The sequence below is a fragment of the Apium graveolens genome, chromosome 5 (genome assembly GCF_009905375.1).
Source record: "Apium graveolens cultivar Ventura chromosome 5, ASM990537v1, whole genome shotgun sequence".
In the NCBI taxonomy this organism is placed as follows: domain Eukaryota; kingdom Viridiplantae; phylum Streptophyta; class Magnoliopsida; order Apiales; family Apiaceae; genus Apium; species Apium graveolens.
In genome coordinates this window covers 98,566,763-98,638,851 of record NC_133651.1, presented here as the reverse complement: position 1 = coordinate 98,638,851, position 72,089 = coordinate 98,566,763, and the positions used below count along the sequence as shown (strand labels likewise).

General features: G+C 37.0%; 4 protein-coding genes and 1 non-coding gene across 8 annotated transcripts in view; 3 read left to right on the top strand and 2 right to left on the bottom strand.

Moving 5' to 3' along the window:
• Positions 1-15,130: 15,130 nt before the first annotated feature.
• LOC141660279 (uncharacterized) lies at positions 15,131-32,688 on the bottom strand. Its single transcript, XM_074467250.1, has 2 exons — positions 32,538-32,688; positions 15,131-15,516 (listed from the first exon to the last, which is right to left on the bottom strand). The coding sequence occupies exons 1-2, from the start codon at positions 32,686-32,688 to the stop codon at positions 15,131-15,133; spliced, it is 537 nt and encodes a 178-aa protein (XP_074323351.1).
• A 5,647-nt stretch (positions 32,689-38,335) lies between these two features.
• LOC141662252 (small nucleolar RNA R71) lies at positions 38,336-38,442 on the top strand. The gene has a single exon (XR_012550375.1). It is a non-coding gene; the product is annotated as a small nucleolar RNA R71 (small nucleolar RNA).
• Positions 38,443-48,114: 9,672 nt separating this feature from the next.
• LOC141724313 (zinc finger CCCH domain-containing protein 56-like) lies at positions 48,115-51,662 on the top strand. Of its 3 annotated transcripts, XM_074526407.1 has the most exons (3): positions 48,115-49,460; positions 49,993-50,036; positions 51,045-51,302. In XM_074526407.1, exons 1-3 carry the CDS (start codon positions 48,665-48,667, stop codon positions 51,153-51,155), a joined length of 951 nt encoding a protein of 316 aa, XP_074382508.1. In that variant the 5' UTR covers positions 48,115-48,664; the 3' UTR covers positions 51,156-51,302. The 3 variants fall into 3 exon arrangements, with proteins under 3 accessions (XP_074382508.1, XP_074382509.1, XP_074382507.1); XM_074526408.1 differs by lacking the exons at positions 49,993-50,036; positions 51,045-51,302 and adding an exon at positions 49,645-49,986; XM_074526406.1 differs by lacking the exon at positions 49,993-50,036 and having other exon boundaries at positions 48,117-49,460; positions 51,045-51,662.
• A 595-nt stretch (positions 51,663-52,257) lies between these two features.
• Positions 52,258-53,094, top strand: LOC141660278 (RING-H2 finger protein ATL29-like). Its single transcript, XM_074467249.1, has 2 exons — positions 52,258-52,282; positions 52,415-53,094. The coding sequence occupies exons 1-2, from the start codon at positions 52,258-52,260 to the stop codon at positions 53,092-53,094; spliced, it is 705 nt and encodes a 234-aa protein (XP_074323350.1).
• An 18,912-nt stretch (positions 53,095-72,006) lies between these two features.
• LOC141724312 (putative ADP-ribosylation factor GTPase-activating protein AGD9) overlaps positions 72,007-72,089 on the bottom strand; it is an 11,936-nt gene continuing 11,853 nt past the window's right edge. For both annotated transcript variants that reach the window (XM_074526404.1, XM_074526405.1), the window contains exon 7: positions 72,007-72,089. This exon is cut by the window's right edge. The gene's annotated coding sequence lies outside the window, so the exon portion shown is untranslated.

Genomic DNA, 72,089 nt, shown 5'->3' with positions numbered 1-72,089 from the left:
TGATTTCAAGACGCAACTCAAGATCACAGTTCTGTCTACAAACATCTTCAAGGTCTACATACTGCTGAAAGAGATGTGTCCTAAGTCCAATCATGTATGATGATTTAGGAATAACTTTTATGTAATCTATTTTGATTTCATTGATATTAATAGAAGACTTGTTTTGGTTTTATTGCGGGCTTTATCTATTTAAGTGTTTAAATAAGATATACCATAGTTTAGAGTAAAGCTTTTTATGGATTATGATGAGATCATAATAATGAGACCTAAAAGATGATAACTCTAAACTTAAATATTTCCTGGTCGTAGGATTACTAACTGGTAATTAGAAATCCGAAAAGATCGGTACATACTATATTTACTTCATTATGAAGGATGTCTGTTCTCATAGACATTTGTGTGGTGACACTATAGCTAGTATGTAGGTGCTTATTATAGAATAAGTTCACTGAACATGACTCACATAGCTGAACAACTGATGGAGTTCACTCACGTGTTAGCAGTTGTTCACATAGTGATAGTTGTACAAGTATCCTTAGACTTGAGGTCATCATAGTCATTTTGTGTACACTGAACTATGTTTTGGTTTAGTTCTTAGTCTCCAGGGACAATTATAAGGGCTCTACTGGGTATAGGAATTTGTACACGAAGATAGTGTATGATCAATAAAGGATCTACCCCTTCCAGTGAAGGAAGAGAATGTTCAATGCTGATCCACTTATGTTAGTTCAGGAATCTCTGGCCAGAGTGAATGAAATTAGAAAGGAGTTTCTAATTTACATTAAATAGAACTAAGCATAGTGAATGGGAAAGCAAATGATTAAATAAGATAGGCTTGACACAAGTTCCATGCCTTGTATTTAATCGTGACATTGCAGGGTAGAAGGAATTGATTGTACGATAACTACTCACTGAATAGGTTCTTGGTATTCTAAGCAGTGAATTCGTATTATCCGGATAGTCGCAATATGCTGAGAAGTATCCCTCACGATGTAGAATAAATATGATTAATTTATTAATTAATCATATTTAATGAATTAGAGAATTTATATAAATAATGATAAAATAGTTTTATTATTATTTATTTCTACTACCGGCTTAATATTGAACCTACATGGTCACACCATAAAAGAGAATGATTTAATGGTGGAGGAATTAATTAATAATGGCTGGTAATTATTTATTTGAGAAATAAATAATTAATTAGCAGATTTAATAATTGATTAAATGAGATTTAATTAATTCTTAATATTATTAATTAAGAATTTAATTTTGGAAATTAAATCAAGTGAGAGAATTATTTTTCTAAAGTGTTTAGAAAAGGGATTAATGATTAAAAGGTGTTATAATTATTAGTTAATTGGTTAATAAGAATAATCAATTAAAGGGCTAATAATAATAATAATTTATGGAAAATTTTTAGCTGAAAATTTTGCCTATAAATATACTATTATAAACCCTATTTGCCTCAACCCAAATAATTAACCCTAATTCTAAAGTAGAACAAGAGGGAGGCAACTAATTCTCTCAACCTCTTCCTCCTCCATCACATTGTACTCTTGGTAGATACCGGTGGAGTGCTTCACACTTGAGGAGCAGCTGCTAAGGATCTCCGTTCATCATTTTTTGGATCGCCATAAAAGACCTCTATCTTTCCATTAACGTAAAGCTTCTTAAGGTAAACATAGTGAACTATGATTTAAATATTATTTTTTGCATGGATCCTGCGGAGGGTTTCGGTTTTTTTAAGATTTATTTATATTTTCGCTGCGTTTATGTTCTAAAAACCCTTCAATGGCATCAGAGCTACTTGCGAAAAGTTTTTAATTCGTTTATGTGTTTAACTGTTTTCGATATATGAGCATGTACGTGATTCGCCATGATTTGATGTTGATATAATATGCTTATATATGTATGGTTTTGAATATATGATATTCATGTGAGTTGTATAATCATAAGATGATTATATAATCTGTATATATACTGATATATACATGATTTATGTTTGTTCTAATTATGAGAATCATACTAGATACGGATTCTGAATTGGCTGCTGCAGATTTGCTGAAATCTGGGTCTGGTGTCCGATTTACGCAAACGAATATCCTATTCCATAGGTAAACGAGCGTCTGAACAAAACTGATAGCTAAATCTATCAACGACTCGTCTGTAAGGCATTTGACGTCGTTTACTGCCCGTAAACAGTGATTCTTGTTTTTCTGATTTGATTCTATTTTTTCTGATTTTTGTCATATTTTCTTTTTATGATTAGATCATGGATAATATGATATGTTAAGATCAGATTGTGTGTTTTAACATGATTTTATGTGTTGTATGAGCATGGTGGATGGTTATGACCTTTCGACCTTAGTGTAATGGTTTTGGTTTTGGTTTTAAATACGACTTGCATGTCGTCAATCTTTGTAATCATAAATCTCGAATTTAACTCAAGTTATTCTTGTAAGTTCATTAGATTTGTTTTACTTTCAATCATGTAATGTAATTGAAGACTCAAGAAGGCTATCCAATGGAGGTGATACAAAGAAGAAGATGAGGCATACAAGAAGTCTAAACAAAGAAGAAGACTTATGTAATAAGTAGTTGTATATATTTCCATCACCATATTAGATTGACCTTGATCTTTATCATGAGCTTGATAAAGATTACATAGGATGGGGCCATAACTAAACACATTTACTTTATTGCACTTTACATTTACTTGTTTATTTAATTTTATATATGAGATATATGCCTATGTTTATCATGCGATGATAGATTTAGGTGAACTTAAATCAATATAAGGCGTGCTCTAGAAAATCTAGAATAGGAATCATTTCTTGCCTTAACAATAAATATTATGAATACGATCATGAGATTCTTGTGTTTATGAAACACGTAATTGAATATGAATTTTCAATATTGAGAGAAAGGATGATTCTGTCAACAACAGATTTCTATCTATAAGAAAGGGTTATTAAGTGACGCCTCTTGACAATGCTCCACCCGATCTGGGAATCATCTGATTATCGATTATTGATTTCAAAAATTTAATTTAAAAGGAAGAATCTCTTTATAATATGATTATGATTGTAACGTAATATAATCCCTCTAAAATTAAATAATATCAAGTAGTAATTGGCCAATGACACAACGGGCTTGTGTCGGTCATAGCCTTCCAACATGGTAGAAAGTGGTTCTTATTTTTAAATCATTGTCATTTCGTGCTACAGCTGAGGGCTTTGATTTCGAAACAAAGAAATACTTGTCTATTACATAGAGATGTGTACATTGAATTAGAATCTAAAGGTCGGTACGTGCTACAGCCATGGGCCGTTGGAGACTGATTCAATTATACGAAATGTTGGGTTAGACTTGACTTAGAATATTGAGTTTGTCGTGCCACAGCCGTGACTCAATTATTCAAGAGGCTAAACTTATATTAGGGAATAACTTAAGATGTAATTGACAAGAGTTGTCTTCCTATTGAACATCACATGATGTTTCGTGCCACAGCCGAGGTTGTGTGATGGAATGTAGGATCTCTATTCCCACTAGCATTATGAATGCTTAATTTTCACTTAGGGGGTTGAAAAAAATTAGATAAACTAGTGGGAGACACTTATGAATAAAGACCCGATTCATATAGTGTTTTAAAATGAAATTGAAAATTTTCTAAGTATTTTTATGTGTTTATCATTTACAGATTTACTATATACGTCATGTCTTCTGCACTATCACTCCGAAGCATACTAGATGCTCACAAGTTGACTGGTCCTAATTTAGCTGTTTGTTTTCACTGTAACAAGTTGGGGCACTGGAAGAGGAACTGCAAGGTTTACCTTGCAGAATTGAAGAAGAAGGGTAGTGAGACTACCGCTTCTGATTCAGGCATGTTCATGATCGAAGTTAATATGTCACTAGGTCAAATTTCTACTTGGGTATTAGATACCGCCTGTGGTTCTCATATTTGCAATTCGTTGCAAGGACTAAAGGGAAGTAGGACTCTTGAAAAAGATGAGGTGATTCTACGTATGGGCAATGGAGCAAGGGTTGCGGCCATATCTGTAGGATCATTTAGTTTACATATGCCTACGGGCAAGACTATTATTTTGAATAATTGTTATTATGTTCCCTCTATTGTGAGGAATATTGTTTCTATTCCTATGTTGGATGTGGATGGTTTTTCATTTATTAGTAAGAATAATGAATGTTCTATCCTTAGAGATAATGTTCTTTTTGGACGTGGCATTTTAAATAATGGTCTGTATGTATGTGACGTAGAGCATGATTTACTTCCGATTGAACAAACTAATAAAAGAAAATGAGATGATGAAAATCTGACCTATTTATGGCACTGTAGGCTAGGTCATATTAGTGAAAATAGACTGTGGACATTGCATAAGGAAGGGTTACTTGACCCCTTTGATTTTGAATCATATCCTACATGCGAGTCTTGTCTATTGGGTAAAATGACCAAATCTCCATTTAGTGGACATGGAGAGAGGGCTGCAGATTTGCTAGGATTGGTACACACAAATGTATGCGGACCAATGTCTACGCAATCCATGGGTAAATTTTCGTACTTCATTAATTTCATAGATGATAGATCTAGATTCGGATATGTGTATTTGATGAAACACAAGTCTGAAGCCTTTGAAAAGTTCAAAGAATATAAACATGAAGTGGAGAAATAAACTAAACACAGTATTATAACTCTTCGATCAGATCGAGGTGGTGAATACTTGAATGGAGAGTTTCTAGATTATCTCAAAGAAAATGGTATAGTCTCCCAGTGGACTCCTCCATATACTCCACAGTTAAATGGGGTATCTGAAAGGAGAAATCGAACTTTGTTAGACATGGTTCGGTCCATGATGAGCTATGCGAATCTTCCAGTATTCCTATGGGGTTATGCATTGGAAACCTCAGCATATTTACTGAATAAGGTGCCTCACAAATCTGTTCCTCAAACACCATATGAGATATGGAAAGAAAGGAAACCGAGTCTTAAACACGTTAAGATTTGGGGATGTCCAGCTTATGTCAAGAAAGTTGACCCAGATAAGCTGGAATCTCGATCCGTAAAATGTAATTTTGTGGGATATCCTAAAGAGACTTTGGGGTATTACTTTTACACCGATCATCGGGTGTTTGTCTCCAGACATGCTACCTTCTTGGAAAAGGAGTTTATCCTTGAAGGAAACAGTGGGAGAAAAATTGAACTTGATGAAGTTCAAGAAGCACAAACTACTACGGATCAAGTGGAAACACCTGTTCAGATTGAACAACCTTCTATGGAACAGCCCATTCGTAGGACAGGGAGAGTGTATCGCCAACCTGAGAGGTATTATGGCCTTGTCATTGAGAATGACAATGAGCTGTCAATCATTGATGATGACGACCCTGTGACCTATAATGAGGCTATGAGTAGTGTTGACTCAGAGAAATGGCATAGTGCCATGAAATTCGAAATGGAATCTATGTATACCAACCAAGTATGGACTCTGGTTGAGGCGCCTGGAGGTGTTAAGCCTATTGGGTGCAAGTGGGTATACAATAGAAAGATTGGAGCAGATGGCCAGGTGGAGACCTATAAGGCCAGGCTCGTGGCAAAAGGATTCAAACAAAGGCAAGGGATTGACTTTGATGAAACTTTTTCACCTGTAGCCCTGTTAAAATCAATTCGGATTTTGCTTGCGATTGCTGCTTACTACAACTATGAGATCTGGAAAATGGACGTGAAAACGGCCTTCCTCAATGGGGAACTTGAGGAGGAAGTGTATATGACACAACCGGAGGGTTTTCTTTCCAAGGGAAATGAACACCTAGTGTGTAAGCTGCTGCGAACCATATATAGTTTAAGGCAAGCTTCTCGTAGATGGAACATCCGTTTTGATGAGACAATCAAAGAGTTTAGTTTTATCAAAAACATAGATGAACCATGTGTCTACAAGAAGGTTAGTGGGAGCGCGGTAACATTTCATGTATTGTACGTAGATGACATACTTCTTATAGGAAATGATATACCGATGCTACAATCAGTCAAAGTATGGCTATCAAAGAACTTCATCATGAAGGACTTGGGAGAAGCATCATACATTCTCGGTATGAAGATCTATAGAGATAGATCTAGAAGAATGATAGGTCTTACCCAGGGTACATACATCCAGAAAGTGCTTAAAAGGTTTAGCATGGAAAACTCCAAAAGAGGTCTCATACCGATGAGTCATGGAGTGTCCCTTTCCGAAAAAATGTCTCCTAAGACACCTGAGGAAAGAGAGCGTATGAGTAAGATTCCTTATGTTTCACCAACAGGATCTATCATGTACGCGATATTGTGTACAAGGCCTGATGTTGCTTATTCAATTAGTGTGACAAGCAGATATCAGTCCAATCCAGGTGAAGTCCACTGGAAAGCAGTGAAAAACATCCTTAAGTACTTGTGAAGGACTCAGGACATTTTTCTTGTTTTTGGTGGTGAATCTGAGTTGAAAATAAAGGGTTATACTGACTCTAGTTTTCAATCAGAAAGTGATAGCAAATTCATGTCAGGGTACGTGTTTACTCTGATTGGTGGTGCAATTCAGATTGTTGAAAGAGGCGATGTCAACGTCGAGAGAGTTGACACACATAACAACGTAGCAGACCCACTCACAAAGCCACTTTCTCAGAGTCACTTTGATCGTCATAAAGACAAGATGGATATTAAATACCAGAGTGATTGGCTTTAGTACAAGTGGGAGATTGAAAGAGATGTGTCCTAAGTCCAATCATGTATGATGTTTTAGGAATAACTTTTATGTAATCTATTTTGATTTCATTGATATTAATAAAAGACTTGTTTTGGTTTTATTGCGGGCTTTATCTATTTAAGTGTTTAAATAAGATATACCATAGTTTAGAGTAAAGTTTTTTATGGATTATGATGAGATCATAATAATAAGACCTAAAAGATGATAACTCTAAACTTAAATATTTCCTGGTCGTAGGATTACTAACTGGTAATTAGTAATCCGCAAAGATCGGTACATACTATGCTTGCTTCATTATGAAGGATGCCTGTTCTCATAGACATTTGTGTGGTGACACTATAGCTAGTATGTAGGTGCTTATTATAGAATAAGTTCACTGAACATGACTCACACAGCTGAACAACTGATGGAGTTCACTCACGTGTCAGCAGTTGTTCACATAGTGATAGTTGTACAAGTATCCTTAGACTTGAGGTCATCATAGTCATCTTGTGTACACTGAACTTTGCTTTGGTTTAGTTCTTAGTCTCCAGGGACAATTATAAGGGCTCTACTGGGTGTAGGAATTTGTACACGAAGATAGTGTATGATCAATAAAGGATCTACCCCTTCCAGTGAAGGAAGAGAATGTTCAATACTGATCCACTTATGTTAGTTCAGGAATCTTTGGCCAGAGTGAATGAAATTGGAAAGGAGTTTCTAATTTACATCAAATAGAACTAAGCATAGTGAATGGGAAAGCAAATGATTAAATAAGATAGGCTTGACACAAGTTTCATGCCTTGTATTTAATCGTGACATTGCAGGGTAGAAGGAATTGATTGTACGATAACTACTCACTGAATAGGTTCTTGGTATTCTAAGCAGTGAATTCGTATTATCCGGATAGTCGCGATATGTTGAGAAGTATCCCTCACGATGTAGAATAAATATGATTAATTTATTAATTAATCATATTTAATGAATTAGAGAATTTATATAAATAATGATAAAATAGTTTTATTATTATTTATTTCTACTACCGGCTTAATATTGAAACTACAGGGTCACACCATAAAAGAGAATGATTTAATGGTGGAGGAATTAATTAATAATGGCTGGTAATTATTTATTTCACAAATAAATAATTAATTAGCAGATTTAATAATTGATTAAATGAGACTTCATTAATTCTTAATATTATTAATTAAGAATTTAATTTTGGAAATTAAATCAAGTGAGAGAACTATTTTTCTAAAGTGTTTAGAAAAGGGATTAATGATTAAAAGGTATTTTAATTATTAGTTAATTGGTTAATAAGAATAATCAATTAAAGGGCTAATAATAATATTTTATGACAAAATTTCAGCTGAAAATTTTGCCTATAAATATACTATTATAAACCCTATTTGCCTCAACCCAAATAATTAACCCTAATTCTAAAGTAGAACAAGAGGGAGGCAACTAATTCTCTCAACCTCTTCCTCCTCCATCACATTGTACTCTTGGTGAATACCGGTGGAGTGCTTCATACTTGAGGAGCAGCTGCTAAGGATCTCCGTTCATCGTTTTTTGGATCGCCATAAAAGACCTCCATCTTTCCATTAACGTAAAGTTTCTTAAGGTAAACATACTGAACTACGAATGAAATATTATTTTTCGCATGGATCCTGCGGAGGGTTTCGGTTTTTTTAAGATTTATTTACATTTTCGTTGCATTTATGTGCTAAAAATCCTTCAACTGCTACTCATGAAAAGGTTGATACACTCAGAGAACAAGCTGATAAGCTCGATCAGGTGCTCAAGCTTGACAAAAACAGGTATATCAGACCAATTTCTGAAAAAGTTGCAGCCATTGAGAAAACTCAAGAGAAGCAACAGGCCCAAATTGCTGAGGTTCTGGTTAATCAAGCTTCTCAGAAAGTTCAATTGGATGAAATCCAATCTTCAGTTGAACTTCTTCTTTCTCTCTTACTTCCTGATGATGCCAAAAAGGGGGAGAAGGTAGTTAAGTCCAAATGCTCACCTACTCAAGAACTGATGAAAAAGGATGATAAAGGTGATGACCAGGGAAATTCTGAAAAGAGCAGAGGTCAAAGAAAACTTCAAGGAAAATCTTCTATTCAGAACAAGTCAAGTTCTGATGATGTGAATGCTCAAAGACTGAAGTCAAGTGGTGATAAGCAAAGTCTGATGTCAAGTTCTGATATTCTGATTCAGTCAGGATCTGAAGACTCTCAGAATTTCTTGCAAACTCTGAAGTTAAAGGGGAAGTAGACTACTGTTTATTATAAAGATTTTAAAATTCAGACACTTGATGAGGAGATAGTAAGAAGATTATTTCTGAGAAGACAAATCCTAAGTCTAAAGCTCCTGATGCAAAGAAACCTCCAAGGCCAAAGGAAAAGGGCATTGTGATCAAGGAAAAGTCAAATTCTGAAACTTCAAAGTTCAAAACTAGATCACAGACTGAGAGTAATCCCAAAGACAAAGGGAAAGGAAAAATTGATGAACCAACCAAGTCACTGGACTTGAAAACTTCTCAAGATCTGATGAAACCAGTGTGTAAAATGGTTCAAGTATCTGATGATAATCTTGTTGAAGATGAAACTGTTCAAATTCTGAAAAGAAGAAAGATAAGTGAAGATTCTAAAGCAACCTCTGACACTCCTCAAGTTATTGTTTAGAATAAAGGACGGGAAGGTACAGTAGAAACAACAAATTATGATCAAGCTATCAAGACATCAACTGCTAACAATGCTCAAGTTGATTTGAATAAATTGGCAATTGCTGATAAGAAGAAGTTGTTATGGAAGAAAGCTACTCCAGTTGAACCAAAATCTAATCTCATGATTAATCAACTTGCTACATTTGGGTTGAAAGCCAAGCAACCTAGAGATACAGCTGGATTAGGTTCTGACGAAGAGAAGATTCAAACAGGAGTAGAGGTTACTCTAGGAGATCCTTTCATATTGACAGACAAACCATATGAACAAATCAAATAAAGGAACCTTGACAAGGTGTTGTCTGCTCAAGTTGTGATAGATGCTCATGATAAGGAGAATCTGAAAGAGAAATTAATCTTATTTCTCAATGATGGAAGGACTTATAGATTAGCTGATTCTGATGTATTAAAGAAGTCTATCAGAGAACTTCAACATATTCATTATCTTCTGAAAGTAAAATATGATGTTACAATAAGATGGTCAGAATATATTTTAAAGGCTATAAGAGATCTATTCAGAATCTCTGGAACAAAGACTTCTCATTACAGTCCAATGATTACTGAAGGTGATGGAAGAGAAATTCCTATGCTGAAGAATTCTGCTAAGGTGGAAGTTATTCTGAAAAGAAGATGCTTATGTTATAATGAAAACTCTTCACATCCTAAGGTTATCAGACTTGGTGATGGACTTGAAAGAACGTCCATTCAAGCTCTCAAAACAACCATTTATCAAATTGGTGACAGTAAAGAAGAAGAACTAATGCAGGTCAAAGCACAGTTAGCTGAAGTTCTGAAGAAAGCTAAAGATAATCTGATAAATGATTTTGTTAAGAATCATTATGGTTTCAGATTGATTCAATGATGTTGGTAAAGCTGGATGTTTTATAAGTTGTAATTTATAGTCTTATTAAACTCTTATTGCATTTGAACTTAATTGTTTTTGACATCATCAAATCTATTAACTTGTATATTTCGCACAATTTACAAGTTGGGGGAGATTGTTAGATATATTTGAGATGTCATGTCTAATATGTTTCATGTTTAGTTTTCAGATCTTAACTAACAGGAAATATCATTTCTTACTGAAATCAGGACTTACTGGAAGTCAGGACTTAAGGATATCAGGACTTAGATTATCAGAAGATGGATATCAGAACTTAAGTACTGGAGGACTAACAGTTAAGGAAGGAAGCTGATTTACAGGAAAGAAGATCGAAACTAATACGGAATAAGATATGCATGGAAAGAGTTCGAGGATTAGAAGAATTATTTAAGATATCTGGTTGATATATTTTAGGAGACAGAATTATATTCCATATCAACTAAAAGTTATCTTGTAACTGTGTGTCTATATAAACACAGACATAGGTTTACTCTATAAGAGTTACGATCATCGAGAAGATCATATATTGTAACCTAGCAGCTCTCGTGATATTTATTCATCACTGAGAGAGAACAGTTCCATTGTAACAGAGTTTGTTATATCGAATACATCTGTTTTCTGTTACTTGTGCTTTAAATCAATTTGATTGTATTCTACACTGTATTCAACCCCCTTCTACAGTGTTGTGTGACCTAACAGAATATGAAACATAAAGCTTGTCTCCCCTTTCCCCAAGTAGAAACTTGTTGATACGGCTCTACCAAGAAGCCGCAACTAGTTGGAAAGGAAAACTCGCCGATATTTCCCAGGCGATGCTTGTTAATGGATTAAACTCATTCGAAGAATTTTACTCCCCGAGTGTTGGATAAGTAATCAAAAACTCATTTATCAAAACAGCAACTTTGTTACGAATATAAAAATACATCGTGAAGCTGGATCCCTCAGATTTTTGAGCGAGTATTTAAATCCCCTTCAAAAGGATGATCTTAAATTTGAAAACAAATTTTGGGATCCGCTCTAACTTTTAAAAATAGTTTTGATAAAGATTGAAAATAATTTTCTGAAAATATTTAAAATAAGAATGATTTGATAGTATCAATCATTTCCCGAATACTTGGCGAATATCGAAACATTATTCTTTAAGAAAATAAAAATATTATATAATAAAATAAGCGGAGTCATAAGTTCTCGAATTAATATTCAAACTAATATTCATTTATTAAATAAAATAAAATAAGTTTCATAAGTAGAAACTCTATTCAAATAATTAAAATAGTCTTTGAACGTAATAAGAATCTTAAATGAATATTCGTAAAATAATATTCACTTATAATTTAAAGCTATCTAATAAACGTTTTCGATTAATAGTTTTGAAAACTATATATATATATACTCGGGAACATCTCCCGATTTAGAAAAATGTTCAACTTTGGATCCCCTATACTAAGGGTAAACGTAACTACTGCCTATCTCTAGCATAGGTATTATGCAGTTTATAAACAATGGAATTGATAATGAAATATCAAGATTCCGAAACAGGCATGCATATATATATCATATCAACATGCTTCAATATATCGTAAGATTTGATAATAACAATCATGCACTTATCTCAAGATAATACATATATATATATATACATCACAACAACAGTATACGGGTATAAAACTTGCCTGAGCGATCTGGGGTGGAAATAGGTCTGGTGTGAGTCCGGTAACCTATAAACAACATATAAGCCGGAATTAATCCACGGTCACTTAAGAAACTAGACTCTATCCATTTAGACCCTAACATCCGCTTTTACGCTTAACGATTTACATTAGTCGCTCGAGTACCCTCGGCTCCACCATTTTTATAAAATTAACTGTTAAACGTTTTAAGGAGACTCTTTCACGAGTACTTTACCAACTGTCTAATCAACCTTACATAAATGTTTTATATTCCAATTAATCATGCTTTGGATTTATAATGCTTTTGATTTGTGTTTTAATGAATATGTGGTGTTTAAAACCATGGTTACTTTTAACCTTGGCTTAATCATGGTAAAAATACTTGGCCACAAATCTACCAAGCTAAATATCTTGCTAATTATGGTTACTTCATTATGCTTATGTCACTACTTGGCCACTTGTCAACTTCCTATGGCTTGATGACATCATCTTACTCTAATCTTGTTGATTAATACTTAATTGTTTGGTTAATCTCTTTGTTATTTGCATAAGCTTGATCCTCGATCGCTTATTTTATTTTACGGTTCGCTTAACTCTCGTTCTCGTTATCCGTTTGAGGGATCATATCTGGGATCTTATTACTTGGGCTTCCCTAAACCTTTCTTAATATATTATATTCCTTTAATGATCTTCTCTTATAATCCTTGAATTAAAATCATTTTAGTCATGTTACCTTATACTTAATTCTTTTGGTATCTGGTGTTTTCGGGAAAAATCAAAGTGACCGAATTCGAATTCTGACGATCTTTACATACACTCATATAACATTATAGAGTACTAATATGATCTCAGAATATCCATAAAAGAACTCATATATAGCGCGGCATGAAAATTTTTCTTAATCAGCACAATCAGCAAAAGTTATATTCATTAGGATTCCAAAAATTTGGGGTTATTACAAAAAGTTTGTCAGGAGATTTTTTCATCCTTGAAGATCAGCTGCAAATATCAAGCAATGATACACTCAAAGAAATGCAGGAAATGTTAGAGATCAACAATGAAATGAAGTAGAATTCTTTAGACAACTTCAGAAACAGATTGATGAGAATGATAAGAGGTTGGGAAAGAAGACAAGGGATTCAAGGAAAAGGAAATCATCAGCTCAGTCTAGAGGAGCACCTTGAATGTAACATGTAAATATTCCTTACTTTCTTGATTAAATTTTCAATTAAAGAATTTTGCAATTTATCTACTTTTTACTGTAACATTTTCAATTAGGGTTTTTTGGTTATCATCAAGTTAACCTGAATTTATTCCTATAATTCTATTAGACATAAATTGGGGAAGATTGTAAGGAATATGTTGTAGGCTTGATGATAACTTTCCCAAAACACTCTAAGTAGATAGGTTAAATATGTTTGCAGCTTTCAATGGATGATCACATTATTTATCCGTCGAAAGACTAGCTTATATTAAATAAATTTGTAACACATTATGTATACTAGATTAGTTTGGGGTTTTGGGAATTTTAGTTATTTCTAATTCATGTTGACTACTAGCAAGATATACAAAATAGGTGGGCTAATTGTATATAGAAGATGCCTTGTAATTTTGTATAAGTGAAAGAGTATCAACTGCTATGGAATCTACTTCAACTGCTAATCTACAAAGCTTTAACAGATGACCTATAAAGCTCAACGGATAATTCAGAATACTTTCAACGGATGAGCTAGTCAAGTTTCAATAGATGACAGATGAAGCTTCAACGGATAACACCTATGAAGCCTCAACGGATAATCAATTCAAATAGCAGTTGACAGTGACTTGATAGTCACATGGGTTGATTGTATACAAAAGGAATGTGGCAGCCTGGAATCAGGATTTAGAAGAAAATGAAGCATTTCCATTTCCATGCAAAACAGGGACGTTCAAAGATGCAGTATCTAACTGGATTGCATTGGATAGAGAAATGAAGAAATATGTGATTGGACCTAGCTAATAGGTTTTACATTTAGTTTTATTTTCACATGTGTGACTTGGTGATATATACACCAAGAGTGGCTAGTAACAAAAAAACTAAGAATTAGAAAGCATTTTCAAGCACATCAACTAAAGAGTCTTTATAAGTTGTATTTTTAGCACTCTCAAGTTCTTAGTTGTGTTACTTGTAAGCAGTTGTGTACAACTTTGTATCACAGAGATTTCTTCACATATATATCTCTGGTGGAAAGTTCAATCCACTAGAAAGTTTTTAAACATTTATTTATTTACTTTATGTTCTTGAATACTATTATTATTTATCCACACACTAGCATATTCAAGCATAATTATATTTTGTAAGAAGTTTTTAGAATCTCAAAAAGTAAACAGAATTCCATACAACCCCCTTCTGTAATTATGTTGATAGATTGTTAGGGAATAACAAAGACGTTCATAGCTTGTATTCGGACTTGGTCGATCTGAGTCTCTTCACTTGCCCTGGGAGATGTCTGTTATGGACCCATCCGAGCAGGACTCTTCTGAGGATTTATTTCGATATCCTTGCATGGCTTTGAGGGCCACATGTGGCTTTATTTTCAGAATTTGTTTATTTGAACTATATCAGTTTGTAACCTATTGGTCCTTCGGGACTTAATTTGTGATCCTTCGGGATCTTTATTTATGCATTTCGTTTGATCTCATTTCATACTTGTCTTTTATTTTTGGCATTTGGTCCTTTGGGACTTGCATTCTTTAGATGCTCATACTTAAATAAATTGGTAGAAAATATTATAGAAATAAACTTGCATAAATAGAAAATATCTCTGAAAATCGGGTTCAACCCTTACATAAGATGGTTTCGTCGACCTTACTCATAAACTAAATAACAAGTACTATGAACACGTTATGAATGTCCTAAACATAATAAACCATGCTAAGTGCGGGGCACTTCATCACCGTTCAGGGTCTCTAACTTGTAGGATCCTCGTCCTAATGTATTCATGTCCTTATAAGGCCCTTCCCAGTTAGGGGCTAGCTTTCCTCTCTCCCCGACTCCCGATGCATCAATCTTCCTTAAAACCAAGTCTCCTTGTTGAAAGAACCTTTCTTTAACTCTTTTATTGTAAAAGAGAGAGACTTTTCATTGATGCTCTACATTGCGGGCGTTGGCCTTATCCCTGACCTCGTCAATGAGATCAAGAACGAGCCTCATGCCTTCTTCATTGGTTTCTGGTTCATAAGCTTTAATCCTAGGTGATCCATGGGTGATTTCTAGGGTCACCACAGCCTCGGCTCCGTAAGCCAACATGAATGGGGTGGCTTCAGTTATTACTTTGCAGGTGGTATGATACACCCATAGTATATTCATTAACTCTTCTGCCCAAGTATTCCTTGACCGTTCAACCCTTTTTTTAAGTCCATCAAGGACGATTCTGTTAGCAACTTCCACCTTCCCGTTTGCCTCTGGGTGTACAACTGAGGTGAAGCGAAGCTCCATGTTGTTATCATCGTAATACTCTCTCAACTCTGCATTATCAAATTATCGCCAATTATTCGTGATAATGATGTGTGAGATCCCAAATTGATATATCACATTCTTCCAGAAGAATTGGGTAATTTGCTTGGTGGTTATCTTGGCTAGTGCCTTAGCCTCAATCCATTTTGTGAAGGAGTCTATGGCTACCACAATGAACTTCCTATATCCCAATGCTATATGAAACAGTACAAGGATATCCATTCCCCACATTGTAAAAAGGATGGATGTGCTGATAGATGTAAGCCTCTCTGGGGGTTGTCGTACTATTGGAGCATGCCTCTGGCATCTGTCACATTTCTTTACATAAGCCTTTACATCAGCTAGCATCGTTGGCCAGTAAAATCCCAATCGGATTATCTTGTGAGCGAGGGTCCTACCCCCAAGTATTGTCCACAGATTCCCTCATGGGCTTCCTTAAGTTCCTCCTCTGCTTCAAGAGGTCTCAGGAACTTCAAGTATGGAATAACAAAGGACCTTTTATACATAAGGCCTTTAATCAATGAATATCTCAATGCTCTCACCGACAGCTTGCATGCCTCCTAGGCATTGTCGGGGAGCCATCCAGTCTCAAGATGGGTTTTGATCAGATTTATCCAACAACTTATCACACCAACCGGTGCTATCAAATTTATGGCATGTATAGTAGGGATCTTCAGCACATGGAAGTAGATACTTCTCGGATAGTTCTCGATTTCAGATGAGGCAAACTGGGATAGGGCATCGGCCGTAGTGTTTTCCTCTCTCGGAACATGTTCTGCGTATTATTCATCAAACTGAGTTAGTATTCCCTTCACGACTCTCAGGTACTTGGTCATAGTATCATCCTTGGCTCAAACTCTTCATTGACTTGAGCAACCATGTCTTGAGTCCCCAAAAACCTTAAGGTTTTTGGCTCTCACGACTCTAGCCAAGCGCAAGTCGGCTATCAATGCTTTGTATTCTGCTTCATTATTCGTAGTTGGGAAGTCCAACTTCAAAGTATACTCAATCATGAACCCATCGGGGCTTTGCAATACTAGGCATGCACCACTAGATTTTGTTTTGAGCACCTCGTCAAAATGGAGAACCCAATACTCTTTCAGAGTCGCATCTTTATCTTTATCTTTATCTTTATCTTTCTCTCCTTCTGAGGTTACTATCTCCCCCCCCCCCCGACTTCTTGGTCGCTAATGGTGCATTCGACCACGAAGTCTGCTAAGGCATGATCCTTGATGGTTGTTGTTAGGCACAAAGCATGCGCTAAATAATTCACGCAAGTATACGCGTTCGCAAGTAATATAGAATGATTTCTAGTTCATTCCCACAGAGACTCTGATTAATTATATCTAATTAACACTTACTCACCAATGTATGATTATTCTTTAATTTCAAGACAATAACAATTAAGGTTGATTAACTAATAATAACTACGAGAATTAAATACTTGAATTAACAATATTAAACACACATGAGATCATAACTTCATTACTACTTCATTCAATAGTTATTGTTATTACCCTTAGCATGTAATAGTGATGATATTAATCAAACAACACGAAACTGATAGACGCCAACTTTCGTTGTACGAATACCATTCTACCAAGCATCCACAATTAAGATAGAAGTTGAATAGGCATCAATTATGTTGAGACCCTATACGTCTACAGAATTTTACAATATAACGATTTAAGCGCAAGTTATTTATTATGATTACATAGGGCAAGTAAAACGGTTAGATTTACCCACTAATCATGCATACAATACACGAACCTATGCTAGCATGGCAAGTTCTAAATCGCAAGATTCACTGTCGCTTCACAAGAGATTAACAGGTTATCTTACATATTTGCGATGCACATAAGACGAATAAGCACAACCTATGATAAATATCATACAATCATCACATGCCAAGGTATTAAACAATTAACTAAAGAAATCCATAGTAAATCCGCTATGACCCCATTATCACAATTAGCCCATAATAGAACTCATCGTCACCATGGGTTCATATGAAAACATGATAATAACACAACGATATAAACTAATAAAATACTTAATAAATAATGAAGTATTTCGTAAGAGTATTAAGGTTCAAAGCATAAAGAAAACTAGCATCCACTGTTACAACCAATTAAAAGAATCACAAGATAAACGTATGCTTCCTCTTTTTCGTTGTTGTGTGCTAAAACGGTCTTCTCGGTCTTCTTGCCTTTGCTCTCGATTATCTTCTATCTTCTTCTTTTTGAAAACTTCTTCCAAGATTGTTTATATAATAACCCACAAGAACCAGCGCTAACAGAAGTCCAATCGTAATAGAATTCTAAAAATCAGATTCTGAAAATCCGCACCCAGGCGGCCGCCTCCTCCTTCCAGGCGGGCACCTGCTACCAGGCGGTCGCCTGCTCTCATCAGGCGGGCGCCTGCAACCCTTCTGGAAAAATTATTATTTTGCTTCTGTTTTTGCTGAATACTTCGCATCAACCCGGAACTGACTCCAAGCACTTCCTTAGGCTTATTTTGATGAAATCCATTTATCTAAGCAAGTTATACCCTGAAATGCAAAAACACTCGAAAACGCGTCAAATACACAAAATACTCGAGTTCAAGACACCAATTCAAGCCGTTATGAGATGCTCTAAGTGGTATAAAATGCCACTTATCACACCCCCAAACTTGAATCGATGCTTGTCCTCAAGCAGCACAGAGTCAAACTCCGAATAAAACATGCCTGAATGCAAACTATATGAATGCAACGATCCCCAGCGCGATGAATAAACCAACCAACACATGAAATATCAATAAATGCAATTAGGCGACTAGATATCAATCAAATCACGCAAGCTATCATACAACTAGAAATGTGGTGTGTGCGAATACTTAACAGATATGTGTTAGGAATATGTGTATTAGTTTGATGATAAGTTATTCAAAACACTTAAGTAGAAATCTAGTGTTTGTAGCCTCAACGGATAAGACCATCTTGGCTATCCGTTGAAGGAGTAGCTTTACTTAGCAATAAGTTTAGTATTGTAGCACATTTCATTCTCTGGATTCAAGTTGTAATTCTTAGATGTTGTAGGAAATTATCAGTCATGTTGACTACTAGTGGATATGCAAATAGGAGGGCTAATTGTAAATATTTCATGCCTTGTAATTTTGTATAAGTGAAGAAGTATCAACTGATATTGAAGACCTTCAACGGATAAGAAACAAAGCTTCAATGGATGTATCTAAAGCTTCAACGGATAATATCCATCAACGGATAAGTGCTTCAACGGATAAAGACTTCAACTGCTAATGCATCAACGGATAAAGCTTCAACAGATAAAGCCTCAACGGATAAGGCATCAACGGATGAAAGCTTCAACGGATGCTTAGTTCATTAGCAGTTGATAGTGACAATTCATAAGCTGACAGAGGCACATGGGTTGACAGAGACAAACTGGAATGTGGAAGCCTCTAGGAGGAATCAAGAAAATGCAGCATTTCCATTCTGGTGCAAACAAGGAAGTATTCAAAGATTAACAGCTAAGCCTAAATTGCATTGGATAGAGAAATGAAGAAGAAACATGTAAAGAGCCTTTTTAATTGTATTTTACAGTTTTGTTTTCACTTGTAAACTTGGTGATATATAAACCAAGTAGCAGCTAGTAATTAGATGTGAATTTTCCAGAGCTGTTTAGAAAAATCCAGAGAGAAAATCATCTAGTTTGTACTAGGAAGCAGCTGTGATTCAATTCTTTGAATCACAGATTTTCTGAAATAACACATCTCTAGTTGTACAACAAATCCACCAGAAAAGTTTTTAAGTTCTTTGTGTTCTTTACATTTGTGTTTGAATATATATCTGTCTGTATTAGCTTCAAGCCATTCACACACATTTGCTCATTAAAACACTTAGCCTTAGAAACTACTCAAAACTTGAAATAGTTTTAAGATTTACATTCAACCCCCTTCTGTAAATCTCATTGTTAGTCCACTGGGAATAACAATTGGTATCAGAGCAAGCTCTTAACATACAAAGAGTTTAAAGATCTATTCAGCTAACATCATGAGTAAGAAGGATATTGGTGTAAAGATTTCAATCTTGGAAAGAGATAACTATCATCACTGGAAAGTGAAGATGCATTTACATCTTCTCTCTCAAGATGAAAGCTACATCAACTGCATTGAAAATGGTCCTCACATCCCTCACAAGGTAGCCACAGCTGCTACTGCAACAGTTGCTGTTAGACAGTCTATTCCCAAGCCAAAAGCAGAATGGACTGTTGAAGATATTGAAGAGGTTCACAAGGACAAGAAAGCCATGAACATTCTGTTTAATGGCCTAAATCAAGATATGTTTGACAATTTCATTAACAGCCAAACTGCTAAGGAAATTTGGGATACTGTGCAGCTTATATGTGAAGGCACTAAGCAAGTTAGAGAAAATAAAATGCAGCTTCTCATTCAACAGTATGCATATTTTCATTTTGAAGAAGGAGAATCATTGAATGATACCTTTAACAGATTTCAGAAACTGTTGAATGGATTGAAGCTGTATGGCAGAATGTACTAAGTCAAGGACTCCAATTTAAAATTTCTAAGGTCTCTACCAAAGGAATGGAAGCCTATGACTGTTTCTCTAAGAAATTCTCAAGATTATAAGGACTTCACACTTGAAAGATTATATGGAATTTTGAAGACATATGAACTTGAGATGGAGCAAGATGAGCTGTTGTAAAAAGGGAAAGAGAAAAGGAGGATCAGTTGCACTTGTAGCTGACAGTGAGAAGGTTGGAGCCAGGAATGAGGACAAGACAATGCCAACTCTCAAAATTGGCACAAGCAAATCAGAATCAAGCAAGGATAAAGAGCAAGTAGCTGAGGATGAAAACAATTCAGTCAGGATGACTCTGATGATGTTATAACTGTGGCATTAGTGGACACTTTGCAAGTGAGTGTAGGAAGCCAACCTCTGATAAGAAGAAATTTGAGCAAGTTGATTACAAAAAGAAGTATTTTAATTTGCTCAAACAAAAGGAAAGAGCTTTTCTCACTCAAGATGATTGGGCAGCAGATGGAGTCAATGAAGATGATGATATGGAATATGTCAACCTAGCCCTGATGGCTAAGTCTGATGAAAATGAAACTAGTTCATCAAGCAACCAGGTAATTACTACTGATCTCTCTCAGCTTTCTAAAAATGAATGCAATGAAGCCATAAATGATATGTCCAATAAATTATATCATTTGCGAGTTTCCCTTAAATAACTAGCCAGGGAAAACACTAGGATCAAAGAGAATAATGTGTTTTTAAGTGATAGGAATGCTGTGTTAGAGGATCAGGTAATTGAGCTTGAAAAGATTAAACTTAAATGCTTGACTGTTGAGAGTGAACTAGAAGAAGCTGTTAAGAAAGTAGAAATTCTTTCTAAATAGTTAGAAAGTGAGCAAGAGGTAATCAAGGCCTGGAAAACATCTAGGGATGTTAGTGTTCAGATTGCCAAGGTTCAGGGAATTGAATCATTCTGTGAGGATGTCTGGAAGAAAAATAAAAAGGAGTTAGAATTAATTGATGGATTGTCAACGGATGTGGAATCAACGGATGATGAAAGTTATCCATTGAAGGAAGAAAAAGAGCATCCGTTGAAGGCTCATCAATTAAAATAGGCAAGTAATTTTAAAAATAAAAATCTCAATAAGAAGGATGATTCAACTTTCAAGAACTTTGTCAAAGAAGGAGCTAGCACATCCAAAGATGCCAGTAAGGTGAATATAGGACACATGACTTTAGATCAGCTGAAAAATAGGCTTAAATTGGTTGAGGATAAGAAGGAAACTAAAAGAAAATCTAAAAGAAATGGGAAGGTAGGGATTAATAAATATAACAATTACACACCTGCTAGGTATGCTCCTAGAAAAAGCTGTGTGCATTGTAAAAGTTTTAATCACCTATCTGATAATTGCAAATCTGTTAAAAATGCTCCCATGCCTTCAAATCCCTCCATGCCTAACATGTCTATGTCACATCTGCATGCTATGCCTGTTATGTCTCATCAGAATCCCCATGCACATTTTGCAAACATGCCATATATTAATAATCCTTATTTTACTTCATTTAGTATGCCTCAAATGCCATACAATATGCCTATATGGAATAACATGTTTGCACAATCTATGCCTTATCAAATTCAATCAAATGTGCTAAATGATTCTGTGACTAACCCTACACTTCAACCAACCACATCTGAGATCAAGGTTGACCCAAAGTTACCTAAGTCAAAAGATGCAGGAGGAATGAAGTCTAGGAAAAAGACTAACAAGGCTGGACCCAAGGAAACTTGGGTACCAAAATCAACTTGATTGATTTTGTTGTGTGCAGGGAAAAAGAAGGAATCTATGGTACTTGGACAGTGGCTGTTCAAGACACATGACAGGAGATTTCACCCTGCTCACATAGTTTAAGGAGAGAGCTGGCCCTAGCATAACCTTTGGAGATGACAGCAAAGGATTCACTATGGGATATGGCTTGATTTCAAAAGAAAATGTCATCATTGATGAAGTTGCATTGGTTGATGGTCTCAAACACAACTTATTGAGCATCATTCAACTATGTGACAGAGGGAATACTGTTTCCTTCAATTCTGAAGCCTGTATTATCACAAGTAAGAAGGACAATAAAGTGGTTCTAACTGGAGTTAGAAAAGGGAATGTGTACTTAGCTGACTTCAACTCTACAGATGCAGAGTCTATTACTTGTCTTCTCAGCAAAGCAAGTTCAGTTAAAAGTTGGCTATGGCACAAGAAGTTGTCCCACTTGAATTTCAAGACAATGAATGATCTAGTCAAAAAGGACTTAGTTAGAAGAATGCCTCTAGTAGAATTCACAATGGATGGACTATGTGATGCTTGTTAGAAAGGAAAGCAAAAGAAAGTATCATTTAGTAAGAAGCTTGAATCTGCAATTGATGAACCATTACAACTGCTACACATAGATCTTTTTGGACCAGTCAATGTATTGTCAATTTCAAGGAAAAAATATTGCCTAGTGATTGTAGATGATTTCTCAAAGTTTTCATGGGTTTATTTTCTTGGATCAAAGGATGAAGCTAGTGAAATCATTATCAATCATATCAAGCAAGTCAACAATCATCCTGATTTCAAAGTAAGGAATATTAGGAGTGACCATGGAACTGAGTTCAAGAATTCAACCATGAAGTTGTTCTGTGAAGAAAATGGGATCATGCATGAGTTCTCAGCTCCAAGGACCCCCCAACAAAATGGTGTGGTGGAAAGGAAGAACAGATCACTAATTGAAGTTGCAAGGACAATGCTTGAAGAGTCAAAACTCCCAACTTACTTTTGGGCTGAGGCTGTTAACTGTGCATGTTACACTCAGAATATTTCTCTAATCAATCAGGCAAAAGGCATGACTCCCTATCAATTATTCAAGAGAAGAAAACCAACTTTAAACTTTCTGCATGTCTTTGGTTGCAAATGTTACATCTTAAGAAATCAATCTGATCACAAAGGGAAGTTTGATGCAAAGGCTGATGAAGGAATATTTGTTGGTTATTCTGCTGGAAAATCATATAGGGTCTACAATCTAAGAACCAACATTGTCATGGAATCTGTGCATGTTGTGTTTGATGATAAAAAGATTGATGGACTAACAGATGAGGGACATCATGAAGGACTCAAATTTGACAATATTGAGATATATTGTGATGATAGTGAAGATGAGAATGATGAAGAAGGCATCTCAAGAAGAATTCAAAATCTGCCTTTGGATAATGCACAGAATGTTGCATCCGTTGAAAGTCATAATTTAGCTTCCGTTGAAAGAAGCAATGCAGCATCCGTTGAAAGACAAAGTGCATCATCCGTTGAAGTTCATAATGAAGCATCCGTTGATCACAGTCTGTCAACGGATAATCAATTCACTTCATCAGTTGATAGAGCTCCCAATTCCTTTCAAAGGATCAGCAACTCAGGGGGAGTTTCAACCAATCAACATTCTATCTCACATCATGACAATACTGAGGCAACCTCATCTAGAGCTAATCTACCACCTCAAAGGAAATGGACCAAGAATCACCCTTTTGAACTGATCATTGGTGATGCTACATCTAAAGTGCAAACTAGAAGGGCTACTCAAGATGAATGTTTGTATAGTAGCTTTCTATCACAGGAGGAACCTAAGAGAGTGGAAGAAGCTCTATTGGATCCAGATTGGATTTTAGCAATGCAAGAGGAGCTAAACCAATTTGAGAGGAACAAAGTATGGAAGCTGGTACCCAAGCCAAAGAACAAGAGTTCTATTGACACAAAATGGGTATTCAGAAACAAGATGGATGAAAATGGCATTGTCATAAGGAATAAAGCCAGATTGGTTGCTAAAGGCTATTCTCAACGAGAGGGAATAGATTTTGATGAAACATTTGCTCCAGTTGCCAGACTTGAGGCCATCAGAATCTTTCTAGCCTATGCAGCCCATGCCAATTTCAAAGTCTATCAAATGGATATCAAGAGTGCATTTCTAAATGGGGAATTGGAGGAAGAAGTTTATGTAAGCCAACCTCCAGGATTTGAAGATCCAAACTTTCCAGACTATGTGTATTATCTGTTGAAGGCACTCTATGGACTAAAGCAAGCACCTAGAGCCTGGTATGAGACTTTGTCAAAATTTCTTCTAGATAATCACTTCACAAGAGGTACTGTTGACAAAACTCTTTTCTTTAGAAATGTTAATGGCTCTACAATACTTGTTCAAATTTATGTAGATGATATTATATTTGGATCTACAGATGATAAGCTTTGCAAAAAGTTTGCTAAGTTAATGCAAAGTAAATATGAAATGAGCATGATGGGAGAGCTAACTTATTTTCTTGGTTTACAAGTTAAACAAGTTAGTGGTGGAATTTTCATTAGTCAAACTAAATATATTTATGATCTTTTAAAGAAGTTTGACTTAATGAACTGTTCATCTGCAAAAACTCCCATGGCCACTGCCACCAAGCTTGAATTAAACAAGGCTGAAAAGTCTGTGGACATTTCAAGTTATAGAGGCATGGTTGGCTCACTTTTATATTTAACTGCTAGTAGACCTGATATAATGTTTTCTACATGTCTCTGTGCTAGATTTCAAGCTGACCCTAAAGAATCTCACTTAGTGGCTATTAAAAGAATCTTCAGATATCTCAAAGGGACTCCAAATCTAGGAATTTGGTACCCTAGAGAGTCTGGTTTTGATCTAATTGGCTACTCAGATGCAGATTATGCAGGCTACAAAATAGACAGGAAAAGCACAACTGGCACCTGTCAATTTCTAGGGAACAAGCTTGTGTCATGGTTCAGCAAGAAGCAAAATTATGTTTCTACATCAACAGCTGAAGCTGAGTACATTGCTGCTGGTAGTTGCTGTGCACTACTATGGATGAGGAATCAACTATTTGACTATGGACTAACTGTTGACAAAATTCCTATATTCTGTGACAACACAAGTGCCATTGCCATTACTGAAAATCCAGTGCAGCACTCAAGAACCAAGCACATTAACATCAAGTACCACTTCATTAGGGAACATGTGATGAAAGGTACAGTGGAACTTCATTTTGTTCCAAGTGAAAAGCAGAACTTGATGAATCAACATTCACAAGATTAGTAAGTGAGCTAGGTATGCTTAATTATTCATAAATTCATGTCCTCTATATAATCTGCCTTGAAGCCTGAAATGAATTTGCTGCAAGAACAAAGTTGGCTTTAAGTAAGACTTATTCTATCAACGGATATTCCCTATCCGTTTAAAGCCAAAATTGTTCTATCAACGGATGTTCATTATCCGTTGAAAGACAAATACATTTCTGGTAATTTTATCCCTCAACGGATAAAATAGTGTTGATCATCAACGGATAACTATTTACCTTATTCGTTGAATTGTCACATCAGTTACTTTAAGTGAGTCACAGCCGTTGATTCTTTTCCTTAACCGTTGATACAGATATACACTGTTGTATGTATTTGTATTAAAGGCAGTTTTCAGAATTTCTACAGTTTTCTTTATTTTTAAACGGCTGTAATTTGTTTAAAAGTATCATTTAATCATTTTATTTACGTTTTAATTCAAGAAAGTATAAAATCCCATTGAATTCTTATTTTCACTTTATGCTTTCTTGCAATTTTTATTCTCCTTCTCTCCCAAAATTCTCAAGTTTTTCTCTGCAACCTCTACTCACAACAATGGCACCAGTAGTCAAAATTATGTCTCAATCTGGATTTGTTTATGAAAAGAATAATTTCGTAGCCTTGGTTGAAAAGAATGAAGCCCATTCTGATTATCACAAGATGATGGACTTCATCAAAAACTGCAAACTAAGCTATGCAATGCTGGAAGCCCCAACCATCTACTGTGAGGTGATTGAGGAGATTTGGACAACTGCAGAGTTCGACTCCACAGATATGACTATTGCCTTCTCTCTCAAAGGTAAGGATTATTGCATTAACTGTGATGATATACAGTCTTGCTTTAAGTTGCCTGAGAATAATGCCATGACACCACACACTGATAAAGATGTATCTGCTATGTTAGATTCCATAGGCTATGCTTTTGATTCTGCTAGTTTAGGTAGTATTAGAAGGAAGGGCCTTAGGAAAGAATGGAGTTTTCTTGGAGATGCCTTTATCAAGGTTTTCTCTGGGAAGATTAGCAATTTTGATTCCATAACTTCATCTCTTATTAATATGCTCTATATGCTAGTTTCTGATAGGTACTTTAATTTTAGCAACTGTGTCATGCTAGAATTAGGTTCCAGATTAGGTAACAAATCTAATAGACCACATAACATCTATAATGCTAGATTCTTTATATTATTGGCTAACCATGTTGCTGAAGGATTGGTTATATCAAATGAGAACAATAAACTCAAATGCTGGGCACAAGAGAAAAGGGTCCTTGCAGACCTTTTGAGAATGAACCTCAACAGCCAGGTGCCATTGGTATATTTGCCAATCATGAATGCACCACAGGTAAGTGAGGTAAACACTTCTATAACTCCTACTGTTTCCAACCCCATTGTTTCTTTGCCTTCCAGTGTGGTAATGGAATCTGTGTCTTTGTCCAAACAGGTTCCTACCAAAGCCATCAAAACAAAAATTTCAAAACACAAGCCAAAGAAAACCACCTCTGTTGTCTCTCAAAAGACAACAGTTGTAACAACTACCATAAACCCTGAAGGGAGTGAACAGGGTGTGAGTGGTGAGGGGAGGGGTGAACATTAAGAAACCCCCAGGATAAGGTGGGAGAGGTGAGTGATACACCAGCCAGCCAAGCCACAGTCTCTCAAAAGACTGTGGTGGTTCAAAAGGAGTCAAACACATCCCTAGTTGCATCCTCCCAAAAGGGTGCAACTATTGAAAATAGTCCCCAACCAGGGACACAAAACAAAAGAGGGAGGGACACTGAAGCCACACATTCACCAATCAAAGCCTTTTCAAGGAAGAAGAAGGCCAAGACCCTAGTTTCCACACAAGGGGCACACACAGCACAGATACATCCACCTGTATCTTTGCCTTCTCAAATTCAGCTTGATGTGACTCCAGCAAATGTGGAGTCACAGCCCCATTCTCTCATAATAGAAATACATCCATCATCAAACTCTCCATCACCCTCTCTGGATGTGGATATGATATTCACATCACTTCCTGATTCTCCCTCATTAAAACTCAGGGAGGAGCCCCACTCAAAACCTGATGATCATCATATTTTAGATGATTTATTGGATCATCAGCCAATTCTTTCAGATATAGTTGAAGAATCTGTGTCACCTCACTTAAAATCAATTCACACAGATTCAACAATTATGTCACTTTCAATATCTACATCTTTTCCTTCTTCAACGGATATCTATCATCCGTTGACAAGTGGTTGTTCTTCGATGGATAAGCTTAACAGCAGTTATCCGTTGATACCATCAGTTTCCACTTCAACGGATACTCCCTATCCGTTGATGGTCTCTACACATATAACAGAACCAATTCCAACTGTAGAGGACATGGTTACTGTACAATCACTTTTAGGTTTGAGGGAAGGGAGTGATAATTTGAGTGAGAGGCTGGGTTGCTCCCAGGCAAAAGAAGAGGTTGAGAGTCACCATATGCATGCTATTTCTTCCAGCATGGCAAAAGTGAGTGAGGGGAGTGCCACCTTAGAAGGTGAGGGTGTGAGGGTGTGTGTGAGCCAGGGGGAGCCCCTGATGCAAGAAAATAGAGAAAATGAGAGAAAGGCAGGTACAGAAGCTATAAGGGTGGATCCAGCCATTGCTAGTGAGTCAATGATTGTGGATAATGCAGACAAGGGAAAACAATTTCAGCAACATTACAAAGCTGTAATTGATAACATTTCCTTGGATGCTGACACTTTTACTCACCCTGTTCCAGCCTATCAATTGTTGGCTGCTCAGGGCAATGTGGAGGCAAAACAGACTTTACACATTGTACACACTTCAGAATCTCTTCTCAGAGACAAAGCTGCTGTTAACAGGCTGCCTTCTCAAACTGGTGAGCCATCTGAAGAATTTGGAGTAAATTCTAATGATGATGACTCTAATTCTTTGGATGAGAGCATGAACTTAGGATGAGAAGCAGGCCCAAGTTCTGTTCCAGATCTCCCTGATTGGGCATGGGCAAAGGCATCTACACCAGGAGAGTTTGGTGTAACTTTGGTCAGGCAAGTAATGACTATTCAGAAGGCCATTCAGGAGACTACAGATGCTGGTACCAAGGCAATTCTTCAAGCTCATCTGGACTCTCTGCATCTCTTGCAGTTGCAGCATTTCAAACAGAATCTAAGTGTGGATGAACTCAAGCAGGACATTGCTGATCTGAAATCCTACAATGCTGAGAAGTTGGATTCAGTCATGCCTTATGGTACTATGTAAGATTTGTTGGGGAGACTGAGGAAAGCATCTGATGCTGACAAGAGGCTGACCAGGTTGGAAGACAGAGTTCAGATCATTGAAGACTCTATGGTCATCATTCTTCAGAATCAACAAACTCAGACAAATCTACTAATGCAGCTGGCAAAAGCACAAGGCTTGACCCCTACCCTTGATGATAACAAAAAGGGGGAGAATAAAAGGGAAGGGGAAGGAGAGCCATCAACAACAGTTCAAATATCTCAAGTGCTAGTTCCTGCCATCACCACTTCTCCAACTATTCAAATCAAAGGAAAGCTTGATGGAATTGATCTAATCCAGATAGCAGCAGCTGAATTGCAAGTCAAGGAGCAAAGGAGGAAAATTGATGAAAAGATGCAACAAATTTTTGGTTCTACAACTTCTAAATCACAATCTGTGAAGCATAGCACAAAGGTGGAACCAATTATTATGGAGCTCAAGCCAGTAAGGAGGAATAAGGTTGGAGAGACTTCTTCCAAGAATCTGAAACCTATGGTTCTCAAGCCCAACAACAGATCCAATAAGGACTCTACAAAGAATCCTCTAAGCCTTGCTCAGATGAAAGAAGTGGATTTTCCTCTTCCAAAGCCTGATGAAGACAAGGTTTTGGGTGGAAGTATCATAAAGCACAAAGAGACCATGGATGTGGTTGTAAGGAGGAACATGGCTATTATCTTTAGAGAGGGAAAGAGCATCTGTGTGATGCAAGGACATCCCAAATTCTCAATAGCCAAGAGGGAAGAAACCAGAAGGTTGAAGGAAGAAGCCAAAAAGCTAAAGGCTGACAAAAGAGCACAAGCAAAGCTTGAAAAATAGCTAAAGTCAAGTCAAGCTGAAGAAAAGAAAGAAATTGAAGACAAAAGTGAAGATGAAGGTATGGGGGACATGGTTGATAATGATATGGAAGAAAGAAGTAAGGAAAGAGAGGAATGGCAGAAAGGGAACAGAAAGAAGGCCAATGCAAAGAGAAAGATGGTAGATGAGACTGAAGAAACCTAATTAAAATCCAAACCACTACCTTCTATTCATGAACCCATTGTGCCTGACCCCTTCATAAACATTCATGGTGAAACAATCATTCCTAAGGAGGAACCAATTGATTGGGACGCCATCAAATTGCCCACCTTCTTAACCTCTTCTCCACCATCAAAGAAGCAGAAAAGAAGAATCAAATCAACACCTTCTAAAATCTCAATCAAATTCACTCAGAAGCCTAAGCCTAAGCCACAAGCCTCTAAGGATGATTATGTTCACATTTGTGACATAAAAGAATTTTCAGACATTGAACTCTATCTGGATGAGCTGGAGGAAGTAAGGGGAATAGCTGCCTATAGACAGCTACCAGAAAGACTAGTGTTCAAATACAAAGGAAGTGGGGAAAGAACTTGGCCTCTCTACAGGATTCTGAATGAAGGCTACTCTACCTTGGTTAGAGTCTACTCAGCCATACAAAGGGATTCTGGCTTTACCAGGACTGCCAAGACTGAGATTCTCAACAAGATTGCCAATATAAGGAAAATTTGGTGGGAGCCCAATGCCTTGCCTAGAACATTACTCATTCAAGAAAGAGCAATTACAGTTCACAAATCACCTCATTGGTTGATGGAGTTCAGAGACAACAAAGGAGTCAGAAGATTTTTCAGACTTGAAGATCAGCTCAAGATTGCCAGTAATGAAACTCTCAAGGATATGCAATCTAAGTTGGACATCAATGAAGAAGATGAAGTTGAGTTCTACAGACAACTTCAACTTCAAATAGAGGAGAATGACAGGAGGCTAGGAAAGAAAACAAGGGATCAAAGGAAAAGAAATTAATCTGCTCAGGCTAAAGGAGCACCCTTGGAAACAATGTAATTCTTCAATTCCATCTCAGCATACACATTTTTGCAGCACTTTTGAATTTCTGCTTTATTACAGTTAATATATTTGTCAACTGTTTTGTTATCATCAAGCTAAACCCAAATTTATGCCTACAGTTTTAGTAGACATAAATAGGGGGAGATTGTTAGGAATATGTGTATTAGTTTGATGATAAGTTATACAAAACACTTAAGTAGAAATCTAGTGTTTGTAGCCTCAACGGATAAGACCATCTTGGCTATCCGTTGAAGGAGTAGCTTTACTTAGCAATAAGTTTAGTATTGTAGCACATTTTATTCTCTGGATTCAAGTTATAATTCTTAGATGTTGTAGGAAATTATCAGTCATGTTGACTACTAGTGGATATGCAAATAGGAGGGCTAATTCTAAATATTTCATGCCTTGTAATTTTGTATAAGTGAAGAAGTATCAACTGATATTGAAGACCTTCAACGGATAAGAAACAAAGCTTCAATGGATGTATCTAAAGCTTCAACGGATAATATCCATCAACGGATAAGTGCTTCAACGGATAAAGACTTCAACTGCTAATGCATCAACGGATAAAGCTTCAACAGATAAAGCCTCAACGGATAAGGCATCAACGGATGAAAGCTTCAACGGATGCTTAGTTCATTAGCAGTTGATAGTGATAATTCATAAGCTGACAGAGGCACATGGGTTGACAGAGACAAACTGGAATGTGGAAGCCTCTAGGAGGAATCAAGAAAATGCAGCATTTCCATTCTGGTGCAAACAAGGAAGTATTCAAAGATTAACAGCTAAGCCTAAATTGCATTGGATAGAGAAATGAAGAAGAAACATGTAAAGAGCCTTTTTAATTGTATTTTACAGTTTTGTCTTCACTTGTAAACTTGGTGATATATAAACCAAGTAGCAGCTAGTAATTAGATGTGAATTTTCCAGAGCTGTTTAGAAAAATCCAGAGAGAAAATCATCTAGTTTGTACTAGGAAGCAGCTGTGATTTAATTCTTTGAATCACAGATTTTCTGAAATAACACATCTCTGGTGGAACAACAAATCCACCAGAAAAGTTTTTAAGTTCTTTGTGTTCTTTACATTTGTGTTTGAATATATATTTGTATGTATTAGCTTCAAGCCATTCACACACATTTGCTCATTAAAACACTTAGCCTTAGAAGCTACTCAAAACTTGAAAAAGTTTTGAGATTTACATTCAACCCCCTTCTGTAAATCTCATTGTTAGTCCACTGGGAATAACAATATGCTTCGAAACTAGATCAATCACCATAACTTAATTATCCTCAAGGCAATCATAAGATTATACGAGGAATATATTCTAGACACAAAATGACTTATAACAATTCAAGATTATTGGAGTTTATTACGGAATCATGCTTTTATTCAACACATAAACAAATGCTTATTTGATCGTGCAACGAGTGAGTTCCACAAAAGACTTATGCAATGGTACCCATTTACGAGCGTTAGGTTAGCGGATCCCAGACTATAAAAGCCTTAGGTCACTAGGCACAAAGTCCCCTAAGAACTTAATAACTCGAATACCAAAGAGCCCACTCATGATCAATTGTGCATTAACCCATATTTTTTTCTTTATTTTTCTCTTTTCTTTTTTTTCTATTTTTTTCAATTTCTGAGCAAGTGTATTTCGCTCCATCTTGCTCAACCCTAGATTACTCATATACAATACGAGTCGGCTACTATCCATTTGACGCCTAGCCACTACTAGAAATGAATTCCAATTTTTTCCAATTTTTATCTTTTCATGTCTTTTATCATTAAGAGCCTATCATGCATTCTAAGCATAAGCAATAGATTAACCTCAAAAACCATCAAACCATGACAACAATCTAGTTCTTAAGCATACTCTAAAACTTAGTGAAATTACAAGTGTTTCTAGCATGCATGCCAACCTAACAAGATTCAACATCACTCTAACGTTATCACTACACTCGCATCAATATCACATATTAATCAGTAAAGCAACACAAAGGGATCATGGTATATGCATGAGCTATATGACATGCAAAATAAAGCTATAAAATAAAAAAAAACTATATGGCAAAAATATGCAACTATATGAACTAAACTAACATGAAAATACAACTACATGACACACACAAATATGTTCCTTAACTACCACCTCCAAACTTAAAATCTTCACTGTCCCCAGTGAAGGTAATAGAAAGGAACACAGGGTATACCTACTCAGAAGAATCATCATCATCATCACCCTCAGAGGGTGGAGTTTCAGGAGGTAGATAAGCAGAATCCTCACCATAAACGGGCCACTGGATGTTAGCTCCAAGGCCGCTAAATGCAGTCCCAGGTGCTTGGGTGAGCTCCTGCACAAACCGACTATGCGACTCATACGTCGCATCCATCCTCCTGGAAACCTCATGTACTGGACATCAGCTAATCCTGAACCATCTCCTCCCTGGGCTCTCCAAGGACCTGCCTCTCCCCAAGCCTAACTGGACCTAGCCATGGTAGCACCAGCTGCTGGAACTCCTCCTGGGAGATGATATCCCAAACCATGTGACTCGGGATCTCCACCCGTCCACTCCTGCATCACATTCAGCGTTGATGAATCAATAGGAGCGGCCAGCATCTACAGCTGCTCATAAGACGGCCACTGGACTCCACATGCCTTGCAAAACTTTGGGACAATAGAGGCATACGGGATATAGTACTGCGACTTCCCCCTCAAAAACTTCAAAATCCCTTGGTAGATGTACTCACCAAGGTCCACATAATATTCCTCATTCAGAATTCCCCATAACAACCTAGCCCTCTCCATTGTAACCTCATGTGCATGTACAGACGGAAGAATATTAGCACACATAAATGCATTCCAATCACGGGCATACCTGTTCATCACGACAGTTTGGAAATTACGATACTCGTTAGTTCCCCTTTTGAACTTCCACACTGTGCCCGGCCGACAGAGAGTAGCAATAATCAAGTCCATATCAAAATCCTCAGGGAACCTTTCATTCCAATTCTCCTCCTGCGGTTTCCTCTGTCGCTGCTTAATAACACGGCGAATCACCTCGGGCTGATAATCAACAATAAGCCCACGAACAACAGAAAACCCATTCTTGTCGGCCTTGGCGTTCGAATAGAACTCGTGAACGATACTCATCGGAACCGCCTCAGGTGACTCACATAATATAATCCATCCCTTCTCAGCAATCATTGGTAACAAATCACCATCCCTCCCTGATGGAAAGAACCCCCTATCCCTCATAATAGGCTTAGTAAGAAGCTTGGTGTACTCTTCTTCAGCAGCCCCATCCAACAATAGGGGCCTCGCAGCAGTGTTCCTCGAAGAATCAGCAGTCGGAATGGTGCTGCTGCTCCCTACAGTTCGTGATCTCTTTGGGGCCATGGAAACTGAAAATAAGGGTTAGAGAGTTATGTTTGGTGTGTAGGAGAGATTTGGTAGATTTGAAAGTATATGAGATGTGTATGGAGAGGTTGTATGTATATATATAGTAAGATTACGGGTTGAATTTGATTAGGAGTGGGTATTGTGGCTAATATTGGGGAAGAAATCATGGGTTAATGGGGATTGTGGGCTGTGGTTTTTTGTTTTTTTGTTTTTCTGTTTTTTTTATAGGCTGAAAACTATTTTTTCAAAAATCAGGTCCGCAGGCGGTCGCCTGGCACCAGCAGGCGGGCGCCTGCTAGCGCGCGGCCGCCTGGTCCTAGCAGGCGGGCGCCTGCAAGGTCTCTGGAAAAAAAAATTCTGCCAACTTTTTTTCTGATTTTTTTGGGTTTTTGGATAAAGTACTAAATTCTAAGGGTTCCTATGGTCTTATATCTTGGGTTGCCTCCCAAGAAGCGCTTCTTTTACGTCATTAGCTTGACGTAGAGTAATGCGATCAAGTTGTCAATAAAACGGCACTAACCACTTCACGGTTTGTCGTATCCCCATAATAGTGCTTTAATCTCTGACCATTTACTTTGAATGCTTGGCCCGGATCGTTCTCAAAAATCTCCACCGCTCCATGTGGAAACACAGTTTTGACGATAAATGGACCAGACCACCTTGATTTCAACTGTCCAGGAAAAAGTCGGAGATGAGAGTTAAATATTGCAGACATAATCGACTGCCAGCAAGATGTACTGATTATTGCAGGATGAGATAAATGGTCCCATGAAATCGATTCCCCAAACATCGCATACCTCAACTTCAAGCATCATATTTAAGGGCATCTCATCCTTTCTGGTAAGATTCCCAACTCTTTGGCAACGATCACACCTTAAAACGAACTGATGTGCATCCTTAAACAACGTAGGCCAGAGAAACCCTGCTTAAAGAATACGAGCTGTTGTCTTTTCACCACCATTATGTCCACCATAAACTGTGGAATGACAGTCTCGTAATATCCCCTACATCTCACAGAATGGGATACATCTCCTGATGATCTGGTCAGCTCCTTGTCTAAACAAATATGATTCATCCCACATGTACCACTTCACCTCATGCAGAAACTTCTTCTTTTGAGCCGCATTCATATTAGGAGGCATTATATTGCTAACAAGATAGTTCACAATGACTGCGAACCATGGTTCTTCCTCTTAAATTACGAACAACTGCTCATCCGGAAAAGATTCGTTGATCAATGTCTTATCATGTCAAGTAGAATCGGATTCTCCAATCTAGAGAGATGGTCAGCTACTTGATTTTCAGTACCTTTTCGATCCTTGATCTCTAATTCGAATTCCTATAGCAAGAGAACCCAACAAATAAGTCTAGGCTTCGAATCCTTCTTTGAGACCAGGTAGCGGATGGCAGCGTGATCAGTGAACACTGTCACCTTTATCCCAAGTAGATAAGATCGAAATTTTTTGAAACCAAAAACTATAGCCAAGAGCTCCTTCTCAGTAGTGGTGTTGTTCATTTGGGCTCCATTTAGCGTCTTACTAGCATAGTAGACCACATGAAAGATATTATTCCTTCGATGTCCAAGAACTGCTCCCACTGCATAATCACTTGCATCACACATCATCTCAAAAGGTTCTCTCCAATCAGGTGTCGTAATGACTGGTGCGGTGATTAAACTCTTCTTGAGAGTCTCGAATGCTGCCAAGCATTCATCATCGAATTTGAAAGGCACATCTTTCTCGAGCAAGTTGCACAACGGCTTAGATATCTTAGAGAAGTCCTTGATGAAACGCCGATAAAAACCCGCATGACCAAGAAAGCTACGGATTCCTTTCACATGAATAGGTGGTGGAAGATTTTCAATGACGCCCACCTTGGCTTTATCTACTTCAAGACCTTTACTAGAGACCTTGTGCCCAAGAATGATGCCTTGCTGTACCATGAAGTGACATTTTTCCCAATTGAGCACCAGATTGGTTTCCACATACCTTTTGAGCACCAAACGGAGATTATTTAAGCATTCTATTTAAGCATTCATACGAATGTCCAAAGATAGAAAAGTCGTCCATGAACACTTAGACATTATTTCCAATCATATCAGAGAAAATCACCATCATGCATCTCTGAAAAGTGACAGGTGCACCACATAAGCCAAAAGAAACTCTGCGAAAAGCAAACGTGCCAAATGGACAAGTGAAAGTAGTCTTCTCTTGATCTTCTGGTGCAATGCAAATCTGATTGTATCCTGAATAGCGGTCCAGAAGATAATAATACTCATGACCAACCAACCTGTCAAGCATCTGATCAATAAATGGAAGAGGGAAGTGATCCTTCCTCGTGGCTTTATTTAACTTTATGTAGTCCATGCATACCCTCCATTCTGGGACTGTTCGAGTGGGGATGAGCTCGTTCTTCTCATTTGCTACAACAGTAATACCTCCTTTCTTAGGTACACATTGCACGGGGCTCACCCAAGAACTGTCAGAAATAGGATATATGATTCCTGCATCCAGCCACTTTAGAATTTCTTTCTTCACCACTTCTTTCATGATAGGATTAAGCCTTCGCTGTTGCCCAACAGTTGGCTTGCTACCTTCCTCTAGCAGAATTTTATGCATGCAGTACGAAGGGTTGATGCCTTTTATATCTGCTATAGTCCATCCGATGGCCGATTTGAATTCTCTTAAAATCATCAAGAGCTTGTCCTCATCACTTCCTGAAAGGTCAGATGCAATAATAACAGGAAAAGTAGATGCATCACCTAAAAAAGCATACCTCAAATGTTCAGGAAATGGTTTAAGCTCCAAAGTAGGTGCTTCCTCAATAGATGGTTTGAACTTTCCCTCAGCATTCTTGAGATCAGTATTTCCCAGAGATTCAAATGGCATGTCTAGCTTTCCAAGGAGAAGCATTCAGATATTGTAACTGCTCATTGCCTTCGTCATCTTCACTGTCAAAATCCCCCAATAAGGCTTTTTCTAAGGCATCAGACCTTAGCACATGATCAAGTTCTAAAATAACTGCAGAATCAACCCAATCCACCTTGAAGCACTCCTCATCTTCCGTACAGAATTTCATCGCGTTGAACATATTGAATGTCACATCTTGATCTTGCACCCTCATAGTGAGTTCACCTTTTTGCACATCTATCAAGGTACGGCATGTAGCCAAGAAAGGTCTTCCCAAGATTATGGGAATCTTCTTATCTTTCTCAAAATCCAGAATGACAAAATCTGCAGAAAAGATGAGCTTGTCCACTTTTACTAGCACGTCCTCCACGATGCCTCGTGGGTATGTAATCGAACGATCATCCAATTGTAGAGACATGTAGGTGGGCTTCGGATCAGGCAAATTCAGCTTTTTGAAGATAGACAACGGCATCCAATTGATGCTTGCTCCCAAATCGCTAAGGCACTTGTCAAATGAAAACTTTCCAATGGTGCAATGAATGGTGAAGCTACCTGGATCCTTAAGCTTTGGAGGTAACTTTTACTGTAGCACGGCATTGCACTCTTCCGTCAGAGCAGCGGTATCAAGATCATCCAGTTTCACCTTCCTTGAAAGAATACCATTCATGAATTTCGCATAACTAGGCATTTGCTCCAGAGCCTCAGCGAAAAGTATGTTAATGTGAAGTTTCTTGAACACCTCCAGAAACTTACCTAATTGCTTGTCCAACTTTTGTTTTTGCAATCTCTTAGGAAAAGGTGATGGCGGATAGAGCTGTTTCTCCCCTGTATTACCTTCAGGCAGAGTGTGTTTAACAGTAGTCTTCCTTGGTTCCCCATCTTTCTCCTTTTGCTTTTCTTCTTCATCTACAACTTCAACTTCTCCATCTTTTGCTTTTTCAGCATCAGCAACTTTACCAGACCTTAAGGTGACAGCTTTGACTTGCTCTTTAGCTTCCTTCCTGCCTGACACTTCACTGTCGCTGGGAAGTGTGCCAGGTTGACGATTGAGCAAGGTATTGGCTATTTGTCCAATTTGATTTTCCAAGGTATTGATAGAAACAGCCTGACTTTTGCACAACGGCTTTAACTCCTCAAAATCAGTTTTAGAAGGTGGAGCAGCACCTCCTTGTTGAGAATATGATTGCCTTTGAGAAAATTGTTGAGGTTGCTGAAATCCAGGTATAATTAAACTGTTTACTTGCATCTTTCTGATATGATTGCTGAACAGCATTCTGATTATTGCTCCAGCTAAAATTGGGATAATTTCTGTTATTAGGATGATAAGTAGTGGGCACAGGCTGCTACGGTCTCTGAAAATTATTCACATAGTGAACAAATTCATTAACAAGAGAACATTGATCCGTAGCATGAGAGCCTGCACAAAGCTCACAGACACTAGCTATTTGATTTACTCCATAGTTGGCTAAAGAATCGACCTTCATAGACAACGCCTGAAGCTGCGTTGCAATAGTTGTAGCTGCATCAACTTCCAGAATACTTGCTACCTTCCCAGGCATCATCCTTTGAGTCGGGTTTTGATACACATTTGAAGCCATAGTTTCAATGAGATTATAGGCCTCGGTATAGCTTTTGGCCCACAAGGCGCCTCCAGAAGCTGCATCGAGCATGGGCCTAGATTGGGCCCCCAAACCATTGTAAAAAATAGTGATCACCATCCAGTCAGGCATACCATGATGTGGACACTTTCTCAACATCTCCTTGTAGCGTTCCCAAGCTTCACACATAGATTCTCCTTGTTGCTGCACAAACTGAGTAAGAGCATTCCTCATAGCCGCAGTCTTGGCCATTGGATAGAACTTCACCAGAAACTTTTGTGCAAGATCTTCCCAAGTAGTGATGGACCCAGCTGGTAAAGAATGTAACCAATCCTTAGCTTTGTCCCTCAGAGAGAATGGGAAAAGCCTCAGCTTGATAGCCTCATCAGTAACACCATTATATTTGAAAGTACTACAGATCTCGACAAAATTCCTAATATGCATGTTGGGATCTTCAGTCGCACCACCTCCGAAAGAAACAGAATTCTGCACCATCTGAATAGTGCCTGGCTTGATTTCAAAAGTATTGACCTGAATAGCCGGATGAATGATGCTTGACTGAATGTCATCAATTTTAGGCCGAGAAAAGTCCATAAGTTAGATCAGCTTGAACTATACGATCACCCATTGTTTCAGATTCTTTCTTTTCATTCTTTCTATCCGAATCTTCAAAAACTATCTTCTCCGGAAAGTCAAGAGCTATATCTGTTTCCTCGGCTTTATCCAGATTCCTCTTGTGAGTGCAGGAACGTGTTTGCATAAACGCTAGCTAGAGTACCTGAAACACAACCGGCAGCAGTAAGTAACAAGTCTTAATTAATGAATCCTAATGACCACTGATGGCAAGTACATAAACTAAACAAATTAACACCGAGTCCCCGGCAGCGACGCCAAAAACTTGTTAGGAACATAGCATGCGCTAAATAATTCACGCAAGTATACGCGTTCGCAAGTAATATAGAATGATTTCTAATTTGTTCCCACAGAGACTCTAATTAATTATATCTAATTAACACTTACTCACCAATGTATGATTATTCTTCAATGTCAAGACAATAACAATTAAGGTTGATTAACTAATAATAACTACGATAATTAAACACTTGAATTAATAACATTAAATACACATGAGATCATAACTTCATTACTACTTCATTCAATAATTATTGTTATTACCCTTAGCATGTAATGGTGATGATATTAATCGAATAACACGAAACTGATAGACGCCAACTTTCGTTGTACGAATACCATTCTACCAAGCATCCACAATTAAGATAGAAGTTGAATAGGCATCAATTATGTTGAGACCCTATATGTCTACAGAATTTGACAACATAACGATTTAAACGCAAGTTATTCATTATGATTACATAGGGCAAGTAAAACGGTTAGAGTTACCCACTAATCATGCATACAATACACGAACCTATGCTAGCATGGCAAGTTCTAAATCTCAAGATTCATTGTCGCTTCACAAGAGATTAACAGGCTATCTTACATGTTCGCGACACACATAAGACGAATAAGCACAACCTATGCTAGATATCATACAATCATCACATACCAAGGTATTAAACAATTAACTAAAGAAATCCATAGTAAATTCGCTATGACCCCATGATCACAATTAGCCCATAATAGAACTCATCATCACCATGGAATCATATGAAAACATGATAATAACACAACGATATAAACTAATAAAATACTTAATAAATAATGAAGTACGTCACAAGAGTATTAAGGTTCAAAGCATAAAGAAAACTAGCATCCACTGTTACAATGAATTAAAAGAATCACAAGATAAACGTATGCATCCGCTTCTTCGTTGTTGCGTGCTAAAACGGTCTTCTCGATCTTCTTACCTTCGCTCTCGATTATCTTCTATCTTCTTCTTTTTGAAAACGTCTTCCAAGATTGTTTATATAATAACCCACAAGAACCAGCGCTAACAGAAGTCCAATCAGAATAGAATTCTAAAAATCAGATTCTGAAAATCCGCACCCAGGCAACCGCCTTCTCCTTCCAGGCGGGCGCCTGCTACTAGGAGGTCGCCTGCTACCAGGCGGTCGCCTGCTCTTATCAGGCGGGCGCCTGCAACCCTTCTGGAAAAATTATTTTTTTTGCTTCCGTTTTTGTTGAATTCTTTGCACATCAACCCGAGACTGACTCCAAGCACTTCCTTAGGTTTATTTTGATGAAATCCACCTATCTAAGCAAGTTATACCCTGAAATGCAAAAACACTCGAAAACGCGTCAAATACACAAAATACTCGAGTTCAAGACACCAATTCAAGTCGTTATGAGACGCTTTAAGTTGTATAAAATGCCACTTATCAGTTGTTCGAGGCTTGTACTTGATGTCAAATTCTTCTAACTCAATCACCCATTTGATGAGCCTTTCACTGGCCATCGGGCTATGAAGGATATTCCTTAAAGGTTGGTCCGTCAAGACTTCGATCTTGTGAGCCTGGAAGTATGGTCTTAAATTCCTCGAGGTTGTGATCAGGGTAAGCGTAAACTTCTCTGTGGTAGAGTAATTCAACTCCCCTCCATGGAGCACCTTGCTTACATAGTAAACATGTTTTTGGAGTTTATGCTCTTCCTTTATCAGGACCGCACTCATGGCTTGTTCAGACCCGCGAGGTACAATTAAAGGGTGTCCTCTGGACTAGGCTTAGCCAACAACTGGGCCTCAGTCATGTACTTCTTCAGCTGTTCAAAGGAATCCTGGCTCTCAGCTGTCCATTTAAAATTCTTCACCTTCTTAAGGGTTTTGAAAAATGGCAGGCATTTGTCTTCAGAGTTGTAGATGAACCTCCCTAGAGTTGTGATCCTTCCTGTCAGCTTCTGAACGTCCTTGATGGAGCGCGGTGTCTCCATGTCTAGGATGGCTTTGATCTTGTCGGAGTTAGCCTCGATTCCCCTCTTCGAGACTATGTGACCTAGAAATTTTCCAGACCCAACATCAAAAGCACACTTGGTGGGGTTTAACATCATCCCGTGGTGCCTCAGCACTTCAAATGCCTCTATGAAGTGATTAATATGATCGATCTTGGCTAGGCTTTTGACTAACATGTCATCAACATGGACCCACATGGTCTTCCATATTAGATGGGCAAATATCTTATTTACCATCCTTTGGTAAGTAGCTCCTGCATTCTTAAGTCCAAAAGCCATAACAAGATAACAAAAGACACCAAAGTCAGTTATGAAAGACACCTTGAGGGTGTCATCTTTATGTATTTTGATCTGATTGTAACCGCTGAAGCCATCGATGAAACTTAGCATCTCGTATCCAGTGGTGGCATCGATTAGGGTATCAATCCTTGGTAGGGGTAGAAGTCCTTAGGACAAGCATCATTCAAGTCAGTGAAGCTGAAGCACATCCTCCACTTCCCATTGACCTTCTTGACCATTACGGGGTTGGCCCACCACTCAGGAAATTGCACTTCCTCAATGAATCCAGCTTCTAGGAGCTTCTCGACCTCCTGTTTAATGGCTTCCATCCTGTCAGGGGCATAAGTTCTCTTCTTTTACTTCATGACCTTCAGCTTATGAGTTATAAGGTTTGGGTCAATCCCAGGCATATCAGCTGCAGGCAAACACATCACTGTTCTTTTGTAAGAAGGTTGTCAATTGGCCCTTCAAGGGCTTGTCTTAAGATGCTCTAATATACGTGACCTTTTCCGGGTCTAAGGAGTCTTGGGGAATTGAGAATAAGTCCTCTGCTGTCTTCCCTCGAAGTTCTTCATTCTTACGGACATCCATGTCTTCTATGGGAAGGACCTGCCCCCCTAGTTCCATCAGGCCTAGGTGTTGCAAAATAGCAACTGCGGGCCATTTTCTGATCTCCTCATGCCTCACCGACACCGTTCCTAGTTGGGAACTTCAGTAATATATGGTAGGTTGAGGGCATGACCTTAAACACATGGATTCTTGTTTTAGCCATGATAGCATTATAAGTAGAGGTTGCCTTAACAATCTGAAAGTTTAACATCTGCCTGGCCTCCCTGGGCTCTTCCCCAATTATTACAGGAAGTTGTATTGCTTCTTCAACTTAGCATTCCACTTGGTTAAACCTGTAGATAAGTGCGTTGGAAGGAGTCAGTTGTGAATCATTATAGTTCATCCTTAGGAACGTGTCATGGAAAAGATTATTCACGGAAGCGCCATTATCCACTAGGACCCTCATAACAGGATAATTTCCAATTATTGGGGTGATAACAAGAGGATCATCCTGAGGAAATTCAAACCTTCAAGGTCTTAGGTCACCGAAGTCAAGCGTCATCTCCAACTTAGAACACTTAGATGGTTCTCCGACTATGTTCATCACCTCTCTCGCATAAGATTTTTGAGAGTTCCTTATAGTCCCAGCTGTTGTAGGACCTCTTGAGATCGTATTGATTACTGACCCTCGGGGATGTGGGTTGCAATCTCTGTCGTTACCCCTTCGATAGGCATATCTTCGATCTTTGTCCCTTTTTTGGCCTCCATCCTCTTCACCCTTGGTGAAACGTCCGAACTTTCCTCTTTGGATCAAATACTCAATCTCATCTTTGAGTTTCTTGTAATCATCAATATCATGACCAACATCTTTGTGGTACCTGCAGTATCGACTCTTGTCTCTTTTCTCGGGCTCTCCCCTTAGTGGCTTTGGCCATTTGAATTCTTTGTCCTTCTCAATTTCCATAAGAATTGTGCTCTTTACAGCGTTCAACCTTGAATATGCAGTGAACCTTGGTGGCTGATTCTTCTTAGAAGAGGAGTTAGAGCCTTTTCCAGTTCGTGGATACTTGTCATTGGCATCATACTCCTGATCCATCTTCCGCTTCTTGTTGTCTACGGGCTCATTACTCACCACTGCTTCATACTTTCCTCCACCTTGATATACTTTCCAGCCCTATCATAAAGTTGCAGCATGTTTTCAGGAGGGCGCTAGGCCAGGGACATCTTGAAGAACTCGTCTCTTGTCCCTTGCTGTAGGGCTATCATAGCTATCTTGTCGTCAAGATCTGGGACCTTCAGGGCCTCCTTCATGAATAGGTTTAGTTAGTCTCTAAGGGACTCTTTGCTCCTTGAACTATGACCATAAGAGAAGACGAACTCTTCTCGTGTACTTTGCCATTTATGAACTGTTTGATGAAAGCTTGGCTCAAGTCTTTAAAAGTTCCAATCGAGTTTGGGGGTAGACGACTGTACCATCTTTGAGCCATACTCGATAGGGTTTGAGGAAAGGCCCGATACTTGATAGCGTCGTTCACGGGCTATAGCGATAGTGTGTTAGAGAATGTCCTGACATAGTTAGTTGGGTTACCAATATCATCATATGTATTGATGGTGGACATATTGAACTTCCTTGAGATGTGTGCATTCATTATCTCTTCAGTGAATGGTGGGTTCAGATCATCAGGATCTCCTAGGTGCATTAAATCAATTGGGTCAGCACTTGGGGCAGCAGCCCTTCTTGATGTTGGACCATTCAGGTTTATGATAGGAGGAAAATCCCTTTGCCTCGCTGCAAGTGGAGGTCTTGAGGTCAAGTGCACCTCCAGATCACGCTTTAGCCTTTGGATCTCAGCTTCATGAGCCATGATCCTCTCCTGTACATCTTGTGGAATCGTCCCTTGAGTGTTCTTGGGTTGTTGGTGTCCACTAGGCATTGACTCCTTATCAGCGTGCCTCCTCATCCGATTATCCGAAGTCTCTAGCAGAGTAGGGTCCAGAGAATTCTCGATCCTCAGGGATGGGAGCCAAGCCACGGATGTATTGGGACATTCGCCCTTGTCCTTCGCTCCGATTAGCGTGTCCACTCCCTCCAGCCTTAGGGTATAGAGGCATCCCGTAAAGGGGGTTAATGGTCACGATCGTGGAGTACTCATACCCAACGGGTTGAGGGTTCACTACTGCATGTAACTACTGAAATTGGGAATCCGTCCCTTGTGGAGCCAGGGGGTTCGTTCCTAGTAGCGGATCTTGGATTGGAGGATTCGTCCCTTGAGGTTGAGCCTTAGATGTCCTTACCAGGGTTCTTCCTTGGGTGGAGGCATGGGTTGAGTGTGGTGGTATCTCTACCACTGATGCGATTGTCCGGGATGGGACAAGATTGTCTGTTCCACTATTATTTCTGCTCCATGTGTTCACCATGGTTATTGTTATCGTTCCACAGACGACGCCAAATATTAGGGAATAAAAACTAGGGTGCGTTAGTAATTAATGTTATGGTTTGTGAGCTTCGAGCTTTAATGGCTGCTCTTGCGGTTAGGACTGTCTGTCCTCGCAAGATGCCTATGCATCTCTGTACTGTAGAGATTTAAGCCAAAAAGGTGATTCTAGATTGAGGGGTAGAGCTCTTTATATAGAGATGGATCTAGGGTTAGACTTGTGTTGGGAGACCTTGTAGACAAGTCTCAAATGTAGATGGTAATTACGACTCCTGTAGGGGAAGGATTCCAGATCCTTCCTTGTAGGACTGTGTGTTCATTTTGGACTTGTGTATCTGCTCTTTTAGTCGTATCGGGCCTAGCCCATGAACAGTTCATGTTCGTGGACCTTCATGACCTCTACTAGTGGGTCTTGACTACTTGAGTCATCTTGAGTATACTACGAGTTTGGACCAGCCTGGTCTGTTATTGGGCTTAGGACCAGAAGCCCAAGTATAATTAATGTGACATTTAATGTATTTTTAAGATGTATTTTCTATCCATATCAGGAGTGGTATGGAGACGTTATTTGATAAGAGTGATGTTAAATCTAAACGTTTACATTGTAACAAAGAAGATTTTTATAGTAATCCTTGCTAAAAAGATGTGGACGGTGCAAGTCATTCTAAAAGGAGCATGGACATCTTTTTAGAATTTTAGTAGATGTGGATGCCTTGCTACGGTGAGGATATGAGGATAAAGTTAAGTTTTGTTTAAAATACGTTTGTTCTACATATTTATCAACAAAATTATCCCCAAACGGTTCACCTATCCATTACTAAGGTATAAAAACACCAATTTTTCTGGATTAAAATTTTATTTTTAATATTTTTTTCTCTCTAATTTTGTTTAAAGTACATATGTTCAACATATTTATCGTAATGGTTTAATATAATTATATTTTCAAAGGGGTTCACCAGTCCATTACTAGGTATAGGTGTAGAAACACCTATTTTCTGGATTAAATTTTTTATTTTTATTAATATAATTATAATAAGAAAATTACATATATAGTTGAATGTAATTGCACTTATGGTTGAGTTTAGTTGCATTTAGTTGAAATAAGTTGCACCTGTTCTGTTGTTGTATATTATGCAGTTTGAATAATGTAGTTGGTTTAATGTTTCAATGTAGTTACACTTAAAAAGCAGCACTCGGTAATAAGGAAGGGAATAAAGGGTTTAGTTGCACATGCGATTGAATATAATTACACTGATTATATAGATTGCTATACTATCGGTTCAACATATAAAAATGTTCACATAGGGGGAAATTCACCATTTTATTATTTGGGTATATTATATATCCATTTTATTAGATTAAAATTTCATTTTAATACCATTTCTTCATATGGTTTAAATAACCCATATTTGGACATGAAAATATACATTTTTAATGAATTTTTAAAATCCAAATTCAACATCACAAAATTTGAATATATATTTTTAATCTAGATTAAATACATTCAAATTTTATTGAAGTTTCTACAATATAAATTGAATAACTCGAGATATTAAAGGATTTTTCAAAATCTTAACTAAATACCCGTAGAATTTGAAAATTGAGAAAAATAAAATCTTGATTAACCCCTTTCAGTGTTGTATTTGTGTATAGTAAAACTTCCATTATTTAATAACTGTTAAATTAATAACCTACTATAAATTTCTCAGCCGCCTCCCTTCTTTCATCCTCTCTGTTAGGGTTGGTCTATTTTCAAGTAAATCGAGGGGCTTCCACTGATTTTCTCCGGTGGAAAGCCCCAACCCCTTCATTCTCTGTTATTCTCGTTTATTTCCTTTCAATACAACCCAATTTTTGGGTGTTTGTGTGTCTCTCCTCTTGGAGTGTGTGTTTTGTCTCTCCTTTTGGAGTGTTTGTTATGTTTTTATTTAGTCATGCTTGGGTTTATCTGGTGATGGATCTGTTGTGGACGAATTTATTGATATTTTTGGTGATCTGCAAAGCCTGCATCGGATCTGGGACGGTGGTGATTATTGCAAGAGCTCACCTTTCACAACTAAAGATTGTTCATCTTTCATGGGTTTATACTTTCAGCATGTCTATAGCTGGTATTCAGCATGTAGATAGCTGGGGTGCCTTCGGCATTTCTATAGCTGGTGTCCGGCATGTAGATAGCTGGGGTGCCGCTTCTCCAATCTCATTTTATGCTATTGGTATTTCTGAACACTGGGTTAACCATAGTTTTTATGTGATATGGTCAATTGCGATGTTGCTATTTTCAGAGATGCTGCTGCAATCTGGATCGCTTGGGATGTCTTTGATTTCGTTTTTAATTTCAAGAATTTTTAAATTCTATGTGTTAAACGATCAGGAAACAAATCATCTAATTATTTTTAGTATGTTATTTGTTTTATCACCTGGTTGTATTGACACTTGGGGGTTTGTCCCGACTGTACTATATTCAATTTAATGAGAACTTTCTACATTTGTCAAAAAAAATAACCTACTATAAATTATTAGTCAATACAAAATCCTGATATAATAATAGCGACATTTTATATGTAATCTCGATAATTTAATCATTTAAATAAATTAATAATATCTGTGTGCTGACCCTAAATGTCATTTTGGGTTGAAAAGTGGTCTAAAATGTCATTTCTGAAAATAATAGCCTAAAATGTCACATCAAGACACTATATCGTGTAGCGTTTGGGAAAAAAGTCCAAAACGCTACGTAGCGTTATGCACCTTTCACTTTTTTTTAATGTGCAAAACGTGAAATCAAGTTGAGTTTTGGAACCAAATTCTAAATTATATAGCGTTTTGGTCTCAAAAGACTACTTCATTAGCTTTTTGCACATATTATTTATTTATAAAAAATATTTTTAAACCTAAATAAAAAAAATTGAGTTCTAAAAATATAAATTGTTTAATTTAGATAACATTCTTAAATTATTTAATTTAATTTTGAATATATTTAAAACCCAAAAGATGATTGATGAAACCTAAAATGTTAAAAATTGTTAAATTAGGTTACACCCTTAAATTTTAAAATTGTTTAATTTGGAATTTACACTTTTTGGTTTTTAGGATTTAGGCTCTAAGGACCCTAAACCCTAAATCAATGTACATTTTATTTTATTTTTTTAATATTTCTAAAATTTAAAAGGGGATTGCTGATTTTTAAAATTTTAAAAATTGTTAAATTATGGTATATTTTTAAATTTTAAAAATATTAAATAAAATAATATCGAAAACGTAATATTAAGTGGTATTTCCGGGTCACTAAACAATACACCAAAATAAGCTCATAATAATTAAAAAAATAAAAATGATTATAAACATTACTTAGAAAATTAAAAAAATAAAAAAGCAAAACGGTACATCGTATAGCGTTTTGGTTTATTTTCCAAATATAAGGTGGTGAAGTCATATTTTAAAACCTAATTTTCAAAAGTGATATTTTTGACCATTTTTTGCTAAAATGACATTTTAGTTCATTTTCCAAATACATGGGCTAAGTTTCAACTTTAGGCCTTACTCCTAGTTTTTATCAGGTAAGAAAGTAAGTGATAGAAAGGTAAAATAATTTCTTTCCAAAAATGGGAAGTTTTGAAAATAAAATATATAAAATTTACATTTATTATCTCTTATGTTTGTTTTTTTTAAAAACTCAGGGAGTATAATTATAAATAAAAGTGAAACTATTTTAATTATTTGCTTTACACTTTTTTTAAAACCAGGGGTTAGGAATTCAAAGACTATAGATGTTTTACTGTATTGTATCTATTTCATTTCGCTTTAATCCAGTATTTCCCCCAATCTGCACTTCTTGTATGCACAAATTTGTCAATTATTAATAGTTTTTGTTTAATAAGTCCATTTATTATCAATCTCTCCTGAATAACTAGTTTGCGTGTTAGTTCGTTTGATTTTAGATGTCTTTCCCATAAAACCTAGGGTTTGTTTGTTTCTTTAGCATTTTAATTTAAATTCATAGGTTTATGCACGAATTAGTCAACAAGATTATCAATCTTTGGCTTTCTGTTTGTTTAATTTACATTTTTTGAGCTAAAGTTGAAATCTTTCTTAAGAGCTAGGGTTTATTTCTCGAAATTCGATTTCTTTATTTGCAAGAATTAGGTAATTAGGTTAATAATTTTGGGTTTTTATTTGTTTTATTTGCATATCTTGTGTGAAAGTTGATATCTTTGCTATTAGAGCTAGGGTTTGTTTGTTTGGCATTTGGGGAAAATTCGTGTTACTTGATTTAAAGTACGAATCTTGTGGTAATGGATTACGGAAGAGAAAGTGGGAATGTGGTTCATATAATTCCTACTACTCAAGTGAATGATTTTGATAAGTGGGGTTCGGGGTCTGCTGATCAGGCGATTTGGGCAACTGAGGAAGATTACGGGGCGTGGAATAGAGAGGCTTCAGTTGATGTTAATTCGAATTATGATGGGAAGCAATCGCAAAGTCGGTCGGGAAGTGAGCCTCCTAATAAGAAAATGAGAAATGCACAATCAGTAGATTTGCAGTCGAATAATCGGTCAAAGGCGATAGGGAAGATGTTCTTTAAGACCAAACTTTGTTGCAAGTTTCGTGCTGGGACTTGCCCGTACATTACCAATTGTAATTTTGCACATAGCATTGAAGAGCTTCGAAGACCACCTCCCAACTGGCAGGAGATTGTGGCTGCTCATGAAGAAGAACAGGGCATATCGTCTGAGCCAAGGGAAGAGTTTCAGATTCCTTCGTTGGATTCTAATGTTTTTCCGGCAGAGATGCAGAGGTCTTCCAAGGGGCGACACTGCAAAAAGTTTTTTACTGAAGAAGGTTGTCCGTATGGGGATAATTGCACTTTTGTTCATGATGAGCAATCAAGAGCTCGCGAAAGTGTGGCAATAAGTTTGGGTCCTGGGTCTGGTGGTGGATATAGTGGTGGAGCTGTTAACACCGGTGGGAATGTTTTAAGTCCATCAACCTTGAAACCTTCTAATTGGAAGACAAGAATTTGTAACAAATGGGAACAGACAGGGTATTGCCCGTTTGGTAACAAGTGCCATTTTGCACATGGGATTGAAGGTATGAACTTATGGTTAATTCTTGCAGTTAAAGAAGGTCAATTCCGTTTCTAGCATGTATATTGATTTTGTGATAGCATTATAAAGTTTTATGCATTGCAAAATAGCTAATCTGCATATAGTATAATGACATTATCAACCTTTTATCATTCACCAGATAAATTTTTTTTTTATTTGCTTTTCAGTGTGTCAAGTCATGATCGGGATGACAATGAACACATGCCTAATAGAAGTATCAGAACTAAACAATTCTGGTCAATTGCAGACTTGTTATGATTTATAATCATGTGTTAACTAGTAAATGCATAGATATCATGTCGACCGTATCATTATGTTACCTTATGAACTATGTACGGGAATCATTCTGACTGCAAACTTTCTTAATTGGAGTGTGCTTTGTCGTAACATATAAATCCATATTACATTCATAATGCTGGAATAGAAATTCATTGTGTTTTTGCTCAATTTCTGAAACACTTAACCTGGAGAACCTCCACTGCTTACACACTTGCATTTTTTTTGGTTGCGACTAGCTGTTCCTTCCAACTCTGACCAAGTTATCTGCCTCCCCTACAAGGTGCTTTCTGTGTGCAGCAAATTATTTTCATCTAATTTACATCTAGCACCTACACTTCTAATTAAGCTATATGAAGTTCTACTCTGTAAAAGATTTACTGTCAACATTGCTGTTTGATTACTATCTAATATTTACTGTTGGAATTTTCATAAGAAATGTTTATGTCTAATTTTTGAGGTCAAATTCTCATATGTTAAGAATAAAGTTGATTCAGTCTAAATAAAACAAAGTTAAATGCAATTTCTGATGCTTATAACATGTTTTAAAATTTATTGTTATAATTTTACTAGGACAAATAAATTTACATTTAGTTTTAAAAGGCTACTACTTATTTAGCAAAAAAATGGCTACTATTTGTGCTGAAGAGAGTGAATGCTTTGCAACTTGACAATCTAGTCTAATTTGCCGTTTCCCCATTTAGGTACCCGACCTTTGTCCATGCATTTTAAGGCATGGATTCCATATTATTAATGACAATGCAGTTTCATTGCATCATGGTTCATGATGTTATCCGTCACGAACTGAAAATCAAAGGTGGAATGTGGAAAGGATCAAACGAATTATATAAAACCAGAATCTACCTTAATTAGGTGCGAAGTGTATAGAATATATGACATGAGAGAACCTTAAAAGGGAGAAACCCCAACAGAGATGGACATCATTACTAATAAAAACCTCGAATAATAATCTCATCACATGATCTCAGAAGTTAGATGACCTTATTCTTGTCGTGAACTCGGAAGTTGGACACCCCTTTTATACATTTAACACCCCTCAATTCTTGTCCCAAACTCAGAAGTCAATAGGTTTCTTATATTAGTACTAGTACGGCTGCTAGTCTTGGCAGTTGGCCCGATAAATATTGGTTCATTTATCAACAGATTTTTGTTTTGTTCTCACCTTGCATGTGGTTTTTTCTTTGGGCGTGTTATAATTTCATACCCTTGGACCTAAACTTGTTACGTACTTTAGCTGTGATCTCTTATCTCTGTGGATTTTCTGTCACAGAACTGCATCGTTATGGCGGCGGGCTTATGGATAGCGAAGGAAAAGACTTCTCATCACCCATGGATGCAAAACAGGGGATGGTGCCTTCAAAATCTCCAGCTGATAATCTAGTTGCTTCAGTTTCTCATGCAGATAATTATCATATCGGAGGTTCATCACAGAGGTTGGCCAATGTAGTGCAGTGGACCGAGCAGAGACCCCAAAAGTGGAAGGGCCCAAACAAGATTAGCTTAATATATGGTGATTGGATCGAGGATCTGAATTGATTATATTAGCAGCTCCATACAGAGTGCAATTATCAAGATTGGTCAAATCATCCATGATGTTGATCGCCAAACTGAGCAAAGAAATGTAACAATCGAATTTTAATTTAAAAAATGTGGTCTTGCCTTTATGTATGTGTAGTTAAGTTTCATTTCATCTACATGTTTGTAGATTAGACTGTTCTAAGACAGTAAGAGTTGAGGGTTTCAGAACTTCTCCGTGGTTGTATCACTCTGTTCTAAGATACACGGGGTGTTGTCCTGTGCAGTCTGGTGATATGTTTTGTTGACAGATCCATAGACATATGTACCGAACGTGACTTCGAACTTGAATAAAATGAATATATTTGATAAATTTAAAGCTTTTTCACTATTCGGATATAATAAAGAGGGTGGATTTTTTAAACTTGATAAGTGAATGAATTTTCTAATCCCAAGAATATTCATTTATCGAGGTTTAAGTGTACCATGTATTAACATTCTAAAGCATGAATGCATGACACATGGTGTACTTGCTATAACATTTTGTAATGTATGTTAAATATATCCACACCTATATAGCCGGAAGTTTCGCCTACAATTGGACAATATATGGTAATTCATACTCAAGTATACCGAAGAAAGTAGTCCTCCAATGTCAGAGAATTCCTCTCATAAGGATCCGCTCAACAACTTCATTCTGACCATAGGTGTAAATAACAAATTGTCCACATACCCAAACTTCATTACTCATAATAATTCTAACACTTTACCAACCATCCTTTTTTTATCATTCACTCAAATGCCAACAAGCCATTCATAACACTTACATTTTCCATGGCTCCTTCCAAAAACCAAATATTTGTTCTTCTCTAGCTTTCCTCACACCATAATCTAGTAACTTTGTTCAATGTAATCTCACCACATTACCCAATCTTTGGCTGGGTTTCGATTTCTCTGGCCATCGGAAAATGCAAACAGGCAATGTCAATGACAGTACGCACGTAAAATCACACTACTTTACAGCCCCGCCCCTCACCGTAGTTATAACCATTATTATACTTGTCTGTTTACTTATTGGTTTCTTCACACTATACTTGTGTAAATGTTTCTTCCAAAACTTTTTAGAAACAAGGCTCGGTCTGCAGAGAAGCCCTAATCGCAGTGCTGCAGGGGAAGAAGCTCCTTATCCAGGCCTTGATGCTACAATCATAAACACATTCCCGACATTTACTTATTCATCAGTGAAAGAATATCGACGAGCAAAGTATAGTTTAGAGTGTGCTATTTGTTTACTGGAGTTTGAAGATGAGCATGTTATTCGACTGGTAAAAATATGCTGTCATGCTTTTCATCAAGATTGCATTGATCTTTGGTTTGAAATGCACAAAACTTGTCCTGTGTGTCGACGAAATCTTGAGTTGCTTTTTGGAGAAGGTACTCCAGCCTGTACTCCATCTTGTGACGAAGAGGATTCAAGAAAAGATAGCGTAAGCATTAGTATAGAGGATGATCCAGAAGAGAAAAAAGGATCAAATCATGGAGAAAAAGGGGCGCGAGAGAGGAAAGATTTTATCGCAAGGTATAATACAACAGGGCACTCGATTTTCACAAGTATAGTGGAAGAAGATAGGTTTACACTGAGACTGCCGGATCATGTAACACAAGAACTAATAATGGCAAATCAATGGCCAAAACATCTCCACACGTCTGGAGAATCAAAAAGAAATGTATACATTGTTGGGGAGGGATCTGATGGAAATATCAAAAATGTAAAAGTTCCTCCTATATTTCTTGATAATGGATAATTGCATAGAATTAAATATTTTCACACGCATCTGTTCCAACCTTCAACTTTTAGTTATTACCAACAAAATACCAATATCCAGTATACTGCTCTGTGCTCTCAGAGCTTTTAGCAATTGGTTTTTTCGAAATAAGAGAGTTGCATAAAATAAGCAAAAATCCCCTATCCACATTGCACAAGTTTTACAAAGTAAAGCACTTTTAGTTACATAGAAAACAACTCCGGAACAACCGGTAAAAAGAATACTAATATTCTCCATCTTTAAAACCATGTCTTAAATTTTACAACCCTCCTTCACATTCAAAATAAGGTCGTTTGTTTCTCTGCAATCAGAACTACGCGAGCCATTTGAATTTATATAAATAATTTTCATGTACACAACTTTAACTTTAAAGAGTTAAGGTAAGACACACTTTACTAATGTACCTTATAAGCATTCATTCAACTTGTTTTCAATTTTGATTTGAAGTGTTACGCAAAGGATTTACTTATATATACCCACAGGCATATACTTATGCAAGCATACATTCATGTCATACCATACAAAGTTGTGAGTTTTTTGGGACAAATCAAGCATCTTATTCATACTAATCTCATACATTTTGTAGACCTGTACTTTCTTTATTATTGATCAGTTCCATTGCAGCTAGGAACTCCTGTTACGTTATTTTACACACACACACACAGAATTAATTTTAAGAATGATTGTGAAATACATGGTAAAATCGCAAGTCATTCTACATTGGGAGAAATTGAGGATCCAACTCTTTACGGAGTGGATTTGGTGTAGAAACTTTCTTCTAATCTATCTCCTCTTTGCTAGTCTTTTCCTTTTGCTTTAGAAACTTCATTGACACGCGACGAGAAATTATTAACTCGGGTGTAGGAGCAGGAGAGTCTCCAATGCTGTAATCATCAACGTCTATGACAGAACGAGCTTTAATCATGTCAAACTCACCGTTCTGATTCATAGCAAGTATGTTGCATGGAACTCTTGCTGCATAGTATTCTATGTTCTTTCTGGCATGATATCTACGTTAATAAGACTTACATTAGAATTTGTTATTTTGAACAATCAATCGTGTTTGTATCTGTAAATTTGTATAAAACGGATTTAATGCCTTTAAGTTGCTTACCTGTCAATAACCATCAACGTCGCATGGAGGCCTGAGATTTGCTCACCAACAAGTAAGCGGATAGGGAATCCCATTAAAGGTTTAACTTGTGGAATCACCTAATCATCAGGAAGTAATAATCAAGAGATAAGTGATATTATTAACTTAATAGCTCCAAGGGAATGACTGTCTAGAAGTGATTATAAAAGTACATTATGTTTTCGACAGAGCTCGATCAAGGTTTGGAGTTTTGGGCACTTGACATCACTTTTGCACTGTGTTTCCTTGTGATTTGTTACCAAATCTTCAAAATCCATCATCCAAATGTCATCCCATGTCCTACCAGAAACTGCAAACATAAACCAAAAGTAAAATTGACAATATATTCATCTCATACACTGACCATGTCTTAAATTACTGAGCCCGTGATTTAAGCACAGGCTTAATATCCTATTATGTCTAAAATCTTGTTAAACTCACATGGAAACGTAAGCCAAGGCATCACGCGGAGGAGGGTGACTGTGCAATGAGCTTCCACAGCAAAATTCTGAAGCACCCACTCCACTAGTGCTAATGAAGGCTCCTTGAGTCCATCCATTACTATGACAACATGTTTGGGTAGCTCAGATGATGCAGGTGAGTCCTTGCCAAGCATGTCACGCGCGAGTGATCGCTTGCAACCAGAGGAAGCCATGGGCATACCCATTATACAAGATGGATATATCTATCTCCTGCCTGTTGTAATGAAAGATAATGCTTTTCTGTAGCACAAGTTTGTACTTTGAGAAATTAAAAAGAAATGTAATAGCATTTGATTACAAAAATGTAACATTGTTATATTTACATAAACAATGCAAATGAAGCAAAGTAGACTAGAAAAGCCAAAGCCCTTAGACTTTGGTTTTCTCAGTTAGATAGTTATGTATGGATAAAATTCTGTATGTGAAATTTAACCTCCCAAACAAAAGCTAGAAACTCAAAGATTGATGATTGAAGATGAAAAATAGAAACTTGCCAAAGAAAAAAATTTAGACACCCTCGTCATCATATTGGTCACAGTGGATATGCTTTTTTCCCAATGTAATATATGCTTATTAACTTGGTGCAATACCTGAATACAATATGCGATTAATATATATATATATATATCAAATAAGTGTGTGTTAGTAAACGAAATCAAACAGAGAAAGAATATAAACAGAAGAGAAATCCTCGAGTCAAGTTGAAACTGCCTCCTTAAAGTTATTCCGCCTCTCACCGTATGTGCGAGTCGATAGCCTCCCAGGATAAAACGAGGTAGCGGCGGCGTTACGAATAACGAACACCTTCAGCGATTTTGAACAGGCACGAAACTATCACCGACAGAGAGAGAGGTAGGGTTTGTGTTTAGGAGGACGGCTGTATATTTTTGAGTAAGTTAACCCTAAACCCTGTAACGAAAATATAAAGGTTTAGAGAAACGCATGCACTACTTCTCTTATTTAATTAAACGTGTTAATTAAATTTAATTCGAGAGTCAATTATTATCCGTAATTGAATCGAATTATAACTGTCAAATCAATTCATATTCGTATTTATAAAAATAAATACCGAATAATGAATATTTATTTACAAGCCCAAGCCCAGTGGAAATTAAATTAGCAAAACTAGTATGTGATTATTCGGGCCAATTTTCTGCAACATTCGTGTCCGCACGTCGCACACACGGGTAAGCCCGAAGGCTTCGCAAGCCTCGGATTACCCCTCGAAATCCCACAATTTGCACCCCCTACGCGCGCACGTAGGAGATGGAGCAACACCTTACTAACACTTTTAAACACTACTAAAATGTTGTGCTATATAAAGCAATGTAAACCCCTTTTCAATTTCAATGTGGGATACAAGTTTTCCTTTCTACATTTTCACCTTCAAGAGACCAACTTTAGATGATCACATCTCATTCATCCCTTAACCATTTTGAGTGTTTCAAAGTGTCTTGGAAAGCTCTCACGGAAGAGAACATACTCCAAGCGTCACTCACTCAAGAACGACTCAAAATGACTCGACAATTTGGGGCTCAATACCCACATTTTTCCAACAATCCCCCACATGGATGAGATTGATATTTCAGTAGCACACCCCAGACAGACAGACACGGAGTTTGACTTGGTGATAGTTTCTTCGATCAAATATAGCATACGATAGGTAGAGAATGCTCCTTGAGCCTCCGTTCGAATAGGCATACCGACTTTACAGGTAGACAGTAGACGTGCTTGTCCTTGAACTTTTCGACCGTTTATGTAAACGATGATATACTTATCACTATATCATTTCTGACTCGTTTAGCTCTCATGAGTATGTCCATTTTGGCCATGGAACATCGTCCTGGTTCTGCAGGAGTTTCTAAAGAATTGTGCCTTGCAATTCTCCTTTGAAGCGGCCCCACTTCTCTCCCACATAGGTGATCTTTATCTTATAGAGTAACCCGCGTTTATTCAACTAAATTTCATGCTTTCACTCTTGAACTCCATGTATTCATCAAAGATCATTAAAAGATCAAACCTTAATCTCGTACCTTACGGGTCTCACTGTTTCCTCATCATAAGAACAGGCCAGGGGTTATCTCCACAGTGATTTGGTCATCATGATTTAGTTGTCCCATTGAACCAAGTTCTTGGGATCTCCAGTCAACAATGGTTGGGTGTCCACCATGATGCCGTTAAGCAATAGGCTTAAGGCCCATCCCTCTCGATGATTTCTCAACCACTTCTCTTGATAACCCTTTGGTTAATGGATCCGCGATATTATCTTTTGACGGTATGTAGTCAATAGTGATAATTCCGGTTGAGATCAATTGTCTAATTAAACTATGTCGTCGTCGTATATGATGAGACTTTCCATTATACATCGTGCTATGTGCTCTGCCAATAGAAGATTGACTATCACAGTGAATCCCTATTGCAGTTACAGGCTTTGGCCATCTTAAAATATCCTCCAGAAACTGACGTAGATATTCAGCCTCTCCGGCGCATATATCTAGTGCCACAAACTCAGCTTCCATCGTGGAATAAGTTATCACCGTTTGTTTCAGGATTTCCATGATATTGTCGCTCCAGGTAATGTAAACGCATAGCCACTCGTAGACTTAAGTGCTTTCTTTCTAGATATCCAGTTTGCGTCAGTATATCCTTCTAATACTGCTGGGTATCTTCCATAGTGCAATCCATAGTCTCGAGTTCCCCTCAAGTACCTGAAAGGAATAAGTCCTAAGTCCAATTATGTATTAGGATTTAGGAATAACTTTTATGTAATCTGTTTTGATTTCATTGATATTAATAAAGACTTGTTTTGTTTTTATTACGGGCTTTATCTATTTAAGTGTTTAAATAAGATATACCATAGTTTAGAGTAAAGCTTTTTATGGATTATGATGAGATCATAATAGTGAGACCTAAAAAGATGATAACTCTAAACTTAAATAGTTCCTGGTCATAGGATTACTAACTGTTAATTAATAATCCGCAAAGATCGGTACATACTATGTTTGCTTCATGATGAAGGATGTCTGTTCTCATAGACATTTGTGTGGTGACACTATAACTAGTATGTAGGTGCTTATTATGGAATAAGTTCACTGAACATGACTCGCACAGCTGAACAACTGATGGAGTTCACTCACGTGTCAGCAGTTGTTCGCTTAGTGATAGTTGTACAAGTATCCTTGGACTTGAGGTCATCATAGTCATCTTGTGTACACTGAACTATGCTTTGGTTTAGTTCTTAGTCTCCAAGGACAATTATTAGGGCTCTTCTAGGTATAGGAATTTGTACACGAAGATAGTGTATGATCAATAAAGGATCTACCCCTTCCAGTGAAGGAAGCGAATATTCAAGGCTGATCCACTTATGCTAGTTCAGGAATCTATGGCCAGAGTGAATGAAATTAGAAAAGAGTTTCTAATTTGCATAGAACTACGCATATTAAATGGTAAGCAAGTGATTGAATTAGATAGGCTTGACACGAGATACATGCCTTGTATTTAAGCGGGACATTGTAGGGTAGAAGGAGTTTATTGTACGGTAACTATTCATTGACAGGTTCTTGGTATTCTAAGCAGTGAATTCATATTATCCGGATAGTCGCGATATGGAGAAGCATCACTCACGATGTAGAATAAATGTGATTAATTAATTAATCATATTTAATAAATTAGAGAATTTATATAAATAATGATAAAATAGTTTTATTATTATTTATTTCTACTACCGGATTAATATTGAACCTACAGGGTCACACCATAAAAGGAGAATGATTTTATGGTGGAGGAATTAATTAATAATGGCTAATAATTATTTATTTGTGAAATAAATAATTAATTGGCAAATTTAATAATTGATTAAATGAGATTTAATTGATTATAAATTAATTAAGAAAAGTTCTTAATATTATTAATTAAGGATTTAATTTTTTTTGGAAATTAAATCAAGAGAGAGAATTATTTCTAAAGTGTTTAGAAAAAGGATTAATAATTAAAAGGTATTTTAATTATTAATGAGAATAATAAATGGGATAATAATAATATTATTTATGGGAAAATTTCAGCTGAAAATTTTGCCTATAAATACACTATTATAGACCTTATTTTATTCTAACCCCATCGAAACCCCAGAAACCCAAAAGTTTCAGAAAACCAAATTCTCTCCACCTCCTCCTCCTCCTAAAAGTCGTTTTCTTGGTGGATACCGGTGGAGTGCTTCACACTTGAGGAGTAACTGCTAAGGATCTCTGATCGTTGTCTCCGAATTGTTTTTAAAGGTTAGATTCGATTCCTCGAATTTTTATTCATGATCTGTATGCTTTTATTTGGATTTTATATGTGTAAAAGTATTTTGCCATGCCCCCGCTGCGTTAAAAATCCAACAATGGTATCAGAGCCATAGGTTGTATGCATATAGATCTGTGGTAAAAATTTCAGAATTTTATGTGCTTGTATGAATTAATTATGATTTTTACAAGTTATATCATGGATTAATTTTGTCTGATGAGAAATCATTTCTCAGAATAATTTTGAATGTTGATCTGGGTTCTACAAGTGTTGTAGATCGTGTGGGTATTTTTTTCATAATTTTATGATGTATTGATTTTTTATTATGAATTTTTGAAGTTGTTGCAATTAAATTCGTAATTAAATAATCATATATATATATATAAATTGTAAGTATGTAAATATATATATATATATATATTCTGCATATCTGTTGCTGTGTTGCTTTTGTCTGCTGTCTGTGATTGCACCGGAGTAAGAAGACAAGGTACAGGGTACAGTCTGACACGTGAGTGAGCAAAGCAGGGAACAGATCAGGCGGTTGCTGTCGGGCGCGTGTGGCGCACGCGCGCGGGAAGGGCCATTGCGCATTCGTGTAATGCATTACACCCTTTAAAAGCTTAAAAGGGGTGTAACGCATCACCGGAATGCGTTACAGGTCCTGTAACGCGTTCCTGTAATGCGTTACAGCCCTCTGTTGATTTTAAAATTGATTTTCTGGGAGTTTCGTAACTCCGTTTTGGGCGTGCAATATACCGTTGTATTCATTTTTTCGAGACGGATCTAATGGAGTGATCAATTTTAGTTTATATAAAAGTTTTGAACTGTTTATATTTCCATGAAGTATTTTAAAGTTGTTTTTGACTGTTTTAATTGATTTTAAATGCTTCATGTGATACATAGAGATGTATAATGCTTAGACTAATGTGCTAGATGATGTAACATGCCTACCTTGATGTTTATTCATGTTGATATATGTGATATATGCTTAGTTTATTATGCGATGATAGATTTAGGTGAACTTAAATAAACATAAGGCGTTTGTTAGACAACCTAGTATAGTGAAATTGTTTCATAACCTTAATAATAATATTATGAATACAATCATGAGATTCTTGTGTTTGTGAAACACGTAATTGAATATGAATTTTCGATATGAGAGAAAGGATGATTCTGTCAACAACAGATTTCTATCTGTAAGAAAGGGTTATTAAGTGACGCCTCTTGACAATGCTCCACCCGATCTGAGAATTGTCTGATTATTGATTATTGATTTGAAATATTTAATTTAAAAGGAAGAATTTCTTTATAATATGATTATGATTGTAACGTAATAAAATCCCTCTAAAATTAAATAATATCAAGTAGTAATTGGCCAATGATACAACGGGCTTGTGTCGGTCATAGCCTTCCAACATGGTAGAAAGTAGTTCTTATTTTTGAATCATTGTCGTTTCGTGCCACAGCCGAGGGCTTTGATTTCGAAATAAGAAATACTTGTCTATTACATAGAGATGTGTACATAGAATAAGAATCTAAAGGTCGTTACGTGCCACAGCCGTGGGCCTTTGGGGACTGATTCAATTATACGGAATGTTGGGTTAGACTTGACTTAGAATATTGAGTTTGTCGTGCCACAGCCGTGACTCAATTATTCAAGAGGCTAAAGTTTGATTAGGGAATAACATAAGATGTAATTGACAAGAGTTGTCTTCCTATTGAACATTACATGGCGTTTCGTGCCACAGCCGGGGTTGTGTAATGGAATGTAGGATCCCTATTCCCACTAGCATTATGAATGCTTAATTTTTCACATAGGGGGTTGAATAAATTAGATAAACTAGTGGGAGCCACTTATGAATAAAGACCCGATTCATATAGTGTTTTAAAATGAAATCGAATATTTGCTAAGTGTTGTTATGTGTTTATCATTTACAGATTTACAATATACATTATATCTTCTGCACTATCACTCAGGAGCATACTAGATGCTCACAAATTGACCGGTCCTAATTATGCTGACTGGCTTCGAAACTTGAGAATTGTTCTCAGGATTGAGAAGCTGGAATACGTGATTGACTCACCTAAGCCTACTGAACCTGCTAGTGATGCACATAATGATGAACATGTTGTGTATCTTAAGTGGATAGATGATGCAAATGTTGCTCAATGCATCATTCTAGCTTTTATGAACATTGAGCAACAGAAGCAACATGAGCATATGGATGCTCACACTATCCTCATGCATCTACAAGAGTTGTATGATGTGGCGGGGAGGACAGCTCGATATGAGATATCGAAGGAGTTGTTCGGTTGTAGGATGTCTGAGGGATCATCTGTGAATGACCATGTACTTAAGATGATCAATTTGATTGAACGTCTTGGACAACTTGGTTTTGCCATGGATGGGGAGCTGAGCCAAGACTTGGTCTTGCAATCGCTTCCGAGTTCGTTCTCGCAGTTTGTTGTGAACTTTCACATGAATAAGTTGGATGTCAGCCTGCCTGAACTCCACAACATGTTGAAGACTGCGGAATCGAATTTTTCCCCTAAGAAGAGTTCTGTTCTTCTAATTGGTGAAGGTTCCAATCCTAAGAAAAGGAAGAGGAACTCTTCCAAGAAGAAGAAAGTAGGTGAGAAAACGCCGGTTCCACCAAAATCTGAAGACCCCAAGAGCAAAGTTGTTTGCTTTCACTGTAACAAGGTGGGGCACTGGAAGAGGAACTGCAAGGTTTACCTTGCAGAATTGAAGAAGAAGAAGAAGGGTAGTGAGACTACCGCTTCTGATTCAGGTATGTTCATGATAGAAGTGAATATGTCATTAAATCAAATTTCTACTTGGGTATTAGATACCGCATGTGGTTCTCATATCTGCAATTATTGCAGGGACCAAGGAGAAGTAGGACTCTTGAGGAAGAGGAGGTGATTCTACTGATGGAAATGGAGCAAGAGTTGCTGCTGTAGATATAGAATCGTTTCATTTGATAGGCCTACGAGCAAGACTATTGTTTGAAATAATTGTTATTTTGTTCCCTCGATTGTGAGGAATATTATTCCCATGTTAGACTTGGGTGGATTTTTCATTTATTATTGAGAATAATGAATGTTCTATTCTTAGAGATAATATTCTTTATGGACGTGGTGCTTTAAATAATGGTCTGTATGTATGTGACATAATTTACTTCAGATTGAACAAACTAATAAAAGAAAAGGGATGATGAAAATCTCACTTCATAGTGGCACTGCAGTCTCCATTTAGTGGACATGGAGAGAGGGCTGCAGATTTGCTAGGAATGGTACACACAGATGTATGTGGACCAATGTCTACGCAAGCCATGGGTGGATTTTCATACTTCATTACTTTCATAGATGATAGATCTATATTCGGATATGTGTTTGATGAAACACAAGTCTGAAGCCTTTGAAAAGTTCAAAGAGTATAAGTATGAAGTGGAGAAACAAACCAAATATAGTATTATAATTCTTCGATTAGATCGAGGTGGTGAATACTTGAATGGATAGTTTCTAGATTATCTCAAAGTAAATGGTATAGTCTCCCAGTGGACTCCTCCAGATTGGTATCTGAAAGGATACATCGAAATTTGTTAGACATAGTTCGGTCCATGATGAGCTATGCAAATCTTCCAGTATTCCTATGGGATTATGCATTGGAAACCTCAACATATTTACTGAATAAGGTGCTTTCCAAAATCTGTTCCTCAAACTCCGTATGAGATATGGAAAGAAAGGAAACCGAGTCTTAAACACGTTAAGATTTGGGGATGTCCAGCTTATGTCAAGTAAGTTGACCCAGATAAGCTGGAATATCGATCCGTAAAATATAGTTTTATGGGATATCCTAAAGAGACTTTAGGGTATTACTTTTACACCGATCATCGGGTGTTTATCTCCAGACGTGCTACCTTCTTGGAAAAGAGTTTATCCTTGAAGGAAACAGTGGGAGCAAAATTGAACTTGATGAAGTTCAAGAAGCACAAAGTACTACAGATCGAGTGGAAACACCTGTTCTGACTGAACAACCTTTTGTGGAACAGCCCATTCATAGGTCAGGGAGAGTGTTTCGCCAACCTGAGAGGGAATATGGCCTTGTCATTGAGAATGACAATGAGTTGTCGATCATTAATGATGACGACCCTGTGACCTATAATGAGGCTATGAGTAGTGTTGACTCAGAGAAATGGCATAGTGCCATAAAATCCAGAATGGAATCTATGTATACGGTATACAAAAGATAGATTATAACAGATGGCCAGGTGGAGACCTTTAAGGCCAGGCTTTTGGGAAAAGGATTCAAACAAAGGCAATGGATTGACTTTGATGAAACCTTTTACCTGTAGCCCTGTTAAAATCAGTTCGGATTTTGCTTGCGAATGCTGCTTACTACGACTATGAGATCTGGCAAATAGCCAGATGGTTTTCTTTCCAAGAGAAATAAAAACCTAGTGTGTAAGCTGCTGCGAACCAAATGTGGTTTAAAGCAGGCTTCTCGAAAGATGGAACATTCATTTTGATGAGACAATCAAAGAGTTTGATTTTATCAAAAATGTAGATGAGCCATGCGTCTACGAAAGGTTAGTGGGAGCGCGGTAACATTTCTTGTATTGTATTGAAATAGAGTTGACACACATAACAACATAGCAGACCCACTCACAAAGCTACTTTCTGAAAGTCGCTTTGATCGTCATAAAGACAAGATGGGTATTAGATACCAGAGTGATTGGCTTTAGTACAAGTGGGAGATTGAAAGGAATATGTCCTAAGTCCAATCATGTATTAGGATTTAGGAATAACTTTTATGTAATTTGTTTTGATTTCATTGATATTAATAAAGACTTGTTTTGTTTTTATTACGGGCTTTATCTATTTAAGTGTTTAAATAAGATATACCATAGTTTAGAGTAAAGCTTTTTATGGATTATGATGAGATCATAATAGTGAGACCTAAAAAGATGATAACTCTAAACTTAAATAGTTCCTGGTCATAGGATTACTAACTGTTAATTAATAATCCGCAAAGATCGGTACATACTATGTTTGCTTCATGATGAAGGATGTCTGTTCTCATAGACATTTATGTGGTGACACTATAGCTAGTATGTAGGTGCTTATTATGGAATAAGTTCACTGAACATGACTCGCACAGCTGAACAACTGATGGAGTTCACTCACGTATCAGCAGTTGTTCGCTTAGTGATAGTTGTACAAGTATCTTTGGACTTGAGGTCATCATAGTCATCTTGTGTACACTGAACTATGCTTTGGTTTAGTTCTTAGTCTCCAGGGACAATTATTAGGGCTCTTCTGGGTATAGGAATTTGTACACGAAGATAGTGTATGATCAATAAAGGATCTACCCCTTCCAGTGAAGGAAGCGAATGTTCAAGGCTGATCCACTTATGCTAGTTCAGGAATCTCTGGCCAGAGTGAATGAAATTAGAAAGGAGTTTCTAATTTGCATAGAACTACGCATATTAAATGATAAGCAAGTGATTGAATTAGATAGGCTTGACACGAGATCCATGCCTTGTATTTAATCGGGACATTGTAGGGTAGAAGGAGTTTATTGTACGGTAACTATTCACTGACAGGTTTTTGGTATTCTAAGCAGTGAATTCATATTATCCGGATAGTCGCGATATGTTGAGAAGCATCACTCACGATGTAGAATAAATGTGATTAATTAATTAATCATATTTAATAAATTAGAGAATTTATATAAATAATGATAAAATAGTTTTATTATTATTTATTTCTACTATCGGCTTAATATTGAACCTACAGGGTCACACCATAAATGGAGAATGATTTTATGGTGGAGGAATTAATTAATAATGGCTAATAATTATTTATTTGTGAAATAAATAATTAATTGGCAAATTTAATAATTGATTAAATGAGATTTAATTGATTATAAATTAATTAAGAAAAGTTCTTAATATTATTAATTAAGGATTTAATTTTTTTTGGAAATTAAATCAAGAGAGAGAATTATTTCTAAAGTGTTTAGAAAAAGGATTAATAATTAAAAGGTGTTTTAATTATTAATGAGAATAATAAATGGGATAATAATAATATTATTTATGGGAAAATTTCAGCTGAAAATTTTGCCTATAAATACACTATTATAGACCCTATTTTATTCTAACCCCATCGAAACCCCAGAAACCCAAAAGTTTCAGAAAACCAAATTCTCTCCACCTCCTCCTCCTCCTGAAAGTCGTTTTCTTGGTGGATACCGGTGGAGTGCTTCACACTTGAGGAGCAACTGCTAAGGATCTCTGATCGTTGTCTCCGAATTGTTTTTAAAGGTTAGATTCGATCCCTCGAATTTTTATTCATGATCTGTATGCTTTTATTTGGATTTTATATGTGTAAAAGTGTTTTGCCATGCCCCCGCTGCGTTAAAAATCCAACAGTACCTTAGTACCCTTATGATCACTTTCCAGTGATCAGCTCCCGGATTACTCGTAAACCTACTCAACTTGCTAATTGAGTATGCAATTCCTGGTCTTGTACAGCTCATGAGGTACATCAGACTGCCAATTATCCTCGAGTATTCTAATTGGGAAACAGCTACACCTTTGTTCTTGGATAGGTGCAAAGACATATCCACATGTGTCCAAGCTTTCTCAAAGTCATCCCTAAGAAACTTCTCAAGAATCTTGTCAACATAATGTGATTGACTAAATGCGAGACCCTCTGATGTTCTAGAAATTTGAATTCCCAGAATTATATTTGTTGGTCCCATATCTTTCATGTCGAATCTTGATTTCAACATGTCCTTTGTAGATTTGATCACTTTATCATTGCTTCCAGCAATAAGTAGATCATCTACTTATAGTGTCATCATGACATAGTCATTGTCTTTCTTCTTGACATAGTTGTTCTCGTTATCCTTGTAATAGGCACAGCTATCACATTCATTGATTTTGAAGCCATTGGCCAGCACGACCTCATCAAATTTTTTCATGCCATTTCATAGGCACTTGCTTCAAACCATACAATGATTTCACCAATCTACAAATTTTCCTTTCTTTTCCTGGGACAACAAACCCTTCAGGTTGTTCCATATAGATTTCCTCATCTATGTCTCCATTTAGGAAAGCTATTTTCACATCCATTTGATATATAGTTAGATTACGCATTGCAGCAATAGCAAACATCATCCTTATGGACGTTATTCTCGTTACAGGAGAATATGTATCAAAGTAATCAAGGCCTTTTTGTTTCTTGTATCCTTTAATTACAAGTCTGGCCTTATACTTATCAATAGTGCCATCAGTTTTCAACTTCTTCTTGAAAATTCACTTGCTACCTAATGGTTTGCAACCATTTGGCAAGTCCGCTAATTCCCAAGTATGATTTTGCATAATTGAATCAACTTCATTCTTGATGACCTCTTTCCACATAGGCCCATCAGGTGAGGTAACCGCCTCCTTATAGGTTTTTGGGTCACCTTCTTCGAGCAAATAGGTCATAAAATCAGACCCATAGGATTTCTCTGTTCGTTGTCTTTTGCTCCTTCTCACTACCCCCACATTTTAGTCTTCACTTTCGTCACTCTCATTATCGTCATCTACAGACTCATAAGATCGTTTAGACGTAGTAGGTTGTTGGTTTCCTGGATTACAGGAAAACATCGTCTCAAAGAATGAGGCATTCCTTGATTCCATAATGGTATTCTTTTGGAATATCAGGAATCTTGGATTCATGAACAAGAAACCGATATGCAGTACTGTGTGGAGGATATCTGATGAAGATACAATCCACAGTCTTAGGACCTATCTTCACCTTCTTCGGTGTAGGGATCAGTACCTTTGCAAGGTACCCCCCACTTTCAGGTGTTGGTAACTTGGTTTCTTTTTCTTCCACATTTCATAAGGACTTACATCCTTATTCTTGCGCATCGTAATATTTAAAATATTATTTGCGCTTAAGATGGATTCTCCCCACATCGATTGTGGAAGCCCATAGCTTAACAACATCGCATTCATCATCTATTTCAGAGTGCAATTTTTCCTCTCAGCCACACCATTTGAATGAGGGGAGTATGGTGCAATGACCTCATGGATTTTACCATGTCTTGAACAGAATTCCCCAAACGGTTCAACATATTCACCTCCACGATCACTTCGTATCGTTTTGATTTTCTCAGTTTGTTGTGTCTCAACTTCTTCTTTATAGATTTTAAATTTATCTATAGCTTCGTCTTTGCTTTTCAATAAATATACATAGCAGTATTTTGTACAATCATCAATGAATGTAATAAAATACTTGTTTCCTCCTCTTTTTGGGGCGAATTTTAAATCACATATATCACTATGTATTAGGTCTAGCACTTTGGTGTTCCTTTCCACACGTTTAAATGATGATCTTGTTAATTTGCCTCAACACAAGTCTCACACTTATGTTTTGAACCAATAGTGAGTTTTGGTATGTATTGTTTTGCGCTTAAACGTCGTAAAGTGTCATAATTTACATGTCCTAATCTAGCATGCCATAAATTAGGAGACTCAAGCAAGTAAGCAGAAGAATTCTTCATTTCATTATCGTCGTTAACGGACATCACATTGAGCTTAAAAAGCCCATCGGTTACATAACCCTTGCCTACAAACATATCACTCTTAGACGAAATAACTTTATCTGACTATATTACAATGCGAAAACCATGCTTATTCAACAGAGAACCAGATACAAGGTTCTTACGAATATCAGGCACATAAAGTACATTCTTCAAATTCAGATTCTTCCCAGAGGTCATCTTCAGGATCATCGTGCCTTCACCCTCAATGGTAGAAGTTGCTGAATTCCCCATGCAGAGCTTCTCACCAGCATCGAAAGCTTTGAGGTGAGATAAAATCGCCTTGTCTGAGCAAACATGCCTAGTGGCACCAGTATCAATCCACCATTCACGCGGATTAGAACCGACCAGGTTCACTTCAGAGATCGTAGCACAGAGGTCTATATCACCCATCTCCTTGGAGATATTATCAACCATGTTTGCTTCTTTCTTCTTGTTGGGCTTCTTGCAGTCAGAAGACCTATGACCAACCTTATCACAGTTGTAGCACTTCCCTTGAAATTTTGACTTCGAAATCCCTCCCTTGGGTGCCAGCTTTGCCCCTTTACCAAAACTAGTCTTCTTGGGCTTGGAGCTTTGAGCATGCTCCACCAAGTTTGCTTTCTCAGTGGCAACATTAACTTTCTTCTCGGACCCTCTATTTTCTTCTTCAATACGAAGTCTAACAATAAGATCCTCCATAGACATCTCATTTCGCTTGTGCTTAAGATAGTTCTTGAAATCTTTCCATCCAGGTGGATGCTTTTCAATAACAGCAGCGACTTGGAAAGACTCACTTATGACCATTCCCTCAGCATGAATGTCATGAATGATCACCTGCAGTTCCTGCACCTGACTGACCACAGTCTTAGAGTCTGCCATCTTGTAATCAAGAAAGCGGCCAACAATCCACTTCTTTGCCCCAGCGTCCTCGGTTTTATACTTTGGTCAAGTGACTCCCATAAGGCCTTAGTTGTTGGCTTCGTGCTGTACACGTTATACAACGAGTCAGACAAACAATTTAGCACATAGTTCCGACATATGTAGTCAAAGTGCTTCCAAGCATCCACATCATACAAAGTCTGCGTGTTGCTATCGCCAGTGAGCTATGGTACCTCTTCCTTCAAGAAGCGATCCAGATGCAACGTGGTCAGATAGAAGTGCATCTTTTGCTGCCAACGTTTGAAGTTTGTTCCGTTGAACTTTTCAGGTTTTTCAGCGTGTGCAGCAGGCACAGTTGGCATAACAGGTGCAACAGGCACCGCATGTGGGACAGATGGTACGTGCGTCTGTACTACAGGTGTATGCACACCAGTAGGCACCGCAGGTATAATCAGAGGAGTGAATCCTGTCGATATCTGTCCAAGAGGAACACTAAACTGCCCAATGACAGTGTGTCCCACAGGCACATGTACCGAAGGCACATGTCCAACAGGTGTTTGAACCACATCAGATCCTACGATCTGTGCGTTAGGGTTAATCGCCTGTTGGTGAACCCCATAAGATCCAGTGATCTGTGCATTGGGATCAGCCGTCATGTTCATCGAATTGTTCACAGTTTGGTTCTCCATCGATCTGTTACTCAACAAAACAAGTAGATAAAGATGTATCAGTCACAGATGTATAAAAGAAATAGCTTTAAGATTGTGAATACAATCTGCGATTAATACATATAAATCAAACAAGTGTGTGCGTGAGAAACGAAATCAAACAGAGAAAGAAATGATATAAACAGAAGAGAGATCCTCGAGTTCAATTGAAACTGTCTCATTAAAACTATTTCGCCTCTCACCGTATGTGCGAGTTGATAGCCTCCCAGGATAAAACGAGGTAGCGGCGGCGTTACGGATAACGAGCACCTTCAGCGAGTTTGAACGGACACGAAACTATCACCGAGAGAGAGAGAGAGAGAGAGAGAGAGAGAGAGAGAGAGAGAGAGAGGTAGGGTTTGTGTTTAGGAGGACGACTGTATATTTTTGAGTAAGTTAACCTTAAACCCTTAAACGAAAATATATAGGTTTAGAGAAACGCGTGCACTACTTCTCTTATTTAATTAAACGTGTTAAATAAATTTAATTCGAGAGTCAATTATTATCCGTAATTGAATCGAATTATAACTGTCAAATCAAGTCATATTCGTATTTATAAAAATTAATACCGAATAATGAATATTTATTTACGAGCCCAAACCCAGTGGAAATTAAATTAGCAAAACTAGTCTGTGATTATTCGGGCCAATTTTCTGCTACATTCGTGTCCGTACGTCGCACACGCGGGCAAGCCCGAAGGCTTCGCAAGCCTCGGATTACCCCTCGAAATCCCACAATTTGCACCCCCTACGCGCGCACGTAGGAGAGATGGAGCAACACCTTACTAACACTTTTAAAAACTACTAAAGTGTTATGCTATATAAAGCAATGTAAACCCCTTTTCAATTTCAATATGGGATACAAATTTTCCTTTCTACATTTCCACCTTCAATGGACCAACTTTAGATGATCACATCTCATTCATCCCTTAACCACTTTGAGTGTTTCAAAGTGCCTCGGAAAGCTCTCACAGAGGAGAATATACTCCAAGCGTCACTCACTCAAGAACGGCTCAAAATGACTTGACAATGTGGGACTCAATACCCACATTTTTCCATCACAATGAGTACATGGATGAATGAATATGAATAATCTTGTTAAATGAATAATTGTTTATGGTCCTAATATAATAGAGATAGCATATTTTTCAACTCAAATGAATAATCTCGTTAAATGAATAAAATTGTCCGATCCAATTTCCGAGTGTATTCATTTATCAGGATTTAACTGTATATTTTAAAGTCTTAGCTAGCACGAATAAGTGGATGAGAATTTAAATATTTAAATTCGAATATTATTAATAAATCCAGTATCTCGTGGATATAAATTGTTACAAGGGAATATGATAAAAATTGTAGAAACAAGAGTGATTTGTTTAAATAATTTATCCGAATAAGTATTAATGGCATACACTAGGGTGAGCAGAAAACGGCAAAAACCGCAAAAACCGCCTACACCGCACAAATCCGTCCCGCAAAACATGGTTTTTAATTTTCGTGGTGCGGTTCAATTTGAATTTTTAATAAACCGCGCGGTGCGGTGCGGGTTGTGATTTTAAATTTCTGAAATGTGGTTCAAATCGTACCGCACCGTAATATTTAATGTTATATATATATATATCTTATATTTCATGATTCCATTTATTAAGTCTGATTCCATTTAATATACTGGTACTACTTGCTTAATGATCATCTTGTTTCTGCAAGACCAATTGTTGTGTAATGATCATCCTGTTTGTATTTCTTCACAAACAATGAGATACAAGCTACAAAGCAACTATTTAATAATAAACTCATTTAATTGCCGAGCCAAACTTCTATGTTAAAATTTACAATGTGTAATTTCTAATTGTATTATTTAAAAATATTGCCGACTTTGTTATATTATTCGGAAATTTAATTAAATTTAAATTTTGTATTTATTGAAATTTTTCGAACTTTTAAAATATAAACCGTAATGAACCGCACCGCACCGCATTTTCGTGGTGTGGTTTATACAGTTTTTTAGGGTATGCGGTGCGGGTGCACTTTGAAAATTTGATCAAACCGCATGTTCGGTTTGATTTGCGGTTTGAGAAAAAAACCGCACTGCCCGCACGGCGCTCACCCCTATCATACACAGAACATGAATACTTCCGTCTATAACCTTTAAGGGCCGCTTATTTTGTAATCAAGAACTATCTCACCAAAAAAAAATGGTTATCTTATGCAATTTCGATAATCATCCACAAGATAAAAAATAAAAATGCTATAAAAAAGTTTATGACAAAACTTGAAGCAGATTGACTTTTTAATAACTGATGTACTAATAAAAATTACAAAGTAAAATTTGAATGAACCCCAGAAGATCTACTTTTGCTCAACAATAATAATGAAAACGTGTATTAACACTATTTGCAGCCTGTCACGAGACTCCGGAAGACATATTTATAGGCATTCTTTTTGTCAAAAGGCAGACCCAAATGAAATGTCATTTATTAATTAAATATAATAAAATTTAATAAATAATTATTATACTAATATACAGTGAATTTGAATATAAAATTAAAGTTAGTTGACTGTAAATATCATCATAATACTCATTTAAATTAGAGACTTTTTAGATATTAAAAAGTATGTAAATATTTTAAAATTATATTTGTTATTTCTGGATATTTCTAATATTAAAATAATTAATAAAAAAAAAATTAGTAAAAACGTATACCAAATCATGAAAAGACATGTCTGACTAAATGACATCATAACATGCCCATGCGCTCTAACACCTAATTCGCAGGGACACAGTGTTAATACTAGTTCTCAGCCACAAGGAATCAACGCCTACTTGCAGGAAATCTTTTAATATATTATTATTCCAATTTCCACGGCTTCTGAAAATTTACCATTACAAAGTACATCCATCACTAC

What these genes read in the sequence shown, in the direction of transcription:
- LOC141660279 (XM_074467250.1), bottom strand. Translation starts at nt 32,688, where the DNA reads ATGGATGCGACGTATGAGTCGCATAGTCGGTTTGTGCAGGAGCTCACC. An exon ending in TGAAACTCCACCCTCTGAGG is followed by an intron (nt 15,517 to 32,537) that starts GTGATGATGATG and finishes TTGATAATGCAG; the next exon opens with AGTTGAGAGAGTATTACGAT.
- LOC141724313 (XM_074526406.1), top strand. Translation starts at nt 48,665, where the DNA reads ATGGATTACGGAAGAGAAAGTGGGAATGTGGTTCATATAATTCCTACT. An exon ending in TTTTGCACATGGGATTGAAG is followed by an intron (nt 49,461 to 51,044) that starts GTATGAACTTAT and finishes TTTCTGTCACAG; the next exon opens with AACTGCATCGTTATGGCGGC.
- LOC141660278 (XM_074467249.1), top strand. Translation starts at nt 52,258, where the DNA reads ATGCAAACAGGCAATGTCAATGACA. An exon ending in AACAGGCAATGTCAATGACA is followed by an intron (nt 52,283 to 52,414) that starts GTACGCACGTAA and finishes AAAACTTTTTAG; the next exon opens with AAACAAGGCTCGGTCTGCAG.